At 42.4% G+C, this 52,454-nt stretch overlaps 1 protein-coding gene across 2 annotated transcripts; it reads right to left on the bottom strand.

The window, feature by feature from the left end:
• Positions 1-3,673: 3,673 nt before the first annotated feature.
• On the bottom strand, positions 3,674-31,179 carry EVA1A (eva-1 homolog A, regulator of programmed cell death). 2 transcript variants are annotated; one of them, XM_066638205.1, is made up of 4 exons: positions 30,949-31,179; positions 12,009-12,176; positions 9,105-9,271; positions 3,674-5,070 (listed from the first exon to the last, which is right to left on the bottom strand). In XM_066638205.1, the coding sequence occupies exons 3-4, from the start codon at positions 9,175-9,177 to the stop codon at positions 4,706-4,708; spliced, it is 438 nt and encodes a 145-aa protein (XP_066494302.1). In that variant the 5' UTR covers positions 9,178-9,271; positions 12,009-12,176; positions 30,949-31,179; the 3' UTR covers positions 3,674-4,705. The 2 variants fall into 2 exon arrangements, with proteins under 2 accessions (XP_066494302.1, XP_066494309.1); XM_066638212.1 differs by lacking the exons at positions 9,105-9,271; positions 12,009-12,176; positions 30,949-31,179 and adding an exon at positions 7,118-7,178.
• Positions 31,180-52,454: the final 21,275 nt, after the last annotated feature.

Raw genomic sequence — 52,454 nt, 5'->3', positions numbered from 1 at the left:
GGGCTTGGCTGCACATACTTGAGCCTCCTGCAGCCTCCCAGGGGTGCAGGGAGCCCTGCATGACCTTCTGCTGGGCTCCCTGCAGCTTTGAGAGCTAAAGCGGAGCAATTGCGCCCCGCCTCCGCTAAAGCAGAAGTGGAGCGCGATCGCTCCACTTTCACTTCTGAAGCTGCAGGGCTCCCCACATCCCCAGGAGGCTGCAGGAGGTTTGGGTAAGTGCACCCAAGCCCCTGCAGCCCCCTGAGCAGCGCAATCCTGGGGATCATGCCACTGCCTCCCCCCTGCTCCTGCTGCCTCCCCCCCACCCCCGCAAGAACTTAGAACGGCTCAAACTCTCTCTGAGAGTTTGAAAACCTCTGTCATATAGGAATCCATTAGCTGCAATGACTGAAGAGAAAATGTGCAAATCTTGATCTTATTTTCAAGATATCAGAGTGCCCAATTATGCTGGGTGAGTACAATTATCACATGGGCTATCCTTTTGGCAGTGTAGCTTCTGCAAAGGCATCACTTCACAGCTCAGCAATTGAGAGATGATCTGTGAAATGATGCCTTGGCAGAAGTGATAATTGGGCTTTTCCAGCAACATGGCAGCTTCTCCTTCTTTCACCTCTTTTGGTCTGCCCCTACACCCCATACCTTCTAAGGTGCCTTCCATCTTCCCCACCAGAGTTCCAGCAGAAGCAGCACTGCTGAAAGATGGTGCTGGGAGAGCTCAATTACTACATGGGTCAGATAAAGTGCTTCGGGGGGGGGGCGTAACCAACCATGGGCCTTATGTTTGATACCCCTGGCCTAACACATAGTCCACCTGGCAAGCTTACAAGTCACCGAATTCATTGGAACTGACAATACAATCCTACACATGTTTACACCAAAGTAAACCTTGCTACATTCAGTTATGGTGTCTTGCAACCTCTATTGTTTGTGGTGTATATGTTTGTAGTGTATGTTTGTGTGTATTAATAAAAAATTATTTAATAAAAAATATTAATAGTAATATTACAAGGAAATATTAAAAGGAAAAGGAGAAAGGGGGGAAATTCCCCCAACTTACTGATGTTTTTAAACCTGAGACAATACGGTGCGATCTTGATATTATATGGACTATGATCTGATTGATATAACTCTACAACTTTTGCAAACTGGTATTGGTTACAAATTTTACTAGACTTTATTTTGGACTATTTAAATATGTGGAAGGATACTGAGCGGCAAACTGACTTTGTTTAGTCTGAAGGTCTTGTATCTCACATTCCATATTCCACAGTAAAAAGAGCTGCTTATGACATCTAGTGGACGAAAAGATAATTGCAAAGGGAAAAATGTCAGAGGAAGAATAGGGAAACCTCATGGAAGAAAAAATACAAACTTTAATTCTATTGGGTCATCAGCAAGGAATTTGATTTTTACAAATTCAAATTGGAATTGTGGAAATCTTAAGTCAAAAGATAAATAAACTGAGTGACACGAAAGAAAAAAGCGTAAGGAGGAGAAGATTATTGATCAACAATCTGGAAAAGAAACTTTGATAGAGTTGCAGATTGATGGAGCAGCTCAGAAGACAAGCATTCAGATGGCATCGGATCAGAATGGAGAAGAAACAATTGGACTGACAGACATAGAAATGGATCAAGAGAAGGAGAGGATCTGCCAGAATTTGGATTTGATGGGAGCAACAAGAAGAGGACATTTATTAAAGCGCCAATTATGGAGATTTATGTGAAGTTTACTAGGAAAAAGAGATGGAAATTACTCAGAGATATGTAAGACATTAAGATGAGTGGATAGAATTTGAGATAAGGAGAAGAATTGATATTCAAAATAGAGTAATGATTTGGTAGATACTTTTATATTTGAGATAAGAGTTATGTTAGTATTTTATAGGTCAATTTAGAAGAATTAGAATTGGAATTAAAGTCTTTGAGATTGTTTTGGAATGATGATAGTAAAAATGGTTAAATTTGTATGTTAAAAATATGTATGTAATTGAAAATATATTTGGGGATGTTAATTTTAGAGATAGTAAAAAGTGGTTATCAGTGTGGTAAAATAATAAGTGTTTAATTTTTAGAAAGGGAAAGGTAGATAAGAAGGATTTTATATATCATATAAAGTAACATATATTAATAAAACATTTTTATATGTTAGGTATTGAAAGGAGTCTAGAAGGTTGATATAAACAGGAATGGTAGAAATGATATAGAAAGTATAAAAAGTATATATAGTATATAAGTATAATATAGGGTATGTAGAGATAAGTATATATTTTCTATTTTTCTTTTTTGTCCTTTTTATTTTTTTCCTTATCTTTCAGGTTAATGAGAGGTAAAAGTAGAAGAATAGTAGATTAAGAATGTAGAATGATGTATTAAACAATTTGGTAGATGTGTCTTGCAACCTCTATTGTTTGTGGTGTATGCGTTTGTAGTGTATGTTTGTGTGTATTAATAAAAAATTATTTAATAAAAAATAGTAATATTACAGTACTATTTTAATAAAGGGCTGAGTAAGGGAGGGAGGGATTTAATCTTTTCTGTGTTAGAAGATGGAGTCGCTCATGTACTGGAAACTCTTAAAACCAACAGTTCATGAAGTTTTCATCTTCTTTATCCACCTTTGGGCAACAAAATACTGTACAAAGATATATTTTGGCACTCTCGAGCACATTAAAGTTTAATGGAAACGGGTCATAGCCATTGTTTCTGTGAGACATCATTTTCCTTGTCTGTTAACCAGTGAACAGACCAAATGTTGGAGACAGACACCTTTGAAACTATTATTATTATTATTATTATTAACAGTATTTATATACCGCTTTTCAACTAAAAGTTCACAAAGCGGTTTACAGAGAAAAATCAAATAACTAAATGGCTCCCTGTCCCAAAAGGGCTCACAATCTAAAAAGATGCAAATGAATACCAGCAGACAGCACTAGAACAGACAGTGCTGGGGTGAGGTGGGCCAGTTACTCTCCCCCTGCTAAAAAAAGGAGCACCCACTTGAAAAAGTGCCTCTTACCCAATTAGCAGGGGAAACTACCTTAAAGAATACTCCCAGATTTACAGAAATAGTTAGTCCAAACTTTAGAAATGGTTGCGCATCAGCTTGACTGACTGAGGTGAAATCTCATCCCCATAATCCATGTTTTACTTACTGCCCAGTGCAATCCTATGATGCTCATAGCAGGAGGATTAAGTAGAAACACCATCATTTCAGGAAGGGAAACGGCATGCTTCATTAACTCATGGAATTTTTGTCAGGGTGGATGGAGGCAATGCAGTATATATAGTATCACTGTCAAGGAGCACTGAACAAAGTTCAGCAGCAGAGACTAGTGTATGAAACTGGGCCAATAGGTTCCAGTGGAAATCGCTAAAAGTATATGCAATGGTGCTATTTAATACTGAATGACAGGACCTGAATTTAGGCTCGGACCTTCTTAGGGCCCAAGGTGACTTAGGGTAACCCTTAGAGGCAGCAGATGTTCACAACTGTATAAGCTGTTTAATTCTGTTAGGGACAATTTTAGGAAATCTGCAGACAGATAAGTGTTTCAATGCAGTGAAGCATCTACTGAAAACTGAAGATCTAAATTCAAAGAAATAAGAAAACAATTTACTTAGCATTTGCAGCACAATCTTTTGCATGATTACTCAGAAGCAAATCTTACTGAACTCAGTAGGACTTACTCCCAAGTAACTATGTATAGGATTGCAACCTATAGGTCTGCACAAAAAGAGAACTCTTTGTGGGATTTGGAGTCCTCTTGTCTCATATTCTGCTTGTAGCTAATCTTTTTCTCTTTAGATTTTCAGATTAAATATATAAAATGGTGTGCATCACCACCAGTAAGAAAATTAGATTTTAATCTAAGGCACAGCACTATACAGCATTTTCAGAAATACACACATTCTCTCTCTCATTCACAAATAAAAATCCACTCAACCTCCTTGAGGTTTTTACTTATCACTGACACAACTCCCATAACATAGTCCCTGCTGGAAAAAGACCAAATGGAAAGGAAAGGGTTGAGGGTTAAATCAGGAGGGAAGGATCCTATCCCTGAGGTGCTAGTAAAAATTCTGCCACTAAACAGCAACACCAAAACCACAGTTTTAAATAAGACATACTGTTGAACATCAAAGCACCAAAATGATTTCATAGTGCAGGAAAAGGCTTCTGAAGAGGTGTGCTTTCGTTTTGTAACTAGGTTAATTCCATGACTTCAGAAGTCATGAGACAGTCACTCATCCTGCCCTTTGGCTTTGCCTCCTTCTTCACCAATATTGTCTTTTAATAATCTCTAGAAGGCTCCTTACAATTAACATTAGGAAAGCTAAAACATAACCCATTCTTCTCAGATTTTGGGAGGAAAAAATTGTGCTAATGATTTCAAGTCTTCCAAATATAAAGACTTGACTCTTGTATGTCCCAGTACACTCTAGAACAACACCAACTGATTTTACTTGAAATAATAAAAATGGAAAAAAGATAAAAATACTGGGTAACAATTAAAGTAGGTAGATATTAGAGAGGAGTCATGAGGAAGACTGGAATGCTTTATTGCTCAATGTCTGTGTGTCTTCTTTGCATTAAGAAAGGAAGATATAGCAGAGTAAGGCTACTCCCTTCTTTCTCTGCGCCCAGCCAGGCTTAAGATGATGCTGTGACTACAGTACCAGGCAGTAGGATTTGCCAACCATTAGTAGTAGCGATTCAGTGTTCTGGTCCCTGGAATGTCTGGCTGCCCATTCATCCAGATCTCTCGGATGATGTGCTCCCTTTCTTCCAGTCGTTGGGCTCTTTCTAGCTCTTCAGCTGAGGTGAAAACATTCATGTTCAGAGTTCTTTCAAACCTTCGATGCCTTCGAGCAGAGATGTCAGATATGGTGTCTGAGTCATCATCACTATCACTGCTGTTGCTATTGCAGTCCCGCAGTGGCTTTTTTGTTGGTAGCCGTTTGCAATCAGTCTGACAGGAGACTCGAAGCACCAAAGCAAACAAGGTTAAGAGGAGCCCTACACAAATGCCAGAGACAAAATACAGAGCAGCTCGCTCAGGGTTTTCTGAAAGCAGAAAAAGAAATGAATTTTAGAGGGCAGGCAGGAATACATGAATATGTGCATCAAGTCCAGCCACAGTCAGAGAGAGGTAGCTTTATAATTGTTTGTTGTTCATCCTTGAGAAAATACATATCAGGTGAAGTTAAGATGTAGTGGGAAGCAGTTGAATGGGTTCTTTGAGATTACGGAGAAATAATTAGGCTTTGGTCTGCAGGATAAATACTGAAAACCAATATGGTAGGAGAGGGTGAAGCAACAGTGCATTCAGTGAAACTTGGTATTCTTGGTCATGGGGTGGTAGTCCAATTTGCTTCTTAACACACTAAGAATCACAGGTGAGAAATCAAAGCAAGACACAGAATTTAAGAGGCCACTGAGTCAGGAAAAAAACAAGTCAGTTTTGAATTGCAAAGGAACTAAATACAGTGGCCAGCAGTGACTGAAGATAAAGCAGATGCATGTAACAAGATCCTAATGGCAGCTTTAGATAAAAGTATACAGTTGGAGAGAATACTTTGGAGTGAAAAAGGCTGAGGGGGGCCTAATCCTTCTCTTGTCCACTGTGTTACTGCTGCAACTCTAATAAAAAATTTTGTTAAACATATTTGCCTGCATTTTTTAGTTTCACCTGCAGGACATCTTCAAGCCTCAACCCCATACATCTCCATGATCACTTGAGATATAGTCATTTCTTGTTATTCTCTGGGGTTAAGTTCCTGGAAACCCCAGCCAATACCGAATCCATGGATAGGGAGTCATTGATCCTATGAGATCAATGGGGTTAGGGCAGACTCTCCTGGAGTTCAAGAACCGCTCTAAGTGTTTGCAGGGGCAGGGAATGGCAGTGATGTGATCCCCAGGATTGCACCACTGCTGGAGACACAGGGGCTTTTCTTCAACCTTACTTGTGTCCCTGTTGGCCTCCCTGGGGAGCAGGGCTCTGCGAAACCCTTTGCAGGGCTCCCTGCAGCTTCTAAAAAGTTTAAAAAGCGATCCAGAAGTGGGCCATGAATGCTTTTTTTTTTTTTAACCTTTTACAAGCTGTGGGGAGCCCTGCAGAGGGCTCAGTGGAGTTCCCCACACCCCAGAAATGCCAGCAGGGACACAGGTAAGGTTGAAGAAAGTCCCTGTGTCCCCGGTGGCGGTGCAATCCTGGGGACTGCATCGCCACCATTCCCCCGCTCCCACCCCTTAGGGGCAATGGCAGTGCTCCTCGAGTTTGTGGGTCACAATCTATCAGTTTGAGAACCACTAGGTTAGGGGTAACTAACCTGCCAGCAGTGGGGTTATCTGCAAATAGCTCAGGTGGCTTTAAAATGACTGTGGGAAGCTTTAAAATTTTCAATTGCGAAACTGACTTTCAGTCTTGAAACTGTAAGTGGTTTCCTATTGGTTTTTTTTTTTTTACTGTTACAGAGGCTTGCTTGGGGATCCCTGCAATGAGGACCCCCTTGGGGATCCCCACAACCCCCCCAGACCGGTATGGTGACTTTTTAAGATAAGAAACCTGGGGATCATATTGCTGCCTTTCTCCACCCCCTAATGGGCCAGAGGAAGGGCTTCTCAACACCCCAGTCAGTTTGAGAACTTCAGCCTTAGGGTATTATTCAGTAGAATATCAGGATCATTGTAGTTGAAATGCAGAGATTTCCCCTCCCCCCCTTCATTGTCCTGAAGCTCCAGACTGCAGCAGATAAGGAGAAAAGGCACACTGGCCACTGGAAGTTGGAAACTACAATGGCAGCAGGCATCAGAAAGATTCCCAATGTTGCACTGTACATTTCCTCCTGGCAAACCACAGTGTATCACAAGGAAAGGTACAGTGGTCATGAGGAATTATGTGTGACAGTGTGACTTTAGCACTAACAAGCAGGTGAAAACAGGAAGCCGTTTGGAGGGCTGCGAACAGGCAAAACACAACTAGATGAGCATGACAGGAAATTTGGGGACCACATGCAACCATGGAAACTGAGTCCTCTGATATGGAGGGGGGCAACTATATTCTCTACAGAGACTGGCAGCAGACTTCCCAGGTTTCCCGGCTACATACCTAGATGCCAGGGATTGAACCTGGGATCCTCCATATGAAAACTACTGAACTGTGATCCTTCTCTCCCAAGACAACAGCTAAAGAAAACATGACTCAAAACAAGATATAAAGATGCAGTTATACCATACAGCATTTTCAAGTACTGAATTTTCTCACATCAACTGAAGGGACACCATATTAGCACTGGAGACTGGGCTGAGTTTACTGCTAGACTTTATATGTGGTGTTCTACCATTTTTTGCTTCCTTTGTTTAAGTAGCCCTGTGAGCGTGCTGAACCTATCTCACACTTTTCAGCTAGTCTGCAGGAAAACCTTTAGATCTTCCAAACTGCAGACTGTGAAGTCTCTTTAAACATACCCCCTCCACTTCTTCCTCCAGTGCATCCTTTTGCTTACCATCTGCCTGATGAAGAGTTCTGTAGAATTCCAAAGTTCACTATTGTTACTTTTGGTTGGACAAGGTCAGCATTTTCTGACCTTGAATTGCAAATTATCTTAAACAAAGTGAATATGCATGTTTCAATCATTTCCCAAATTACAGGACAGACAGCTTGCCATACAGTGAGGAAACCTTTGATCTTAAGAATACAAAAGATGCATTAACCACTTTTAAGGGTATCTTGGCCTGAACTTCAGGTAATGAGAGCAAATGCAGGAGTAGGTAGATAATGAGCACTATAAGGCCTGATTGATGCCTAACAATAATATATGTTTAATTAGTATAAGGCACTTGTAGGCATTTGACTGAGGGTAGACATTTGACTGAGGGCAGATCTTTATTTGTGCTCCTGTAAATCTGTTCCCCTCAAGCCGCTTCCACCATGCTGCTACCCCAGATCTTCCTCTTGCCTTTCCTTACTGCTTTCCTCTCTAGATCCCAAGTCTCTTTGCATAGTACTATTACCCATGATACAGTGTCGGCTGTAAAGGAAGAAAGCATCACATAGCATCACACAGCCCACCTGGAGCTGGGTGACTTACGAGAAGTATCATCTTCCTTCTGAAAATTCCATGACCACCACACCTTGCTTGATCAGCAGACTTAAATCCATAAATAAGACCAAAACCTGGGAGCCGCCTGACTCCAGAGTAAACAAAGTTGTTAGCATCTTCATTATAATCTCAATCAAGAGTCATATGGTAAATTGAAGCTATGGCCTCTTGAGCAACAGAGGAGTTCTGTGCACAAAAAGATGGTCCTTGATGAGCTTGCCCTGTAGTGGGTTCTAAGATTCTCAATGGGAATAGTTATAAAAATTTGGGTCACAGAACCTTTGCGTTGCCTCATTCATCCCTTTGGTGTTCACCTGTTGACCATGTGCTTCTACTGCCACTAAACCTGCCCCTACCGGAAGCTGAATGGGGTGTACGCCTTGTGGTTACCACTTAGTGCACTCTTACTGTTCTGTTTCACTGGGTCACTCACTGAATGAGGGGTACAGAAACTGGTAATATCTGCTGCCATCAGCCCAGGGTGGGTAACCAGGCAGAGGGGGGACCATCTGGGAATGACTTCCCCCTCCCAAGGCAGCACATACTCCAGTGGTTCTTGTTAACCAAATTGCATTAAGGCCTGTGAGCAATCAGATGTGACAACTCACTAAACAATCAGTGAACATGGATTAGACAGGCCAGGAGTCAAAATATAAAATATCTCACCCCTAGTGAGCTTTCCACACACCCCCTACCAATTAGCAATTGTCATAGGTCACCCCACAAAAATCCAGAAAACTCCCCATTTTTGCAGTGATTTTCAGTGGCAATGGACATGAGAGTGATGCCCTGGATCAAACCTAAGACTATAATAAATATTTAAGGTCAGCCATCCTTTTGCTGGATTTCTTTGTTCCTTACCAGAAACAAACTAAGGTAAAAGGATGAAAGGGGGAGGGTAAAAAGGAATGCTACTTTCAGATATGCCCACTGACACACTCTCAACTCTGACACACTGACATTTCCAGTAGATAAAAGCAGGGAAAGCACTACCTGTGATAAACGAATATGCTGCAAGAATGTTGCTGAGCAATGCCATCTCTGCGCTGGACTCTACAGACTCCATGCTGCTGTTGCAAGCTGTCCTCTGTGTCTCATCCTCTGGAAAGAGCAGGGGCTGAGTAATTAACAGAAGATGGCAGGCCCCCCTTTCTTCTTCTCTGTGGTGAACACAAAGCAAGCAGGGTATAAAGCACTTCCCATCTAGGACCCACTGTTCAAGCAAAGCCTTCCTTCTAGCTTGGGAAATTTCCAGTTAGAAACCAAAAACATCACTCTTAAAACACTTTGGCATCTCAAGTTCCATGTTTGACTTTAGCTGACTGCTCAAAAAACACTTCAGGCAACTGCTGTACTCTGTTGCAAAACTGGGTCTACCCTCCCAGACTGTCTTCACTTTCAAGTCACCAGTCAGACACACCCAGAATCTTTGCAGCAAATATCTAGTCTTTTTTCTTCCCTTTTCAAATCAAAGGAGTCTTTCTTTGGCTGATTCTCAGCAAACTGGTAAATAACTACATGCAGCAACAGTAGAATCACAGAGTGCATACAGCACTCTGCTTACACCTGATTGTAATTCTATCCTTTGCATCTCCACCTGGCAAACAATTCCTCTTTCCCTCCAGCCAGCCTTCATTAAGCAGAGGGAGGATCTGTAACTCCCTTCATGACTTCCGAGAGGAGCCTGCATTCTTAATGTTTCCCCTTTAGCCAAGGAGAATGGTGCAATGAACATGGGTTAATGATTGGATTTTATTTGTTGAAGTTTTGTAGCTGAGGAGGCCGCTAATTCCTTGAGGTTGAAAGAGACCCTTTCAGACCTTATCAGATCACTACCAAGAACTCATTGTACCTTGATCTGTTTGCAGACACCATAGCCAGCTGGTAAAACACTAATTGTTTTTAAACACATTTGACACTCCAACTGATAAAGGCTCTGGAACTTGCATAATCACTACAAAACACAGTCTGCAGATGGCTGGCTGAAACCCAGCAAACTGCTTTCTCCCCAATATTTATTTGCCCCTCAATTAAGGACAATTTTGTCTGGCTTTTGCTGATAGGTGATGACAAGGCTTGGTGTATAAAATGCCATCAATGTTTCATTTTTAATTTGTTTTGTGATGACTTATGGTTTTAAGCAAGGAAGTTTGAACTGAATTGTAAATGCTGAAACCGACAAGCAATTCTCTGGTCTCATCTGCAGAGCAGAAAGCCTAGATGTGTACATACTGAACCTTGAGGGTTTCTCAGTTTCAGAATTTATGCCCAGACTGAATGGTTCCACTATTAATGTCCTCTTTCTTACCCTGGGGCCACTTAACATTTTGCAGATGTCCCAGGTAATTGCAGACCTGACCTTGGCACCACTCGGGAACACAGAACCACAAAAAGCTGCCCCCACCCAAAAAATACAGCACTTCTAGTTTTCTACTTTTCAGTATTTTGAAGGTCTCAGATGGCCTTCTGGGTGCCAGGAAGGTTGTGGGCAGTCTTCCAGCCCTTACAAGGTCTTATAAGGCCTCTAAAATGGGCCCAAATTCGGAAAAAAATTACAACAGGGGAGAAGGATCATGGCACTGCCCTCCACGGTATGCCACCTGGGGCATTTGTCCCACTGACCTTCCCCCAGACCCTAATGCAGTATCAGGGGACAGGACATTTGGAAATTGTACATTGGCACTGGAAGGAAGAAGATGGCAGTCTGCTGTTGTTCCCCCACAGCTGCCCAGCAAGCATTCTCTTGGGCTGTAGTTTACCAGGTAGTGGTGGGGAGCAATGGCAGCAGCAGTAGATTCTCACTCCCTCAGGGGTTAGCTAGACACAGGTGCGGATATTGCATAAGCATGAGCTTCCAGGGACATGCCCCACCAGACCCCACTTGTGGAACCACCCTGACATACATGCATTTGCTTCAGACCCTAGAGCACACTTTCTGGCTGTTTTTCAGCAGCTAGCACGAGTGGAATGCATATTGGTATAGTATTGGGCTGCCCCGTAGATGCTAAGGCTTCTCTCCAAATGCACATCGGTGTCTGTGTATCTGAAAATACAGGAGGCTCACAGGCAGTTAGGGGTGGGGGGAGGGTGGAACAGGGAGAGGAACAGACTTGGGAGGGGGGCAGAGCCCTCCTTCGCCAGATTCTATCCCCGCATCTAACTGTGCATGCACTAGTCCGTCCGTACCCACACACTGGTGCATGCCTTTTCAGTGCAGCTGCACCAGCGAGAGGGGGAAGGATAGGATTGACCATAAGTCCCCTACATACATACAAGTTAGGTTCCAGGGAACTGTACAATACATATGTTGAAACATACATAGATCTAAGCATTCAGTACTTGCTGGCCCAGCACTTCTGTGCCTACACAAAAGCGCCAACACAGCTGTCTGTAACCTGAGGAGCCAGTGTAGATGCCAAACCTGTGCTTCCTTTCCCCATCCCCCCCACCAACTCACTAATCTAGAACACTAAACAGACTTATAGCATTCAAGCTTCCCACACTGGGAGGAAAACTTTCCATTGGTGTTCATTAGAAACATAGGGATTTGACCACCCTTCCCAATGAGTGTGGCATTTGAGAGGTATGATTATCCTCTGTGTGATAAGGTATGATGCCCTCAGACTGAATTTAAAACAGCCATAATACATTATTCTTGGAAAAGGTGTAATGATGTTCAGTCCTCATGTGCACACACACATGAACAGACCTGTATACAGATATATGCTCATTTATCCCACTGAAATACTTGGATCATTTTCACAGCCCAGATGGAACATATCAGCAATACAAATTCCTAAATAAAACCTTATTATTCTGCAATCAGTTATAGGAACCAACAATAATAGTCACTGCAACATTCTTGTTTTCACAAATACTGTCATAACTGTTGGCTACCTGGTAGAATGAACTCCGTGACAGGTGATGAGACATCTGAAATGAATGCTCCATCTCCTATTATGTTAGGATCATGCTGTCTTGGCTGCTGTGGGAAACATAGGTGCTGAGTTCCTTGGTAGCTGGTTGGGTTTGGCTGGGTTTCATGCAGTAGTAGTCTCTTGGAGACTGAAAGGAGGAGGACAGCCTCATTAGGATGAAAAAAGAAAACTGAATTACAGTTCTGTATTATGCTGCTGGCTTAGATTATATTTAATTAGCTTGCAAGCAGTCTAGCGGAGGCCCCTCATACATGCTCAGTTGACCTGGCAGAAATTGCAGTATAAATGCCAGCCAGGCAGAAAGATTAACTATCAGGACTTGGGTACAACTAAACCCTTTGATATAATTTTACTTAAAAGGAAGCTTTAAACCGGTCAAAACATTTGGAGAAGGCAACATTAAAATAGTTCGCTGCAAATCATGAGGCAAAGCTTAATTTTAAAAATTGCATTTCAAATACTTTTGCTATTGTTTATGTTTTGTTGACATGCTTACAATACCTTCTGGTGGAAAAATAAGGTATTTTGCTTATTCATGTAATTTGTCACAGCCCATGGTTTAAGTATGGGTACTGCAAATGGTGGACCTCCCATTATACTTGATGGGACAAATGCCTTTAGGACCCAGTGGAGCCTTTAGGACCCAGTGGAAGCCTCTCTGAGGCTCTCCACAGGGTCAGAAACTGTGCTTCTGTTTTTCCGGAAGCACAGTTTAAAGCCTTGGGGAAGCCTCAGGAAGCTTCCCCAGCACAGTCTACAGTCATGCAAGGCTTGTGCCTGCAGGGGCGGCAACATCTCACAGGGGAACGCCATTACAGACCTTTGCCCTGGGGCACGGGGATGAGGAGGTTCGCCACTGGGTACTGCTTAGCCCCACTGTCACCTAGACTCGGTCCCAGCGGTGGGTGCTTCCCTCAGGAGCAGGCGTCTCCTTGGGAGCAAGCAGCAAGTCCTGCTTGGACCCAGCCCCCATGCTGAAGACCTCCTGGAGAGTAGGGCCCAAGAGTAAACCAGTGATATGGCCTGAAGGGGTAGGGCTGGCTGCTGGGCTAAGGGAAAGTTTGCTCTTCTCCTTGTGTCTGTAGCATAGGGAAGACCATATGAGGGGGATGCCTTCCCTGTCCCTGGCCTGGAAGGTGTCCTGGTGGCCCTGGCCCCAGGCATTGGGAACCGGACCTGGGAGCTCTTGGGGATGGAATCCTCCAGGGTTCAAAATGGACGGGACCCAGCCCAACAAGGGAAGGAGTTCCACCTACCTGAGGCCAGCTCAAGTGCCCATGGGTGCCAACAGCCAGCACCCAGGCAGCAGGGACTTCCTTGGGGGCATCCTGGATCAGGCCACTGGCATACCACCCAGGGTAATGAGCTCTGGTCCAAGAACTACCCTGGACCCCTGTTGGACCAACTGGCCCCAGCATGGACCTCACCTCACTGGACTCTTAGTGGTGGGTGGGAGCAACTGGCTCTCCTGTTTTGCCCCCCGAAACCAACAGTTTCCCCCCCCCAGCATTTTTTCGGAACCTGTCCTCTTTTTCAGCCTCTTGCCTCCAAACTTGACTGAATGTGCTCCATTGTTGCTTGTGTTCCCTGAGAGCTCAGCCCCTCCCACAGGCAGCCTCCTCCAATTAGTTCAGGCTGCTGTTGCTTAGTAACTCAGCTTAGGGGTCAATCAAAATGATCCCGATAGTCACATGACACGGGAGAGGCGGGCATGAAGGAGCCTGTTAAGCTGAACATGCTGCCTCTGATGCCCTCCATCTTTTCCCAGGGAGCTGAATGATAGCAGGCATGCCCTGCCCAGCACTGGGGCACTGCCCAGTACCTGGGGGGGGGGGCAGATGGGGTAAATGCCCCAAATACAGACCCTCCAGGGGTGCCACTTCAAGCCTTCCCCCCACCCACCTGCCACTTTTTCTTTTAAAGGGAGAGAAGCCAGCAGCTCAGTCGGCTTCTGTCCCTTTAAGAAAGCCTCCTCCCAACATCGCTGCCTCTCTGGCAGCAACTCAGCGCTGAACTGGGCCGCCCCCACCTCCTCCTTTATAGGGCCAAATGCCTTCATGTCTACTCAGCAGTAAGCCCCATTATAGTCAGTGGGGCTTACTCCCAGGAAAGCTTGGCCAGGATTGCAGCCTGTGAACCGGAGCCTATGCATGTCTACTCAGCAGTAAGCCGGTTGTAGTCAGTGGGGCTTACTCCCAGGAAAGCGTGGCCAGGGTTGCAGCCTGAAGCTGCTGCTCAGCATGCTGAGGAGAGTGGCCCTGCTGGCACCTCCATGGGGAAGGACACAAAGGGGAAGGGCGGAGAAGAGCCGGGTGCCTGCAGGGGCCACTTGGTGCCTGGAAGAGCGAGTGTGTCAGTCGGTGAGGAGGCCACGGGCGAGGACAGCGAGTCAGTCTCCTCCAGCCGGGCTGCGGGCAGAGGCCGGCGCAGCTTCTTTGTATGTGGGCTGGCGGCTGTGGTGGCGGGAGCCTCCCTGCTGCCCCCAGCCTGGGCAAAGGAATGCAGGCTGCAGCGTTTGTAATCATGGGGGTTACATGCAGGGTTGTAATCATGGGGGACTTCAATTATCCTCATATTGACTGGGTCAATTTGTGTTCTGGTCACGATAAGGAAACCGGATTTCTTGACGTGCTAAATGACTGTGGCTTAGAGCAGCTAGTCACGGAGCCCACCAGAGGACAGGTGACTCTGGATTTAATATTGTGCGGTACACAGGACCTGGTTAGAGATGTCAATGTTACTGAGCCATTGGGGAACAGTGATCATGCTGCGATCCATTTCAACAGGCACGTCGGGGGAAGAATACCAGGCAAATCTCTCACAAAAACCCTTGACTTCCGATGAGCAGACTTCCCTCAAATGAGGAGGCTGGTTAGAAGGAGGTTGAAAGGAAGGGTAAAAAGAGTCCAATCTCTCCAGAGTGCATGGAGGCTGCTTAAAACAACAGTAATAGAGGCCCAGCAGAGGTGTATACCGCAAAGAAAGAAGGGTTCCACTAAATCCAGGAGGGTGCCCGCATGGTTAACGAGCCAAGTTAGAGAGGCTGTAAAGGGCAGGGAAGCTTCCTTCCGTAAATGGAAGTCTTGCCCTAATGAGAATAAAAAGGAACATAAACTGTGGTAAAAGAAATGTAAGAAGGTGTTACAGGAGGCCAAGCGAGACTATGAGGAACGCATGGCCAGCAACATTAAGGGGAATAATAAAAGCTTCTTCAAATATGTTAGAAGCAGGAAACCCGCCAGAGAAGCGGTTGGCCTTCTGGATGGTGAGGGAGGGAAAGGGGAGATAAAAGGAGACTTAGAGATGGCAGAGAAATTAAATGAGTTCTTTGCATCTGTCTTCACGGCGGAAGACCTCTGGCAGATACCGCTGCCCAAACGGCCCCTCCTGACTGAGGAATTAAGTCAGATAGAGGTTAAAAGAGAAGATGTTTCAGACCTCATTGATAAATTAAAGATCAATAAGTCACCGGGCCCTGATGGCACCCACCCAAGAGTTAGTAAGGAATTGAAGAATGAAGTTGCTGATCTCTTGACTAAAATATGCAACTTGTCCCTCAAAACGGCCATGGTGCCAGAAGATTGGAGGATAGCAAATGTCATGTCGATCTTTAAAAAGGGAAAGAGGAGTGACCCGGAAACTATAGGCCGGTCAACCTAACATCTATACCTGGTAAGATGGTGGAATGTCTCATCAAAGGTAGAATCTCAAAACACATAGACGAACAGGCCTTGCAGTGGGAGAATCAGCATGGCTTCTGTAAGGTTAAGTCTTGCCTCACGAACCTAATAGAATTCTTTGAAAAGGTCAACAGGCATGTGGATGCGGGAGAACCCATAGACATTATATATCTGGACTTTCAGAAGGCGTTCGACATGGTCCCTCACCAAAGGCTACTAAAAAAACTCCACAGTCAGGGAATTAGAGGACAGGTCCTCTCCTGGATTGAGAACTGGTTGAAGACCAGGAAACAGAGAGTGGGTGTCAATGGGCAATTTTCACAATGGAGAGAAGTGAAAAGCAGTGTGCCCCAAGGATCTGTCCTGGGACCGGTGCTTTTCAACCTCTTCATAAATGACCTGGAGACAGGGTTGAGCAGTGAGGTGGCAAAGTTTGCAGATGACACCAAATTTTTCCGAGTGGTGAAGACCAAAAGTGATTATGAGGAGCTCCAGAAGGATCTCTCCAGACTAGCAGAATGGGCAGCAAAATGGCAAATGTACTTCAATGTCAGTAAGTGTAAGGTCATGCACATTGGGGCAAAAAATCAAAACTTTAGATATAGGCTGATGGGTTCTGAGCTGTCTGTGACAGATCAGGAGAGAGATCTTGGGGTGGTGGTGGACAGGTCGATGAAAGTGTCGACCCAATGTGCGGCGGCAGTGAAGAAGGTCAATTCTATGCTTGGGATCATTAGGAAGGGTATTGAGAACAAAACGGCTAATATTATAATGCCGTTGTACAAATCTATGGTAAGGCCACACCTGGAGTATTGTGTCCAGTTCTGGTCGCCGCATCTCAAAAAAGACATGGTGGAAATGGAAAAGGTGCAAAAGAGAGCAACTAAGATGATTACCGGGCTGGGGCACCTTCCTTATGAGGAAAGGCTACAGCGTTTGGGCCTCTTCAGGCTAGAAAAGAGGCGCCTTAGGGGGGACATGATTGAGACATACAAAATTATGCAGGGGATGGACAGAGTGGATAGAGAGATGCTCTTTACACTCTCACATAACACCAGAACCAGGGGACATCCACTAAAATTGAGTTTTGGGAGAGTTAGAACAGACAAAAGAAAATATTTCTTTACTCAGCGTGTGGTTGGTCTGTGGAACTCCTTGCCGCAGGATGTGGTGATGGCATCTGGCCTGGACGCCTTTAAAAGGGGATTGGACAAGTTTCTGGAGGAAAAATCCATTACGGGTTACAAGCCATGATGTGTATGTGCAACCTCCTGATTTTAGAAATGGGCTATGTCAGAATGCCAGATGCAAGGGAGGGCACCAGGATGAGGTCTCTTGTTATCTGGTGTGCTCCCTGGGACATTTGGTGGGCCACTGTGAGATACAGGAAGCTGGACTAAATGGGCCTACAGCCTGATCCAGTGGGGCTGTTCTTATGTTTGCATCTCCTCCCACGACTAAGAGCAGTTGGGTGCCCTCCTATGCTGCGTGCACTCACTGTGCGCACTGTCTACTCAGAAGTAAACTGAGAAGTGGAGGTGCCTGTCAGGCAGAGATCACAACTAAGTCTTATTTTCGGGGTAGGTCTTATTTTCGTGGAAACACGGTATGTATCAGTGCATCAGCAATGTATCAGCAAAAGGCTTTTAATACATGTAAATACTACCTACATCACAGCGATCTGTTTTACTTTTGCAGGGATTCAAGCCTGTGTATTGTGCTGGTGTGCAAAATGATAGGATATGTTGCATGTTATTTCTCAGTAGACAAATACATTATACATTGCATACAGAGATGCATTTATTCTATGCAAATTATTGTTACATTACTTTACAGATAATGAATGTGTCTTTCACCCACCCACCCACCCCAATATTTTCTCTTCATAAAATTTGGCTGAGTTATAGGTTACACACTTATCCTTTCATTTTGCACACCAGTATAGATACCTGGCATAATTGCCCAACCTGAAAAAATAGCCACCCACCCACCTCTAGAATCCTGGCTAAAGGCCTGGATAAAGTGCAAGGCATTTTGGCATGCCTCTATCAGCAGGGGGGGAATGCATAGGATTGGGCCCTTTGATACTTGTTTTTATGATATTTAAATTTATGACTGTAAGCTGCCCTGGCACCACAATGATTGGGGAAGGGCAAAATATAAATATTTTGAATAATAATTAATATTATTTAATTAATTGTCTGTAATTCTGCTCTGACTGAAAATAATAACTTTATTTTCCCATTCACTCACAGTTGGAGCTTTCTCCTTATTGTTTAGTGTAAATAATTCTGGCTGCTATTAACATATATGAAATCCGATGTACATAATCCTTGGAAATATTCTTTCTTTAGGAACAGGTACAAAAGAGGATATAAGACCAACTTAACTTTTGTTAATGTTTCAATGGCATCTCTTATTTGTATCCAATCTCTGTTAGGCTCAGATCCTAACCAATTTTCCAGCACTGGCATAGCTGTATCAATGGAATGCGTACTGCATCCTGCAGTTGGGTGTCACTCTTGGAGGCCTCCTCAAAGTAATGTTTGTTCCCTTACCTCAGAGCTGCATTGCTCTTATGTTGATGCTACAAAGTGGGTTAGGAATGCACCCTTAATGCAATATGTTTGGTATCTTGTTGAACAGTTACCCACAATGAGGGAGGCAGTGGTTGGAATGAGCAGTGGCATGAACTTGTATTTCAAAGGTATTTGGGCATATAGGTGTGGGGGGTTTCTGTAACTGCAATTGTGTCCCCGGAGGATATGAATTGAGGAGACAAGCAGGAGAGGATAACAGACTGATAAGGAAATCACTTTTGCACAAGAATGAGAACATCGCACCCACAGAAAAGAATAAAAATAGTGCTTCCATGCTCCCTTTTTTGTGTAAAGGGAATGCTGTTTCTGCTGGTTCTTCACGACTGAGCTAATTCTGCTATGCTCCCTCTCCCATTCATCATAATAACGTTATCACAGATTATCACAGTTATTGACAGGCTGTCAACTACTCTTCATCTGCCTCCTCAAGTCTGAGGTGGAAGATTTTTTCTTATGTTTTCACACAATTCTCTTCACTCTTTCAAAACAGTTCACAATAGGCTACCTCAGGCTGTGAAGTGTACTTGTCTCTTATGAATGCATGTCCTATTTCATTTTATTTTCCCAGAATTTGTTACAGACAAATTCTGTAATACAGCGGAATGTAACTGGCATTGGGACTCACTCTTTGTATGTTTTCCTTTCTTTTCACCTATATGTGTATGTGTGAGTATAGAGCCAACTAAAGATGACAATATGCATCTGAAAAACAGGGCTGCAATACTTAGAAATAAATTTCTTAGTTTTTAAGTGACACAAAAACACTTTATGGATTTAACTGATACAGACTACATGGCTACCACTATGAAATTAGGAATGTATTGTTTATTTTCTCATAGGTATCAGGAAGACTGCATATATCTAGATCAGGGTGGGCAAACCCCAGCCCGAGGGCCATTTGCGGCCCTCAGGGTCTCCCAATTCAGCCGGCAGGGAGCCCCCAGACTCCAATGAACCTCTGGCCCTTAGGAGACTGTTGGAGCCCGTGCTGGCCCACGACTGCATCTGGTTTTTGTGAAATCTGGTGGTTGTGACCACCAGATGCAAGCTGCAGGCCAAGTTAGAGCAATGCCTTCTATAGTCTCCATGTGTTTCCTGCTTTTCCCTTGGGCATTATTTTAACCCCTCCATCACCTCTTAAACAACTTATGTCTTCATGTGTTTCTGGCTTGGTTTGTATGTTTTCACTGTGCAACAGGTGTGTGGTGAACAGTTCATAGTTTCCATGTGGTTCTACATGCCTGTATTATAGTTCTTATGTGTATTATAAAATCAGTATTTTATAAATAGTGTATTATAAAATCTCAGTAAAATTAATTAAGGCTGCAATCCTGTCCACACTTTCCTGCGAGTAAGCCCCATTGAACACAATAAGACTTACTTCTGAATAGACCTGGTTAGGATTGTGCCCTAATTCATATAAGGTCTAATGTATTCATTTATGTAGATTTATTCAAATTTGAAAGGTACATTAATTCTTTTTGTCCCAGCCCCCAACACAGTGTCAGAAAGATAATGTGGCCCTTTGGCCAAAATGTTTGCCTACCCGATGCAAACTTTGTGCTTCAAATAAATATGCCCCTAAAAGCTGTAACCCTTACTAGAAATTAAGCCTCAGAAAACACAATGGGATTTGCATCTGGGTAAATATGTATAGGTGTGCACTGCACATTTGTTTCCTTATTTCAGTGATCACCAGAAATAATCTTTTCTTCAATCATCCTGAATGGAAATCTCTGTAGAGGCAAAAAGTTGGTCTTTGTTTGCAGATATCCGTGCCATGTTTTTACTGCTAGGATATTTGCCCAACATTTCTCGCAGTAGTAACCGAGCACTTGCAATTACAGATATATTATTTTTTATGATTATATAAATCAATCACTGCATTACCTGCTATTGCCTTATACAATCACCTATTATTGCTTTACTTAAAGCATTTGCTACTTTAGGGATGCGTATGAATGTGAGAGGTGTGAAAACTGCTCACATTGGATTTGCTTTCAGATGGATGAACTAGGGCAAAGGCACAGAGAGCTGTGTGTCCTTGGAGAGAGGATGATGGAACAAGAAGTGATTCAAAACAATATGAAAGGAGAACTTGCTACGCTTGATAAGGAGTTGTTGGGACCATGACATTTTTTACTGATTGAATGTTGAGCAGCAAAAAAACCTTGCCTTGCATGTGGACCCCAACTAGCAGACATGCAACTGGGCAAGAGCCAGCTGGGTAAGGGAATGAGCATGAGGATAGTCAGAGAAGTTACTAATACGAGGGGAAAAATACCCTATTCCTAACATGATGTCAAAAGAACTATAAGAACAGCAAGCAAGGTCCAAGCCACAGAGCAACCAGATTTGTGGTTACTAGCCTACTGCTAGCAACTAGAGTCATCTGGTTCTCCTTCGTTCCATTGTACCTACTTCAAATTGAGTCAGTCCTCAATTTGTGCACAAGGGGGTAAGGGAATATACAGGGATTGCTTAGGACTGCTAGCTTGATGCTATCTGAGACTGCAAGAACAAAAATAAATATTTCACTATTTGACCTAACTCAAATTTACCTAGAGGTGTTTGTTTCCAGTGAGTAAGATAGGTTTACACTCTGACAGCCCAATCCTATCCACAGTTTCCTGGGAATAAGCCCCATTGACTCTAATGGGACTTGCTTCTGAGTAGACATGCATAGGATTGGGCTGTAAGTCAGGCGTTCTCAAACTCCTTGGAGTAAAACTCCAGAGGTAGTCTTGGCAGGGGAGGGGGGAATGTGATAGCAAAACTGGCTGTGCAGCTTGACACAAGGCTCAGGAACCAGTGGAGCTTTCATATGCTCTTATGTGTGTGTAGGGGGTGTGTCAACCTGTATCCATTAGCAATGATTTTTTTAAACTTAAAAGGCTTCCCTGAGTCAACACAGGCTATTTAGTAACTAATGCTCCCTTCAGTTATGTCAGTCGGTTGCTGTCATTTAAATGCTAACCCACAGAAGCTCTGTTATAAAATGAATGTGTCTGTGCATTTTGTTCTGCCCTCTAAGAAATGTTTACTTGTTGCGGCTAAGAGCAGGTTACCATTTATATTTCTGCCTGCCACATAGTTATTAAAAGGTGGAGTAACTCTAGTAGTAAAAGAATGAGGGAACAAGAGATGCTTTCCCCACCATGTTTATTATAAATATCATGAGCAATGATTGCAAACAAATATAGCTATCAGAGTGAAATAAATGGCAATGGCTATGTGACCTCTTCCATTTTCAGACATATTAATATCATCTTTTTCATCTTCAAAAGATGTTTCTCTTAAAATGCTTTGGTGGAATCACAGAACCATCTCTCTGCTCCAACTGCTGACACCGCTTTTGGTGGGGGTACAGCAATGCCTTTTCACCCACTTTTCTTTCAATACTTTGCTCTTTCAGCTATTTTAAATTACAACTCAAATTTTGTCCATGTTTTCTTCTTTCATCCAATCTTCCATGATGTTCTTTAACATTTTTTGTGTATTTTCTTTTATTTCTGTTTATTTAGGTTTCACACACATTTGCATGTGATATATAGTTAGTTGTGTTTTTCACTGGCCAAAATAAATTTACAAGCTAAATAAGGCTATGCTTATCAATTGCTATGGCTATGCTTATCAATCAATGCTTATGAATATCAATTTATTTATTTTTTACTTTCATCCATGCTCTTTTCCCTAACAAGAAGAAAGTGCAAGGTATAAGCAATTGGAGTCAAACTAGACTACTCTCTAGGGCTGAAAGTGACTCTAGAATCTCCTTAATAGGCAACTTAATTGCCTCCTTTGAGGCAAGTGATTGTAGAGATTACTCTTGTAAAATTTCTGGCCAGACACTATAACAATAGATGACATTTTGTGTAAGTACAGTGTCTTGTAGAGATGCATTGGGCAGACATTCATCAAGTATATCTCCAGCAAGTGACTGAGAAAGTTTTACTTGTTGAATGTTTGCCTGGATGCATCCCTCCCCAGCCCAATGAAAGACAACAGCACACTGGGGATTCATGGAGCTTATTTTGTAAAGGTTGACTAATAGAAGTGACTATAAGAAGTCTTTCCTGCTTATAAGGAAGAGAAATTAAGATGACAACTTCCCATGCTTTTGGAACACAGATCAAAATAGAAAGTGCTCATCATAAACTGAAGGTTGCTTGGTATTTGAATGTTTGCATGCTCCAGCAGGAGCTGCCTCGTGACTGGAGGGGAAAGCAAGCGGAAGTAACATGCTTCGTTCCCTTCTGGCCTCTTCTCCTCCCGTGGTCTTCCTCACTGCCACCAAGGAGAAGTTCCTTTTAAGGCTGTCTCTGTTGAAGTCAGTTTCTTTCCTACCATGAGAAAACCTTATAGATCCAGCCATTTTTCCTGTCCTGGGTAAAGTAGGATAGCCTATGGTGGCCCTCAACCTCAACCTTCAACCTCAACAAGACCCACCGCAGAATCAAGTAGCCACATTGCAGGGGAAGGATACGAATGTCCACTTCGTATCCAGTATGCCAGTAAAGCCTTTAACAAGAGGAATTATTAACGAGAGGAATGATACAAAAAAATGCTGAATGGATAAAACAAAGGCAAGAGACATTTCAAAAGCTTAAAAAGGAAATTAAGAAAAAAGAGCAAAAGTTGGTAGCATTACTGAGAGATTTGAATCTAGCACAACAATTCAAAATTTTACAGAAACAATTATCAATGATGACTATAAGATAGAAGGAGAAATAATTAACTTTTGCAAAACAAAGTTATTTTGGACATGCAGATAAACCAGGCAGATGGTTAGCCTAGAAACTCAGAAAGGAGAGAGAGAAGTGATTAATTTTAAATTTACAAGAAAATGGACAAATTCATACAGATCAACTGGGACTACAAAAAGTAATTAGGAATTTTAATGTAAATTTCTACAAAAATTAAAGGGTGGATCCACTAAAAATAGAATATATTAAGAAACAATATTAAGAAATATAACCTAATTTATATGTTAATAAGTAAATAAATAAATAGATTAATGTATTAATATATTAAATATATTACATATATATTATATTTAAATATATTAAATATATAAATATTTTATATATAAAAATATTTAAATATAAATATTAAATATATAAATATATTAAATATAATAAATATATTAAAACAAATTTCTGCCCAGCCCACAGGGGTACGTAGTTGATCCCTGTTGTGTCTATGCAACTTTGGGCAGAAATGGCTTAAATGATAGAATTACACTGAAGGAAGTGATTGATGCCATAAAAAATAGATAAAAGTTGGCAAAGCTTCAGGTCCCAAATGGTATATCTGGAATTATATACAAATGTTTTGAGCAAGAATTGAATATACCATTACAAAGTACTATGAATGAAAGATGCCAGACTCTTGGAGAGAGGTGAATATGTACCTATTAGATGCTAGAAGTGTAAACAAGAAGGATCATTTTATCATATGTGGTAGATATTGAAAGAATATTGGACTTTGATACACCAGTAAATGCAATTGATACTTAAGGTAAATCTGCAAATGAAACCAGAAGCTTTTTTTGTTGGGAATATTGATTGGAAAGATTTGAAACTATATTTCAAACTATATTTGAAACTAAACAAGTGAGGAAAGAATATTGTATGTTAAGTATTGGAAGGTGTCAGAGATACCTTCAGTTGAAGAATGGTGGATAAAGACCATAAAGAATGCCATCTGGGCCAGGTGACTTATTGATCTTTAATTTGTCAATTAGTCTAACTCTAAAACATCCTCTCTTTTAACCTCTGACACTTTATTCCCCTTACCATGGGTAATGCTGCAGCAGACCCAATGAGCTACTTGGATCTGCGTCACCTAAAGAGGTGGTGCAGATCTGAGCAGCCCAGAGCTATGCTGGGTTGCCCAGGGGTGAGGTTAGGATCAGGCCCAAGTGCTGGATCAGCTCCAGCCTGCTCACAGTGCTGTATTTTTTTTTTTTTGCCATTAGTCAATTCTTTTTTGTGTACCCCTAAAGATCCTGGCAAGTACCCCGGGGGTACACATAGTCCAGGTTGGTCTAGGTCAGGGGTTTCCAAGCATTTTGGCAGGAGGGCCACATCATCTCTCTGACACTGTGTCGGGGGCCGGGGAAAAAATTTAAAATTTAAAATTTGAATAAATTTACATAGACAAATATATTAGAGATGGAACTTGTATGAATGAATTAAGGTCTTGCAGTAGCTCAAGGCCTATAAAAGGCCTTGCACAAAGCAAGGCCAGCCTTTCCTTCACTGCCACTGCTGCATTCCAGACATGAAACAGTGGAGGAAGCCCTCGTCCCACAGCTCAAGTGAGAGGTCGAACAGTTGTCCTCTTGCTGAGAGGCCAGCATGGGCTCCAGCAAGTCTCTGGAGGGCCAGAGGCTCATTGGAGTCTGGGGGCTCCTGAAGGGCCTGATTGGGAGCCCCTGAGGGCTGCAAGTAGCCCCCGGGCTGGGGTTTGGGCACCCCTGGTCTAGGCGATCAGACCACTGGTCAGATTCCTTGAAAATTGTCTCATTTTTTGCCACTGTAGGAGGTTAATAACATTAAAGTGTAGAACAGAAAATTTTAGGCAAAAGACTAATATCAAACCTGGTTATATGAGCCAATGATAGATGAGAAAGCTTGTTCTAACATCTGATATTTGGTTTTTTGCCAGTGGTGTGAAATTCAACTTTTGCATGTCGACTTACTAACACCTTATTGAAGTGGTTCTCAAACTGTTAGCACCAGGACCCACTTTTTAGAATGACAATCTGTCCAGGATGCACAGGAAGTGATGTCATGGCCAGAAGTGACATCAACAAGCAAATTAAAATAAATAATTATAAATAATTAAATTAAAGTAAAACAAATAAATAAGGGGAAGTCAGCCTGTTACACCAAATGAATTTTCTCTGTTGCCTGCCTGCAATACCCCCTCCCCCATCAATAAGATTTTCAGCCCTACCAGTGCCCAGTTCAATTTAAATGAACTGTCTTACGTTCACTGTCAGGATCCACCTGGCTTTGCAAGTATAAAAAATGAAAACATTCACCTTACCAGCTGAAGTTGGTAAGTTTTATCCTTTTTATTTGGGGGGGGGGGGGGCTGCCTTCTAGAGCATTTGTTGAGCTCCAGTTTCATGAGATTGGGACCATTCTGGTGGCCTCACATTCCCCTTTGCCTGGCCTGACTAAAGCCAAGACATGTTTGCTTACTCACCAGTAAATTCCTACTCACGAGTAAACGCCTAGTTGCACTTACAATATGCTCAATGTATTCCTCAGGTTTGAGGGAGAGACTTCCTTTTCAGGTGTTTTTTGGGAGCTGTGTTCATCAGATCTGGACTACTCTTGAGTCATTAGATTCCTCTCAGCCTGCTCTTCCTGATGGACTAAGGCAAGTTCACCTACTCACGAGTAAACACACAATAGGGCTCAGTTTCACTTTCCATAGGGTTCCATGCGTTTTTGTTTTCCAGTTTTTTGGTCATAACAAATGATAGAAAGGAGAGATTAACTCTGGTTTTTTTCCATTGCATTCAGCTGTAAATTCCGCACCTCCCTAGTGATGCCACTGCACAGCAAAGACTAATTTAATGTATTTAATTTAATGTAATGTATTCAATTATGTAAATTTATTCAAATTTGTAAATTAATTTTTTGCCTCCGGACCCCAACACAGAGATGATGTGGCCATCATGCCAAAATGTTTTCCCACCTTGGCTTAGATGTTTATGCTACTAGATTTCCTATGTCTCCCCTCCCCCCCTGCACAAACCATAATGATGCTTGTAAAGCACAGTGTCACAGGATGTGTTTGTACACTTTGCCTTTCTATTACAACTTCTTCTAATATAAAAAGGAGAGAGGTATTGTAATGAAGAAGTGCTGTAATCTCAGTATGACCGCCTTATCATCACTTTATCTGGAAACCTCATCAACATCTTTTGAACTACAGTCAGCATCTCTAGAATATGCTGTGGTGTGTAATGCAAGTAAAGTTGCCTAAGATCGTTATGTAAAGCTACACCCTGTATAGCCTCATCTCAGACCTGATTTTCAAGTTCGCTCTATGTTGGAACCTAGGAAACTGCCTTCTGATGAGTCAGACCATTGGGGAGAGGGGAAATAACTGAACAGATCCTAATTTTTTAAAACTAGAAGTGGACTCGTGGATGTGTGTAGCAAATACCTATGCCTGAGTCAGCAGCGTTAGGGCCAGTAACTTTTATCCTAGATTCCATCATTTTAGGCTGGTGTAGAGTCGCATATTTGAATACTGTACTCCCTTCCTTCCCAAACAAAACAAAAACTTCACTCCTACACCCAGAAATATCATGTGTCATGGAGAATGTTGTGCTGAACCAGTCCTTAATCTATGCAAGTTGACATCCATCTTGTCCTTTCCCTCAGGCAAGCAAAACATTTTGGGTTGGTCCCAGCGGAGAAGATCTTTCCTCATTGCCTTGCTAAAATTACTTGAGGATAGCTGTTTCCAGGCCAAGTTGCCTTTCTAGACCTCTTCTGCACCATCTCCTTTCTTGTCCTCTTGTTTGAAATGACCGAGAGAAGTGGAGCATGCTGGGATCTTCCTCTGTGTTTTTAAAAAAAAGACCTGCATGGCAGACAAGCAAGGAGATGGCACAGAAGGGGAGATCAGGGGCAGCCAAGTGGGCAGAGAAAGTGAGGAGGTGGTGACAAGAGCTACTGTGGCTCCTTAGTTTTCCCAAACAGCATAGTGGCACGCCCTCCCGCAAGCATATTTATTTGTGAGTAGCCACAATCAGGCGTGATCAGAGCCCTAAGACCCCACTGGAGAGAAGGAGACTGCTAGTGTCACAATCCTCTCCTTGCTTATGCTCCAGCAAGTGGCAAGAAGATCAAAGCACCGAATGGAGAAGCTCTGTTGGTGTCAGGCTGAAGGAGGATGGCGGACAGACAGGGCCCCTCATCAGTTTGCTACCATTCCCAGGTGATGCTCAGAGCAATGTGTTCATGTTACATCATCTATGAGCCAGCTCTGACCCCACCATCCCATTCAAGCCACAAGTTTTCAAAGGAAAATGTTCCTTGAAGTGTTTGTCTGTTCTCATGAATGCTGGCCCAGTCAGCACTCTTATGGCCCAATCCTATTCAACTTTCCAGCACCGGTGCAGCCGCAATGCAGCCCCGAGATAAGGGAACAAATGTTCCCATACCTTGTGGAAGCCTCTATGCCTCCCCACCACAGGATGTAGTGCACACCCCATTGGCCTGGCTGCAATGGCATTGGAAAACTGGATAGGATTGGGCAGTGAGTGAAATACTCGCATCCTTACAACCAACATGGAAATGAGTACACCAACTGTTACTAGGATACATTTGGATATGCTCTGGGGAAAATTGCTGGCCTTGTAGCACTTTTAGGCTTTTATGGGGGTTATATGCAATAAATGCCATTTTAATCAATGGAACTTTCTTCCAAATAATTTGGAGCCCCAAATATACAGTCAGCCGACGAATACATCTAAACACAACAGGAAAGACCATAGTAAAAGTTATTGGCAAAGAATAAGCAGAGACCCAACATTTTAAAAGTGTTTCTTTCAAAAATACAACAGACTCAAATTACTGCTTTTGTTTGCTGAGGAAAGTTTCATTAAGTGGAATTCACCTCCCACAGCCTTCAAAATCTAACTATATGAAATATGACCAAACTATATGAAACATGGGGAATCTGTGATCAGATATTGTTACAGTTCTGTATTTACTTAAAAGCAGCCGCAGGAGATTTCATCAGAGATTTTTTTGATCAATGAAGCAGTGCTGGGTGAGAGAGGGTTAACCCTTTTACCTTTGCACCATCTCTTCCCATTCCTCCCAACTATTATTTGCCCTCTATGCTGTTAAAAATACACAGATTTTTGTGTCTTTCCCACAAAAAGACTTGCCTTGATTAAGTTTCAGTGTATGAACCCACATCCAGTCATTCAGCCAGGCAACAATTCAGAACAACCGCAGGTTCCCTAATCTCAGATTGAAAGGAGAGATGGAGCTGAGTGTCATTAATGATGACATCATACACCTCAGCCCCAGATAACCTCTCTTAGCAGTTCATGCATACGGTAAGCAGCTTGGGGTATAAGATGGAACGTGCGAGGCTCCCATAGGTTAATGTTTCAGGTCTAAGCAACAGCCTCCACCACCACCCTGGCTTCAGTCATAAATAGGCTGTACACACCAAACCCATAATATCAATCCAGAGAGCATAAAGTCCCACTGAAATCAGTGTGCACAACTAAACACTCCGATTCCATTTTATTCTATGGAGATGATACACAGCCCTATATTATATGGGCCCTGCACCACCAGAATTAGCATTCCAGTGGTGTAAGGCACTTTATCGTGGACACAAATGCAATCTGCCAATGGGAGTGGTGGTGAGTCTCACTAGAAGTGGTGAGCAGCAGCCCAACAGTGGATCCACCATATCCCCTGGCACTGATAAGGCAGTGCAGGTGTTGGGAGGGAAGTGGGTGGAATGGGACAGGGATCAGGGAGGAGACGGGGCAGAATGGGGAAGGAACATAGGACTGGGGGGCTGTATCAATGGCAGTGGCACCGCCAAAGTCCTGTCCCCCTTTGGAGCCTTGAACTGCTTTTCTGGGTCCACTCAAACTTGCAGTGAAATTGCTGACACAGGTCTGAGCAGACCCAGAAACTTATGTTCCTTTACAAATGCTCTCTTACCCAGAGAAGACTTTTGACACTGCCCTCCCCCCCTCATAGGATGCAGCATGCACTCCAGCAGCTCAGGTGTGGCAGTGGGTGGGAAGGAACTTCTCATCACTTGAAGAAGTGTGGCACAAGGCCATAATCCCAAGCTCACCAGGCCACCTGAAGGAATATGAATTATTCACGTGATGGCATCACCATTTTAACTAAGATACATCTGTGTTTTAATTAGGAGTTAATTGGTTTCAAGTTCACAATAATTAGGAGTATTTCTTTGCAGTAACCCCCCCCCCCCCAATAAATACAAGTACTGTATCTCTTTGGCAAGGCAATTTTAAATCAGGGGAACAATACAAGAAAAAGTTTGAAGAGCACTTAAATTAGTGCTTTTAAGGCCACAATTAAAACCAACTTTTCAGCACTGACATAAGGGCAATGCAACTCTGAGGTAAAGGAACAAACATTGCCTTACCTTGAGGAGGCCTCCATGACTACCCCCCAACTGCAGGATGCAGCATATGCCCCACTGGAAAGTTGGTTAGGATTGCACCCTAAGTTTACATCGCAAGATCTACTCATGTGTTTCCTCCATAAGATGTAGATGTAGTTCAGAAGCAACATCAGAACATGTGAATCAGCAGCCTCAGGATTGTACACTCCCTCCTCCCGCTTCCACTCTTGTGCCACAATTCCCTCTCTCCCATTTTGACTTCTAACAAAATATACTTTGGCATTTTGTCAGAACTGGCAAACTACAGTATTGTTTGTTCTTGCCCAGGACTGCAAAGCAGGATCTGAATTACCTCATTACTGACATGTTTTAATTTACTGCTGCTTTGTCAGTTGCCTCTGAAGTAATTTTAATTCTCTCAAGACCTCATGGGCTGCTTCTGCATGTTCCTAAAGCTACTGTCTGCAAATGTTACAAAGATAGGGAGAGAGAGAACACTATTTCTGCATTCCCTTTTTATGATTCTACATAAATCTCATGTTTTTAACTTAGAAATTCAAAGTTCCTTTACCCAGCATGCGAACATTCTGACCAAAATAATGTTGGCTGCCTACTGCTTCCAGGAATACCTTTTATATCAGGGCCAAAAAAGGATTAATACTTTAAACACACACAAATTTACAATTTGATTTAAAGGGGAGTTCAGCAATGAAAATAAAGGTAATGATCAACAGATACAATGTTTAGATATTAACTTGTGCTGATTAATGAAGAGATGATACGATCCCTTGATTAAGAAGACTTTTTGGTTAGTAAGACCACTATTCTTAACAAAAGTGAAAGTCAGCTAGTTCAATATCTCTTGCTAGAACCAACAGCATAGAACCATCCCAGCACACACCAAGTTTTTCTTTTCTCTGTCAATATTCACAATCATTTTCTGTAGACACTTTTTCCTAAAATTGCTCATCTTCTATTATCTTCCAACAACTGAACCAGTGTTTACAGAACAACACACACAGCGTCTTCAAAAATGCAGCCTTTTTCCTAGAGCCACACACAGAGCCCTTCAGCTCTGAAATGTTGCAGTCAACTTTTCTCTGCTTCCCGTGGGAAGATCTTTTAGAACCTGCTTATCAAGGCAAACTGAATACATATACAGTACTCTGTTTGAGAAGGTACATCATTCCCAGTTTCTTAGCTCTCCTGCTTCCTCACCTCTACACTTTGTTGCCCTTGCCCTAGGCAGAACTACCTGTGGTGTGCAAAGAACAGTTCTACTTCTTTTAAAGCAGTGGCAATGAAGCTGTCGAACTGCTAATCAGTTTGAAAATACAAATTTCAAAACCTAGTGACTCTCAGCCCTAAAAGAACTTTCCCCCTTTCCTAGGAAGATTTGTAGAAAGTAAATGCCTTGCTTTGCTTTTAAAAGAATGCTGTTGTTGCTTCCCTTTACCTTTTATGATTTCTCTCGCAGGAGCTGCAGGCTGTAAATGAATCCTGGCAGGACAGTGCAAGCAGGAATGCAATGTGACAAGAGGAAGCACGCATGAAGTGTGTTGGCTTTGTGCCCTCCCCCTACAAAAACCTTCCAAAAAACATGAGTCAGAGAAGGGTGTGAGTAAGAGACAAAAAGAAAGAAAGAGAGAGAAGAAAGAGAGCACATAAAATATGAGTGTGTGTGAGAGAGAGAGTTGGTGGGTGTGTAGGAGAGTAGCAACAGGAAATGACATCAAAACTTAACTAGGCTCTAATCCAAAATTGGATATGAATGGGGGGGGGGGGGTGTTTCTTCCCTATTAACCAGTCTAAAAACACACACATACAATCTGAGTGGAAACAAAGAGAGAATGAATGAGGGGAGGGAGGGAGTGAGAAAAGGGGAGGCTGCCAGAGCTATACCTTTGTAAGCAGGAATAATGATAGTATTTGGAATCAAATTTTCTCTGGTCACACTTTCTTTATCTCCTGGTGGGTCTGCACGCAAGGGGCAAGTTAAACCTGGAGTGCCCATCATTTGTCCTGCTGAGCAGGACAACTACAAAGTTCACAACTTGCTCTTCTGTGTCATTCTGTCATCATGAGCCCCAGAGTGATTCTCCCAGGGTTGCATGCAGTCACTCAGAAAGACACAGCATCATTTCCAGCTCAACAGACATTTAGGCAGAGGGAAAGATGTCAAGAGAAGCTGCATTTGCACCATTTCTTTAGCAAAAACACTCTGTAGATTTACATGCTTGGTGGCTCTATCATCATGTGACAAAGAAACAGCTTATTAAAAATTAGGAGAAAATCTTCATGAGATACAGTCAGGCTTATGTAACATGAATCCAAGATGCAGCTATAACTTGTCAAAGTGATCATAGGCTGTATTCTGTCTACAAAGAAAATAATGAAATTTACAATTATTTCCCTTCCCATTAATCTCCTTCTGCATGCCATATCCAAACATCTGAAGTGTTTGCAATCTTCAGATTCTCAGATTTGCCTTTAGGCCAGTGCTGTCCAAACATTTTGACAGGAGGGCCACATCATCTCTCTGCCACCAGTGTGGCACATCACATCGCCCTGCTCCAAGTGCTGGCACGCTCAACTGCTCTGTTGCTCAAAGGAAAGTGGGGAATATGGATCACATTTAAAAAAACAAGGAAGATAGAGGAGAGGGGCCAATGGCCAATATTACCTCTCCTTAGGAAGCGGTCTACGCTATTGCCTTGGAATCTAAATTTTAGGCTGTTGGAATAAATCCTTATTTACTTTCAGCCAAGCCACAGTTTGCCCTGGCATCCCAGTTAGTCTTCCCAAAGTTTCTCAGCACATCAACAGAACCTTTCTCTTCAAGCCCATATTCCTTTAAAAAGCCTTTAATTTCTCACCCTCTCCCTGGGTAAACAATCCAATTTCCATTGCATGTTACTAACTCTTTCATTCTGTTCCCCATCTCTTTTCTATCCTGCCTCCATAGGGTAGAATAACACTTTGGTTTTCCTGTTTCAGACCTGGTCAAGTTCAGGGAACATTGTCTCTGCTCTTTGTCCTCCTTCCCAGAGCTATTGAGAGTTGGCATTCAGCCAAGGACAAGATCCCTGATTGCTCCTGTCTTCCTAAATTTTCCTACATACCACATTACTACATTTTAAAAACAAGTTTTTAATTGATAGTTAGCATGAGTAAGATTGAGGGTTCAATCCTACCCAATTTTTCAGCACTGTTGCAGCTGCAGCGCAGCCCCGAGATAAGGAAACATTCTCAGAGGAGTCTCTAGCCCCTTTAACTCAACTTGAAAATGAATCCTAACAGGTGGACTTTCTGAGTCACCCAGAGTGTTTTGGGGACTCAAAAAGTCTCAAATCCCAATCTTTTTCAGTAAACTTCTTACTGAAAAGTAAAAATGTCAGCCATGGCTCTGCTGAAAAAAATTGAGCTGCTGCCAGAAGGTGTATGCACGCAGGTGTGCATGTGTGAGTTTTCTTTAAACACTCCCCTAATGTCCCCATCCCATTTGTAAACAAGGTCGGAGGGGACGAGACAGACTGTGTGAGAGTGTGGACAGAAGCGCAGGAGGGAGGAGGGTCACATGCAGCAGCTGGGAGGCTTACCAGTACGACCCAATCCTTGGCAGCTCTAACTGTAGACGTAGAAGTAGTCCCATTGCGGTCAATCATTCAATAAACCTGCTGGAGTCATGCCATTTCTTTTGGATGGCTTGGAACTGTCTTCCCCCCACCCCTCACTCCTCACTGGAATGTCATCCAATAATCATTGGTTCCTTCAGAGATTGGCAAGATAGCCCCTCCTGCCTCCCTTCCACTGCCTTCTGCTCAATGCAAAACTAAAACATTAACCCTTCCCTGCCTCCTGGCTGGAACTTCCCTGCTGCTCGCCTGGTCTGAATGATGGCTCCATGAAGTCTTCATGCTGCAAAAAAAGTAAGCAAGCACGGACTTGAGACTGCATGTGTGGGGGCTCATTTCTGAGGTATTGACTCAAGTGTACATGAGTCAGCGAAAACATGTATTTGCGACTCAGTTTTGAGTCACCTGACTCACATTCCCATCCCTTTCCAGATCTCTAGGTTCATCAGCTCTCCTGAAGAAGCAACCAGGAGAAAAAGATGGTTGTCTTAAATGTAGGGAATTTCATTTACACATGTTGAACATAAGAAGAAGAGTTGAACAAAGGAATGAGGTTATCTGTTTTTTTAATCAGTGACAGCATTCCCTCTGGCACTGGGGAGGCAGTGATGGCAGCACTGCTGATGGTGAAAGAGGCAAAGGAAGAGGGCAGACATCAGTAGAAGAATGCTAGGCTCCCTTAAAAAACTTTAAATTTTTTCATATATAACTTCTTGAGGTAATTTGCTAGTTTCTATCACAAAATTATTGTCATTTCTAGATGATGTAGATTCATCATCAGGCGATGATGATGTAAACTACAGGCGATGTACTAGGCTTATGTTACACGATGTTACTGAAACACTGCCCTGTCATTAGAGATCACTCTGAAACTGTACACAAACAATATGAAAGTGAATAGTCCTTCAAACCCTGAAGGTGAGAATGAATCCTCTTAAAAAAAAAAGATAATGTTATTACTATACTTCTCCCAGCATGCACTGGTACTTAGTAGTAAAAGTTACATTGTAAAAGGAAGATCTGCCTATTTCAGTCATTATTTTTATCTCAACAATATCCAAATTAATAGCACATAAAGTAACAGTTATATTTTTAATGAAATTACTTCAATTAAAGTAGTGAAGTTTTACAGCCCCTAAAGTAACAAGCACAAGCAAGCACAAGTGACAAACCTATGGTGATATGGCAACAATGGACATACAACGAAATGGTGATAGGAAGTAGGACTGGACCCAAGGCACATCACCACAGCCTTATATACATGCCACAAAGGTCTTTTGGAGATACTTTTCAGGGGAAGAAAATGTGAGGTTGGGGCCCGAAACTCACCTGTCCATGATGTTGAGATGACAAGTTGACAGGAGCTTTAGAGGGCTTTTTCTGACCCCCCCCCCCCCCGGTCAGATCTCCAATTCAGCACAAAGTTCTTTTTTGGTACAGCTATAGGGCTGAGCCAAAATTCTCCTCCCTTCCCTATCTGTGGGCAGTAGGTTTGGAAAGGTCATTTTGGTGATTTTCTGAGGCACTGAAAGGAGGCGAAAGCTGCTGACAAGCTTACTGCTCCTGAGTATGGTGCTTTACAACAGCTGGCAGCTGCCTTTTTTCTCAGCAGGCAGAGTGAGGGTGGAAGGCCCTCACCCCGATTGACCATATGATGATGTAATAATATCCTGAAACCAATCAGAGTGAGGGCATTATCTCCTGCTATCATGCTGCTTGCTGAAAGAAGAGCAGGCACCAGTTACTGAGATCCTAAGGAGTGAATAGTTGCAAAATACTCACAGTTTTGACAAAGGTGTCATGGGCAGGAACAGTGCTACGCAGAAAACCACCTAACGCTGCTTCAAGTCCACCACTACTGCCTCTGCATGACAAGTTTTTAAACAGCCCAGTCCCTTGCCATGCTCCTTGCGTGGTTTCTTCAAATGTGGAAGTGCAGGATTCCTGGTTTGATTTAAAGGAACTGCATGAATTCACATTCACATTTAAAGAGAACATATGAAGAGCATGGCAAGAAAGTGTATGATCTGCTTTCTGCTTGCTTTTAGTGGACGGAGGATCAATGGGGCTTGCTTCTACAGCAGGCTGGATGGAGGTGGTGGCAGTGGTATACCTGGGATGAAGGACACCCCAAATCTACCACTCTGCACACCACAATCTGCCACTGATGCAATTCACATCACCTTGCCTCCCGGGCCACCACAGTATTTGAAGGGAAGTTTATGAAACTTTTTACCTCCCTGGAGACTCCAATTTGACCCAGAACTGTTCAGCCCTGAGGAATGCCCAGACAATAGTCATGAAGGAACTTGGGAATAGGTACATTGTTAATTCACCAAATCCAGTCTGTAGTTGAAGAGTCAACTTATGTGTGGAATTCTTTAAAAGCATTTAAAAGACAATGTGCAAAGAATCCTACTTTGAATAACATAGAAAGAGTGAAGCTAAGAATAGTTGTACATTCATTTAGAATCACCCTGCCTCAAAGTTTTCTTTTCCTGAGAAACTCTGCTTTGTAGGGCTTTATTGTGTTGTTCTTGAGATTTTCATGTATGAGCAAATAAAAGCTGAAAAGAGCGCCATGATGAGAGAGCGGTTGGAATGTTGTATTTGTTGAAACACGCTGAGAGAAAATACAAAAATGAAAGCGAGAAAGGTGTGTTATTTATAAAGTAAAAAGGTTTTTTCATATAGCTTAGTTAGTCCTTTGAATAGATTCTTTCTCCATTCCCTTGAGGCAATGATTTTTATCTCAAGTTTTAAGTTCCTCATAAAAGAAAAAAAATTTTAAAAAAGTTTCAAGAGTTCAAGTACTTGCATTAAGCGACACCTGTTTCACCTATAGCTCATTCACCTCAAACACGATTGTTCTGCGGTGTCAAATACAAGATCATTCTGCACTTATCATAAATCAGTATTGTAATCAGACTAGCCACATCTGATAAGTTCAAGCTTTACTTGCATAACTGACGTTATGTTAGAAATGAATCTTCAAACTTCAGCAACAGCAAAAATATCAGACTGCCTGGGAGGAATGTTGCCTTCTCTGATGGCTAGATAACTAGCTTGAGACTCATAAGACCAGATTCAAATATGCTTTTATGTCATGTCTTAGTGCAAGGAAATACTCTCCTGAATCACATCCATGCCTCAAGTCAAAACACATGATTGACAAAACGAAAACAAGGAATGCAGATTGAAACAGGATTCCCCACACTGCCCCTGACCATCACACATTTGCTGTAATGTGTACCTGGCATTTATGTACATGCATTCCAACATTTGGAGTCCTCGTAAGGTGCAATTTTACCACTACCTAAAGGGGTAAAGATCACATGAAGCTTGAATGGCACATAGGACACGATGCATGGTTAGATCATCATGTATGTGATTTTGCAAGTGGCAGTTAACTAACAGGAGCTGGGTTTGGTTTGTCAAGGCAGGCTAGGTAGACAGAAAAATAGGGAAAATGTGCTGTGAAATGTACTAATGTTGCCTTATGGGCCAAATAGAAGTAGCATTTCTTATGAGTGTGTTGTGGATGCAGCCAACATACTGTTTCAATGTAGTTTTAAGCTCTGGTTTTAAGGTTTTAGATTAAAAGGTGTATTAAAATGTGCTGATCAACCTAATAAACTTCTAAAAAGCAAGTGCTTGCTCTTTTTTTCTTCCTCACAAAAACCAGATTATCTTGACCGTCTGCTGACAGTCTGCTGACAAAAATGACAGTTGCCTGTTATTGCCACTCTGGGTAGTACCATTGTTGCTGCTATTGTTTTAAAAAAAAAGGCATTAAGCATTACATCACTAAAAGCTTGAGAGAAATCAATATAGCTATGGATCAGCACCAGCTCCCCCCAAAAAGGCTGCTGGATCATGCACTTCAAGCAACTGTGCCCAAAGCAGGCACCAGCAAACAAAATCTTCCCAGGGATCATTCTGTCAGGATTCCCAGCACAAACAGGGGCAAGAAGTCTTAAAATTATGGCACTATCTACGACCTTAGTCTTTTGCTTAGGGGGAAAGAAAGAGACTTGACTATCTCTTTTGAAGCCTGCCTTGATCAGGTAATGCCTCATTCATTCTTGTGTGTAGCTTAATAATACATTGATTTAGCTACACATTTTTTCAAGTTAATTTTGGGAATGTGGCAATGCTGGTGTAGTGACACATCTCAAGGATCATTCTAGATGTATACACATGCTACTTTCAAACCTTTAGGGTCCATTAACAACAACAGCTACAGCAGCCCACTGGTATATTTCTGTTGTTTGGTAGATGTTTCCAAAAACCACTGTTTTCCTATATCCCTTAATTGGGCACATCTTGTTAGTGTTCCCAGGCGAAGACTGGGAAATGACCATCATGTTCACTGAGTCTTTTTCCTGCCCCTGCACATATTGGATAGCTCTGAGCATTTCTTCAAACAGCTGCAAGTTAGAGGAGTAGAAAGCTGTTTGATGAGTTCCATCTCTTACTAATTAATGGGTTTATCTAATCTCAGGCACAGTAAGCATAAATATATATGGCCCCCAAGCCCATTGTCTGTGTATCTGCACAGCATAGGCCATAAGAGTCACTCATTGCTGAATTCATGCACCCTGTAATCCAGGGAGCATGCAGCTCTGTTTGCTTTCTTGAGATTAACACTGTTGATGTTTTATAACGGATACCTTATCAATGAAAAGAATTTTTTTTTAGTCATTGATATGCTTCCAAATCCTAAAGAACCATTGAGATGTCAAGCTGGTTCTTTTCACCATTTTCACACAGTAGCCCATTGCTTCCTGCCTACAACCTGGGACAAGTGGTTACAACTTCATAAGAAAGAACATGAAAATCCGGTGAGAACAGAGGAAGGCACTCTGGACAAAACCCTATAGTCCAGCATCCCACAGAGCTCTCCAGTGGACCCCAGCAGGGAAGCCACAAGCAGGAGATTTAAAAAACAGCAGTCTTCCACCATTGACCGCCAGCAACCAGGATTTTGACTCTCAGCCTGGAAGTAGCATATTGCAATAAAAACAAGGCCACAGGCCCTTGTATTTCCTACCGGTTGCCTGTGGGAGTACACAAGATAGCTGCATCCTGTTGCAACCCCCTTAGCATGACCACTAGCTATGATCATGTCCAATCATCCTTAAACGCCAGCCAGGGGTGATTAGCACATTTTGTGATACTTAGCCACTTCCCATAACCATCATCCCCAGGTTAGATGGGACTCGTCAGCCTGGAAAGGCAGCTCATCTGAGAGAAGGAAAACTCTGATCCCAAACCTCCACTGCCTTGTGGCTACATCCAGTTACGGAAAAGGCTTCAGGAGTCAACCTTGAGGCAAAATCAGGAGCCGGAGTCCCTGAGGCAGTTCATGGCTGAACACAGTCACATTCTGGCAACTCCTGCGACGCCGCTGGAACCAACCGTATTGGCCTCTGCCTTTCCATTGGACCATTTCAGTGACGTGAAGAGGGGGGATTTGCTGCATGGGTAACAGCCTATCCTCCATACCTACTTTACCCAGGCTTCGCGCACTGGAGAGGACACTCTGTTCCAGAACCACCATTCAGAGCATGACACCATAGTCTTCCGAGACTGAAGGATGCCAACAAGTCATCCCCAGGGCTCTTTTGAGGAGGATGCCATGGCAGTTAACAGAGACACCCCTTTACCATATTAACAAAACCACCACTCCCTAGCCACCAAGTTTCCAGCCACCATGGCAAGAGACACATAAAAAAGTAAAACCACATGCCTGAACACCCTGATGCTCCAGAAGCCAATGCATCTCTAACCTAGGAGGGTTTTCCCTGCACAATGGAAAGACCTTACCTGAGGCAGAGACCTGAGGGCTCTGTGCTTTGATTTCTGAGACACTGCTTGTCTTTGGTTAGCCTGATAAGAGTTATGGTCATACTTATTGAAGATCATGGGAAGTCCAGATCTGGTTGAGTGCATAAACAATTGGCAGCATTGCATTAGAGCATAGCAAACTTATGATGGGCAACTCCCTTGACCTCTTTAACCATTGGCCATGGCTTCCCATTAGGGCTACAACCTATACATTTACAATTTCCTACCAGTTGCCTGTGCAATGTCTGATGCTTTTTCAAAAAAGAGTGCACCCTGACGAAGGAGGATAAGAAAGACTGTCTTTCTGCTCTCCCCACCTTTCCTAGTGAATAACCACCCTTGATAAAAATTACCAGTTGGCAAGCCATGAATGGAACCTGTACTCAGTTATTTACAAATTGGTTGGCAATATTCTTTTTCCTGAGCATGTCTGAACCTAGGGACGCTCACCCATCACTAATTCTTTTAACTTTTGAAGCTTCCTAATGGGACCTGTGCCTTGAGGTAGTTACCTTTTCATAGACATTGTTGAACTCATCCCAGTAAGTTGCTAGTTCACTGAGGCCACGCAACTGAGCCAGTTGAACAATGATCCACTTCACATTGCCCACAGAGCTAAACACTTCTTCTGTCAATGTCAGCTGAGCAAGCTGCACTGCTGAGAGGTCCCCCAGGTGGGCCAACTGAAACAGAAAAAGAACTTGCAGGAATGGAACCCAGAGCTGCTAGACATTTGTTTCTCCACCTGCTTTTCATTCTAGGTACTTACAGAGGTTTACCCTTGAACTGGGAAGAAATAGAGCTCAACCATGAAGCTCCTGGCTTTCCAGAACCGTCACTCTCAGCATATCCTATCAGGACAAATACACAGGCATACAAAGGTGATCAATACGAACTGTCAATTTTGGGCTTCAAATATTCAATTTCAATTTCAGTTTTGAAACCTTTATTGGCATATGTACAAAGAAACCCAAATAGTGGTCCAAGAAAATTATCCACATCATACATTGATTAAGCTCAGCTTCCGGAGACAATTCTTATATAAACATGGTAAAGAAATTTAGCCATATTAATTGATACAGCCTCATTCCTGCCAGTTAGTAATTGTCTAACGATGTCCATTTCAGATCCATTAAGTGACACTAGAAGAGGGAGTAAATAACGGCTCCTTACATCTGAATAGTGGATACAACTTAGTAGAATATGGGGGACTGTCTCCAAGGAACCTGTGCCACAATGACATGCTTTAGATTGTTTAGCATTAAACCTAGCTTTCATCTCATTTGAGGGAAGGGCATTAAATCTAGCTAGGGAGAACACTCTGCGTTCATGTGGATTCGTTAAGAAAGTTAAATAATGACTGCTGAAATCAGCTGCCCGGAGTAATCCAAAATGAAGTGGGGAACAGGTTTTTTGGGCATCAGCTAGGAGCTCTTGTTTTTCAATGTCCCATATCGGGGTAAAAAAGGGTCTTAAATGCTCTTGTTTATGGCATCATGCCCAGCAAATCCAAGGAAAGCCCCAAAGATTGGTCTTTCTTTCTGAATAAGATCAGTCCTGGAGAATAAAGGGAGTCTTCTAATATGTTTTTCAATAAAGGGTCCTTTGCAGCAGCAGAGCCAATTCTGAGCCAATCTTTGAAAATGCACAGCCAGGCTAAAGACTCCACTTTGTGTTGCCCGGCTTCCAGGCATAAGGCAGCGTATGGTACTCATTGTAGTACTGCAAAGATTTTATAAAGGAAGAGAGACTGAATCCTCTCGACCGTAATGCAGAAGGCAGAAATCCAAATGGGAATTCCATATAAAAGCTGTGTGACTGACTACCTTTGTGTTGAATGTCTGGAGCGCTGCTGGAATGAAGGAATTCCCCCAAGCATAAAAGAATCGACTAATAGCTTGGGCTATAATTTTACTTTTTTGGATTGCTAATTGCCGGTGTATTGTCCATGAATGCCTGTAACGAAACAAGACTCCTAGATATTTAAATGTTTTTGCTTGTTGGATAACATGACCTTCAAAGGTCCAAGTTGTCAGTTTCCAAGAGTGGCCTAAAATGACTATTTTCGATTTGTTGAAATTAAGTATCAACTTGTTCTGTTTAAAATATTTTAAACACGTCATTATTAGTCGTTTTAAACCAATTTTTGTAGTGCTAATAAAAGCATATCATCCGCATATAGGAGGGCTAATTGACCAATTTTGGGTGGATGGGTGTCTATTGTATGTAATAAGGGAGCTAATCGTTTAAAAACAAGTTAAAAGGGTGGGGGCCAACACACAACCTTGTTTAACACCTTTATTTGTCATCACTACATCTATCAAGGCCCCATTGGGAGATAACCTAATTTGACAGCAGGTGTCAGTATAAAGATTCCAAATTAAGAAGAGTAATCTTGTATCCATACCCAAGGCTACCAATTTGGACCACAGAAGATCCCTGCTGATCGAATCAAATGCCCCCTTTAGATCCTAAAAGGCAGAGTATAGTGCAGACTTACAATTAGCTGTATATTTCGCTATCAAGTGTGATAGAACAGTACAGTTGTCCAATGTAGACTGCCCAGACCTAAAACCTGATTGTTCAGGCCCCAATATATCATTCTCATGCAGCCAGAAAAGCAATTTTTGATGCAGATACATGGCGTACAGTTTCCCTGTAATTGAGAGTAAAATGATTGACTGGTAACTAATTGAAGTATTTTTATCCCCATTTTTAATAATAGGAACTAGTTTTTTAGTTTTTTAGGAGGAAAAAACCTCCTACTACTTCCCCAAATTTTTTGTTGTTATGACTGACAATAGCTCTACGCATGGCGTCCCACCTAGTGAGATTTAATTTTTTCTGGGCTTGGCCAACCATTATGTGTAGCTGATGCTGTAACTCAAAATACTTCGCTAATAAATCCTTATCTCCTGTTTCCCTGAATTCCCAATAAGCTCTACAAACCTCTGTTTTCAAGGGACATATGGTGTTGTTTAAAGAATTTGAACCAGCCTGATGAGTTAGGCTCATTGTGTGCCTTAAGGAAGTTAATAGCTTGTCTATTAACAGTTCATAGTTACAGACCGAATCACTTGCTGATGTAGAAAACTGTAAATCTGATTGCCTAGAAAGGAAATGGTCTGTTCTAAGGAGGGACATTAGTTTATTGGTGGCACCCTCATTACAGGTTATCAATAGTTGATGAGCCTCGGAGTTCTGCTTATAGTCTTGAGACAAATTCTGCTGGTCTGGGGGGGAACAAAGCAGGTGACAAGATAGAGGTAAATGATCACTTAAACCCGGTAGGCCAACAATGAATTTTTTGACCAATGTCAGTAATGGCCTGGGAACTAATATATAGTTGATCACACTGCATCCACGAGGTGAAATGAAAGTAAAATCCCCATACGCTTTATAATCTGGCAGCCCATTTAACCATGTCAGTCCCCAAAGCATACAAAATTGAACCAGAAGGTGACCAGACTCATTACATATCATGTCCCTAGAGCACCTATTACTTAAATTGAGATAAGGAGATTCAGAATCTATGGTGCAATCAGAAACATGAGAAGTGCATTGAAGGCCCTGACCAATTCTTACATTCATGTCACCTAGCACCAGAAACCAGGCTCTAGCAAATTTGTGCATTAAAATTTCAATAACCTGGTTCAAAAAACCCCATCGGTCTTCCCTCGCTGACTTAGATGGTGTAGGCGGGATGTAAACATTGATGAAGATAATAGCTTGTTCCATAAAGGCTAACTTGACAGCTAATACATTGCAAGGGTCATTAGTCAAAAACACTAGTTGGGCTTGGAAAGCAGATCCAATTAGAGTAACACAGCCACCCATTGGTCTTCCTTTGATGTGAAATTTAGATGCTGGAAGCTCAAACACTGAATAACCCTCAAACTTAATAGGAGAGGATGTCCACATCTCCTGCACACATATTATATCATTTTCCCTGAGCACTTTACAGAAGTCGCCATCCTTCAGCTTAGACACCCATCCTGCGACATTCCATGAAAGTAACTTGACTAGCCTTTTGGTATGTGTGCGATTGGCTGAAATTAGGAATCAGTTTGAATCGATGTCTAGAAGTGAGGTTTCTGTCTCCAGATGTGCTTGTTGGATGTCATGTGATGGGACAGAATGTTCAAGGAGGTCTGCTTTAACATCAGCTAAGCAGTCAATAATTTTTTGCCATCCTTCGGAAGGTGGGTCCTTGATGGTATGCCCAACTCTCCGGTCAATCACGAGCCTATCAGACTCTAGTTGCTCCAATAATGAGCCGATATGTGATGCTTCCATTACTGATTCTTTACCGGGTACATTGCCATTTGTTGCAGTGATTGTTACCTCAGCGTCATCCTCCAGCATGACAGCAGGACCAGGGTATAGAAGTTGGTGTTTTGATGAAACCTCCGAAATATGCTTGTCTGACAAATTGGCAGGTACTTTTGGCCTGTCTTGCCTCTTCCAACCTCACCACATCATCACATCAATATTCTTAAGCAATTCTTCTTTAACTTTCTCCAATACACTTACAACCCTCTTTTGTTCAGGGTAAGGGAGTTTTTTTGTAGCTGTCACTGCTCTGTTAATAATCTCCTCCTCCTCCGGGTCAAGATTCAGCAAAAAAGCTTCAATGGGATCTTTGACCCCTGCTAATTGGGTAGAGGCACTTTTTCAAGTGGGTGCTCCTCTTTTTAGCAGGGGAAGAGTAACTGGCCCACCTCACCCCAGCAGTGTCTGTTCTAGTGGCTGTCTGCTGGTATTCTTTAGCATCTTTTTAGATTGTGAGCCCTTTTGGGACAGGGAGCCATTTAGTTATTTGATTTTTCTCTGTAAACCGCTTTGTGAACTTTTAGTTGAAAAGCGGTATATAAATACTGTTGTTAATAATAATAATAATAATAATAATAATAATAATAATAATAATAATAATAAAGCAGGTCCATCAGGGCAGTCCAAGGCAGGATCTCTAAAATTAGTTTTATTTACCATTCCACCTCCTGTCAACTTCTTTGTAAGATTTTTTTGTGATGATTCACAACTTGTTGAACATTTTGGAGAAACAGTCATTCAGCTTAGGATCTGGCACTTTAGCATAAGCCTCAGTGCCTGAAGAGCACTTATCTGGAACAACAATAGAATCCATTAAAGCATCCAGTCTCCGGGCTAGTTGTGGTTCTGTTGAGTCTATCACCAAATTGGATCCTTTGTCCTCATTCCTCTTTTTGAGCATAGGCTGATCATTTGTTTCTTTTAAATTTTTTTATTTAAAAATTAAAAATTAAAAAATTAAACTTTTGCATACCCAGAAGATTTGACAGCCGTGTGTTTAGTTTCTTCAATTGGAAGTTTCTTCAATGGATATTCTCCTCCTCAACTAGAGTCTGATGGGCTCGTGATTGACCGGAGAGTTGTGCATATCATCCAGGACCTACCTTCTGAAGGACGGCAAAAAATATATGTTAAAATGTTGCCCATTTTATCAGGGGATGTGAGATAAGTTTATTATTCCCCTGAGCAGAAAATTCTTGGGTTTGTCACAAACAGAAATGGCCAAGAAACTTCTTTCAGGTTCTAATTCTCAGCTTATAAGACCAACTGCAAGTTTTTTGGCTGCTGCTTACAAAACCCAGATGGGCATTATTAATAATGAAAGGAAATTTTAATTGCTACTCCTTATTTGTTCGTAATACTATGATGGCTATTTTATTGTATTTTAATGTTGCATTTTAATGTTGAATGTATTTTAATGTTGAAATTTTAAATTCTGCCTGCTGTAGGGCGGTATTGTGTGTTTGTTTTTGCTGGTCTTTGACAGTAACAATAAATACATACATACATTGGAGAATATGACATGAGATTGTAAATAACATAATGTCATCATGTCTGGCATAATGAACCCTCATTGTCAGTCAAAAACAGACAGACTTTGCAAGCCATATTGAGTAAACTTGACAAACTTATTTTAAAAAATGGTTTTAACCCAATAGACACAGACTGCCTTTGAGACTAAGGCTGGCTATAATTCCCAGGAGAATAAACCTAATAAAGCAGGAGTCCTATTGCGCCCTTTAAAACACTGGTCAATATAGTGATGAAACTAATGCTGTTATTAGACAACTGCAAAGTAATCAAATACAGCTGCACATAATTGAGAATGTATTCAACAGAAAAAGGTGGGACTCAACAGAGTGCAAATACATTCACTAAGCTGTCAAGTGGAGCGTGGGAGGCGAAGGACCAGAGAGAGGCCAGACTGGGAAGGAATCCAGCTGGAACGAGGAGTTCTATGAAAGACTAGAACTATTCAGTTGTAAAAATCCCTACGGGGGTTTAGAACAGCCTGCCTATGTAAACCGCCTTGGATTAAAGTCCGCGGAGAAATCTGACGACCAAAGAAAGGCGGTATATAAATACCTGTATAAATAAGCAGTCTTTTGAGAACTTGGACAAGAAAGATCGTATGGGTGTCAAGCCCTAGACTCAAGAGGAAGTTGTTTCTGGCATTCTTTAGTCCAACTATACCTCTGATGCTATTTAAAATGAAGTAATTTCCTGGATCATTTAGCATTTATGCCAGAACAGTATTCAGCCAAAGCTGCTCTTCTCAGCAGTTCAGAAACAAAGGCAAATGCAGCCCATAATCTCTGACACAAGGTCAGAATTTCTGGGCATGGGGTCAGACCAGGAGTCGAAGTCTCTATTGGCAGGCAATTCACAGCAACTTAATGTGCCTGGAAATGCCAACGGATAGTGCTATACTCAAATTGAATATATTGCTGTCAAATCTTCTGGGTACGCAAAAGCGTAATTTAAAAGAAACAAATGATCAGCTTCTGCTAAAAAACAGGAATAAAGGCTAACATGGACAGATTCAGTAGAGCTGCAAGTATCTCAGCGATTGGATGCTTCAGTGGATTCTATTGCTGTTCCAGATAAGTGCTGTTCAGGCACTGAGACTTACTGATGCATTTGAACATTGATGCATATGAATGTGGACACACTGGAGCAAGAAACAATGCATTTACAGTTGTAAATGCGGAAGAGACAAGTAATTATGAACTTGGACCAAGTTAGAGAAGCTCTGAATGTGTCAGCAATCGGGACAACAGACGGCCTCCCACAAGGCTCTGTAATGGCACCCACGCTATTTAACCTGTACATCTCAGACTTGCTAGTAAACAAGGGGACGTAAATTTGGATATGCCAACAACCTGGCTCTAGCAGTGCAGGGGAAAAAACATGGAGGTGTTGGATGGCCTCCTCTCAGAAGACCTTAAGTTCCTGGGAAAATATTTTGCTGACTGGAGGTTAATATCCAGTATCAGCAAAATGGTGAGTACATGCTTTCACCGTAACAATAAATTAGCTAATGCAGACTCGAAGGTCTGTCTAAATAACAGCCTACTCCCTTACAATCCCCATCCTTAATATCTTGGAGTAACTTTGGACCGGACTCTCTCTTATAAGTCACACCTTGAGAACACGGCCGCAAAAATCAAAACTAGGAACAACATACTCCAGAAATTAATAGGAACAAGATGGGGAGCTTCAGCCACTACTCTCAAAACATCAGCATTAGGATTGATCTACTCCGCAACAGAATACTGTGCTCTATTATGGCTGAACAGCTGACATACTAGCAAGATCGATGCCAGATTAAATGAAAACAAGAGGATCATAAGCGGCTGTATAAGACCCACTCCTGTCTGTTGGCTCCCCGTTTTGAGCCACATTACACCAGCAGCCCTACAGAGACAAGAGGCTTTAGTGAAAGAATAAATAAAATCACAATAAACAATAAAAAAAACAATAAAAACAAAAAACAATAAAATCACCAACAATCCACTTTTACCAATACACACAGATGCAATGCAATTTATGTTCTGGTCTCACTTCCGGTGAAACCACTTGTGCTGGATTTTCAGGTTGGTGAATGTGGGGTTAGTGACCATCTGCCACTGATTCTTGTCTTGACTTACAATCTTCCAGATGCCTGCAACAGGAGACTCCCTTGATTAGACTACGAAAAGCTGCCAAATAGATTAGTTTGGAATTCTGCTCCTGCAGCTAAGGCAAGGTTGTTTTATTACTACAAATAGTTTTAAATAAATACTACAAATAAAACTAATAAGTACTACAAATAAAACTATTTGTAGTAATGGGAAGTGCAACCCCTTCCGATTTATTGCCTGATTTGTTCTTGGATAGTAAACTGTATGCGTTTTTGGATGTACTTTTTTTAAAAAAATTAATATGTCAATATGTCAATAAAGGTTTCTGTCTCTCATTGTTTTATATTAGGTTTAGAAGTTTGTTAATGTTTTTGTAACCAGAAAAATGCTGGAAGAACATGAACTCTTGCTTCCATGTGAGCCTTACATATGTCAGTGAAACTGATTTCATTTATAAGTTGTTTGCTTGTAGTTGCAATTACGTAGAATACCCATCCACAACTTTAAGTGAAGACTGTCACACTGCTAACTGCACAGAGACTTATTTTAAAACTGTGTCCTATTTAGCAGGGGGAGAAAAAAGACCACCCCAGCAGGCCTGTTTTCCAGTGGCTGTTGCTGGTGTCTCAACTGGATTTTAAACTGTGGGCCCTTTAGTGAATCATTTATTATTTTGCTATTTGCAAATGACTCGGTTAAAAACGACGTTGTGAAAAGTGACATATACATAGTTTAGGGCCAAATCCTAATTAACTTTCTCATAGTGCCATAGCTGTGCCAATGGGGTATATGCAGCATCCTGCAGTTGGGTGGCAGTCATGGCGGTCTCCTCAAGGTAAGGAAATATTTGTTCCCTTACCTCAGAGCTGTGCTGTCCTTACCTTGGTGCTGGAAAGTTGGATTGAACCCAGAACCATTAAGATATACCCCAAAAGAAATAAAGGCCATGGCGCCATTGTGATTTGTCACCTTTGGTCTTACAGGTCCTGCCTGTTCTGCCCAAACTACAACCAGAGAGTGGATACTCCAATTCTTTGGCAGATTCTCTATGGAAGTGCCATTTGTTATGCTGGTCTCTTATTACCACCAAACATTTGATGCTGTAAGTCTTTTTGGAGGCATATGGAGTACTTACAAGGGGCAAAAAGAAAGAAAAGTGCCTAGTTGTGATTTAATTCATGTTACAGTTGTCCCTGAGGAACATCTAGTAGCTTGAAATGAGTCAGACATTAGCACCAGAGCATGCCTGATAAAATAGTACTTAAATCCATTCTTGTTCGTTGATTTTATTATTATTATTTCTTGATAGCCAGTTTGGTTAATCGTGCACTGAAGTGTGACTTATTTAGTCAATTCAATAAGTATTTCTGACAAAGGGTTTTGTGGAGTTTTATGTGTTGAGCCAACCTTCGTACCTTCAGGTTTCAGTGATGGTGGAGCTCTCTGCCAGCCAGCTGGCTGAGTTAGCGGTGGAAACATGTGCACTAGCAGAAGGGAGCAGCATTGTGGAGGTCATGAGCAACTTGGAAAATGTTGAAACCCTTGCCACATTCCTGGCCAAACTGAACACCATTGCTGCGGTAATGACTCCTGCAGAGAATTTGGCAAGAAGGAGATAATAATGCCTAGGTTATGGCTGGCATCTAGTTGCCACCTGCTGTTGTTATGTAGAAATATTTATCACTAGAGGCTGCCAATAAAGAATCTGAAATCCTTCTCTGAACCATCCCCCTCCTCTTTGCCCCTACAAACTGCAGAAGCAAATTCCTACAAACTGTACAGCTCACAGCAAAAGGAATGGGGAATTGTGGCTCAGTTCTAGTTTTCAGGAGGGACTTGAAGGAAAGGTGTTCAGGGCATCAGGGAGCAGCAAGGAGGGATGAGCAGGATTGCTCAATGACTAACACAGTGCCATTTTTGTATGCAGGTGGAACTGCAGAACAGTGTGCATGCTAGTTCCATTCTAAGCATTACCTTTGCAAGGATAGCTGCACATTTCCCAGGGTTTGATGCCGCTGGCTTCAAGTACTGGTTCCAAGAGGCCTTCCAAAACCATGCTGTGAACAAGACCCGTGTGGCCAAGATCCCAGTCAGGATATCATACAGCTCTTACCAGCAGAGGTGCGTGTGCCCTGTGTGAAACCCATCTGTTGTAGCCCTTTACTGAGTCATGAGACCTGAAGTTGTTGGCTTGCAGTTCAAAACTGTGGGCAACCATGTCAGGCCAACTACCATGTACATACTCATCAAGGGTGAAGGCAAGTAAGTCCATAAGGACAGTCTAAACCTGATGGCAAGAGGAGTAACAAAGCCACAGTCATTGGACCAGATAGTGTTCTAGTTGCTCCGTGCATCACCTGAACTCTGCTGGAGACCACCAGTGTTACCAGTCTTATAGAAGATGCTGTGGAAACTCTCTTAGTAGCCAAGCCTGCCTTTATGCCCATAGAGACAGCCTTGCCCTAAGACCAAAATGGGCATCAAGAAGGGTTGCTGTGTCAGGTCTTGGAAAAGGCATTTGGGGCTTTTAAAGTATTAGTTGATTTTTTTTTATGTTTGTTTGTTCCACTGTATTCTATACGCTTTGAGTGGCTTATAGGTGTTGCACCTGGTATTAACCTGGTTCCAAGGGGCTCACAACTGTTAACCACAAGAACAATTCTAATAATGATGGTTAATGATAGTTAAAAGGGGTCAAGTGACCTGAGGGTCAAAAAGGTTGCATGTGGGTAGACTGGTTTATAAAATCATTCAGGTCATGTGAATAAAATGGAGAGAGATGTTGTTCTCTATCATACATAAGAATATAACAACCTGGCCAAGAGTCCAGCTTCCTGTGTCTCACAGTGGCCCACCATATGCGTCTGGAGCACACAAGTTACCTGCATCTGATTGCTTTGCACATTTCCTTCTGAGGTAGCATACTTTGAAAACCAGGAGGTTGTATGCAGCCATCATGATAATCTAGGATGAACTCTTCCTCCAAAAATCTTAACCTTTTTAAAAGATTTCTAGGCCAAATGCCAGCACCACATTGGAGGTCCTTAGAACACAAACAGAGCCGATAGATAGCAATTATCTGTTGCAAAGACATTCTTGCTGCTTCTTCTTCTGGGTTGGGCCATGCTTGTCAGCCTCTTTTGTTTCCCAGACTGAAAAGTTTCAAAAAGATCTACACCAAAATCCTGCCTGAAAATGATTCAAGTGTTCTTGGATTCTGCAAAGCTTTTCTGACATCAAAAGTCCAATCAGGTAATTTTAAGCTGACAAGAGATTTATGGCACCATCCTATGCCTGCCTACTCAGTATGTTCCATTATGAGAGCTGTTGAAGGAACTTCAGAAGTCCTCTGAAAATCTCTGTGGTTCTGAGTGAGCCTTGGAATGAAAAGATAGTTTATCAGCATGCTTTGCTGAGGGTCAAATAATGCATGGCAAACCATGTGTAACAATGGTTTGCCATTGGTTACTGTTTCAGCCTCAGTTCAGCAGAAATCACAGCAAACTCCTGCTAACTGGGTAAGAGGCACTTTTAAAGTGGGTACTCTTATTTAGCGGGGGGGGGGGGGGACTGATCCTACTCACTCCAGCACTTCCTTTTCTAGTGGCTGCCTGCTGGTATTCTTTTGCATTCTTTTAGATTGTGAGCCCTTTTGGGACAGGGAGCCACTGTAGTAAGTGGGATAAGTAATTATCTGGACATCTAAAGTCATTGTAGCATGTACATTTCTCATCCTCTTCCTCCTCCCCCAGTGTGGCCATTTTTCTTCCTCCTCATCCCTAAGTACAACTCTCTCAACCCCAGTAGACCAAGCTGGTGGCTGATGGGAAATTATACCCTCAGAGAGAAGAAGCTGCTGCCACCCTTGGCTTGTTGCCCAGGACAATCCAAAGTATCCAATTGGCTAGTAGGATACTTACATGGGCACTTCATAGCTTTAGACGCTATGCTTGTGGAAATTTCCTGACCAATTTGCCATCTCTTGTTTTGCTTCATTCACATCCCCCAGATGTCTGTGTTGGATCATTTGTCTCCACCGCAATGTGCATCCCTCACGCTTGATTTGGATGCCATTAACAAAGGATAAGATGTGCCAAATTCTCGCAAGATTGCAGAGCAAACCCTTGGAAGAGATCTACCAATATTTGGACCAGTTCAACCTGGAAGCTGAGAAGGTATGACTTAAAAGTCCATCAAAAGCTAAACAAGTTAGATGGGTTTTCCCAGATAAAACTGACAGTTTCTTCCCAAACTGTGTTGCTTTGTGCACATTGCACTTATGACAGATTTACTGTGCTCGATGACAGCGCTGTGAGAGAGCACTGTCTCTCAGCAGCTGAGCTGGGAAAGAGAAAGAGAATCACAGGAACTCAGCAATTCATAGCCTGTTATAATACAACATTATACAGTCCTGGAATGCGCTATTTTTTTCCTTTATGTTTGCAGCTTGCAATCACATCCCTTAAAGTTGAAGACATCAGGAAAAAGATGTTCTCTCAGTTTGTTGTGGAGATGGAGTCTGGGTTCTCGGCCTTCAGACCAACAAATTGGACTCATTTGCTGTCAATGAGGCTGGTGCTCTTTCAACCAAGTGCCGGTGAAAATGAAGCCAATATCCTCGTTGGCAACCTTCAGTCTCGAAAGACTATGTATCGCGCTCTGAATGGTGGTTCTGGAACAGCGTCTAGTGTGGCTGAAAAGGCCAATTCGGGAGTGACAATCCCTTCCACACCGGGAGCAAGTGCAGTCTGTTCCTGGTCTGTCTCCCTGGCTATGCCTCTTTGCTCAGACTGTTGGCCAAGTGTCTCTTCAAACTGGGAAAGGCCACGCTGCACAGCCTGCCTCCAAGCAGGCCGCTCAGAGGCCAGGGTTTCCCACCTGTTGATTCTTTCATATGTAGCTGACTGTGACAGCCTCAGAGCTGTGTGAGTATAAAGCAGCAGTCTCCAAACCATGACCCTCTGCATCACAATAAAGCTGTCCTGCGATGGCCCTTTCCATTCTGGGCTGCAGGCATGTGTCTTTCTGACCAATCATCCCACAGCCCACAGCCCACTGGGCTGCCACAATCCCCGGGAAATCAGTGAAGAAGCATCTGAGGTGATAGGCTTTGGAAACGAGTTGCCTGATGCAAAGATCTAGGATGACGTGGCATGAAGACAAGTGGCTGCAGTGCAGAATGCGGTGCTGTGCCATGCCCAGACAACTTTTTCATGATGCCAGATTTGGACCACGGGCCATGGCTTGGAGGCTCCTGGTATAAAGCATTGTATCTTTTGCTGCATGCCCTACATCACACAACAGATATGAAAGTCGCATTCATTTTTTTTACTTAATTGTATTATTCCATGTTAATTGCATTATTAATTATTTATTAATATTAATTGTTCCAGTTATTGTATTATTCCATGCTCGCCCAACCTCAGGTACACTGGTACACAATCTCCTGCTCCCATGACATCCTCACAATAGCCCTCTGAAATAGCTGAAACCAGTGGTTGTCAAACATTTGGCACCGGGAC

This window comes from Tiliqua scincoides, chromosome 1 (genome assembly GCF_035046505.1).
Source record: "Tiliqua scincoides isolate rTilSci1 chromosome 1, rTilSci1.hap2, whole genome shotgun sequence".
Classification (NCBI taxonomy): domain Eukaryota; kingdom Metazoa; phylum Chordata; class Lepidosauria; order Squamata; family Scincidae; genus Tiliqua; species Tiliqua scincoides.
The sequence above is the reverse complement of the archived record's forward strand: the minus strand, read 5'-3'. Positions and strand labels throughout refer to the sequence as shown.

Coding starts and splice junctions, on each gene's coding strand:
- EVA1A (XM_066638205.1), bottom strand. CDS start 9,177: ATGGAGTCTGTAGAGTCCAGCGCAGAGATGGCATTGCTCAGCAACATT. Junction 5,071..9,104: donor AGCATATTCGTTTATCACAG/GTAGTGCTTTCC, acceptor TTCTGCTTTCAG/AAAACCCTGAGCGAGCTGCT.